Source organism: Varanus komodoensis, unplaced genomic scaffold (genome assembly GCF_004798865.1).
Source record: "Varanus komodoensis strain SLA01 unplaced genomic scaffold, ASM479886v1 scaffold5, whole genome shotgun sequence".
NCBI classification, from domain to species: Eukaryota; Metazoa; Chordata; class Lepidosauria; order Squamata; family Varanidae; genus Varanus; species Varanus komodoensis.
In genome coordinates, this window is record NW_025336087.1 from 14,775,375 (window position 1) to 14,847,463 (window position 72,089).

General features: G+C 38.9%; 3 protein-coding genes across 14 annotated transcripts in view; 2 read left to right on the forward strand and 1 right to left on the reverse strand.

Moving 5' to 3' along the window:
- Positions 1–1,719: 1,719 nt before the first annotated feature.
- Positions 1,720–44,861, forward strand: ZFYVE16 (zinc finger FYVE-type containing 16). Of its 6 annotated transcripts, none has more exons than XM_044445998.1 (20): positions 1,720–1,859; positions 1,999–2,109; positions 7,068–7,139; positions 7,943–8,044; positions 8,769–10,930; positions 17,983–18,079; positions 26,676–26,777; positions 27,361–27,482; positions 28,805–29,237; positions 31,267–31,383; positions 32,448–32,603; positions 33,848–34,072; positions 34,936–35,018; positions 36,282–36,386; positions 37,604–37,754; positions 38,564–38,644; positions 39,036–39,198; positions 40,659–40,764; positions 41,979–42,140; positions 43,100–44,861. In XM_044445998.1, the coding sequence occupies exons 4-20, from the start codon at positions 7,975–7,977 to the stop codon at positions 43,262–43,264; spliced, it is 4,500 nt and encodes a 1,499-aa protein (XP_044301933.1). In that variant the 5' UTR covers positions 1,720–1,859; positions 1,999–2,109; positions 7,068–7,139; positions 7,943–7,974; the 3' UTR covers positions 43,265–44,861. The 6 variants fall into 6 exon arrangements, with proteins under 6 accessions (XP_044301933.1, XP_044301931.1, XP_044301930.1 ...); XM_044445996.1 differs by lacking the exon at positions 1,999–2,109 and adding an exon at positions 2,871–2,944; XM_044445995.1 differs by lacking the exon at positions 7,068–7,139.
- Positions 44,862–49,157: 4,296 nt separating this feature from the next.
- FAM151B (family with sequence similarity 151 member B) lies at positions 49,158–60,476 on the forward strand. Of its 5 annotated transcripts, none has more exons than XM_044446685.1 (6): positions 49,159–49,600; positions 50,235–50,991; positions 52,749–52,911; positions 54,243–54,454; positions 54,845–54,980; positions 56,558–60,476. In XM_044446685.1, the coding sequence occupies exons 2-6, from the start codon at positions 50,796–50,798 to the stop codon at positions 56,715–56,717; spliced, it is 867 nt and encodes a 288-aa protein (XP_044302620.1). In that variant the 5' UTR covers positions 49,159–49,600; positions 50,235–50,795; the 3' UTR covers positions 56,718–60,476. The 5 variants fall into 5 exon arrangements, with proteins under 5 accessions (XP_044302623.1, XP_044302620.1, XP_044302622.1 ...); XM_044446687.1 differs by having other exon boundaries at positions 49,161–49,600; positions 50,866–50,991; XM_044446686.1 differs by lacking the exon at positions 49,159–49,600 and having other exon boundaries at positions 49,608–50,489; positions 50,866–50,991.
- A 2,709-nt stretch (positions 60,477–63,185) lies between these two features.
- ANKRD34B (ankyrin repeat domain 34B) overlaps positions 63,186–72,089 on the reverse strand; it is an 11,148-nt gene continuing 2,244 nt past the window's right edge. For 2 of the 3 annotated variants that reach the window (XM_044446765.1, XM_044446764.1), the window contains one exon: positions 63,186–67,360. In XM_044446765.1, the coding sequence (XP_044302700.1) occupies positions 65,816–67,315 (1,500 nt within the window). In that variant the 5' untranslated portion in view covers positions 67,316–67,360 and the 3' untranslated portion in view covers positions 63,186–65,815. The remainder of the gene's footprint in view (positions 67,361–72,089) is intronic. The other variant, XR_006416331.1, reaches the window with a different exon arrangement.

The window sequence follows — 72,089 nt, forward strand, 5'->3', positions numbered from 1 at the left end:
ATTACCATATCCTCCAAACCTCTCTCACAAGAGCTGGCCTAAAGATGACATATTTTGATAAGTTAAAGTTAGCTGAGGCCCGTGCCTAATATGATGCTTCTGATTAGCTAGAAAAAAGTCCCATTTAATGCAACAGTGAAGTATCTTTCCAAGTAAAGTCCCTGAACACATGTGGAAATCTTATGTTTGAATGTTTTTTGCTTTCTTGGTGTGATATTTGTTGCTGTTTTCTATTTTGGGGTCTTGTTCCATGGCCTTGGGAAACTGAGTATTTATGGAGTACAAACCAGAGGGATCAATATGGAAGGGACAATAGTTTGTGCTTTTCTTATATGGATATATATTTGGGATTTTGAGCTGCAGTGTATTTTAGTGCAGCTTTGTAGAAATAGAATGAGATGTCTATCCTGCTGTTATGGGGTATATATTAAGAAACTCACCAGACCTGTTTGACCTTACCTAAGCTACACTCATGTGCTTTACTACCCTTTGCATGCTTACACAAATAGATTCCAGTGAAGAATTCGCTCTGTTTTTTTAGAAAATTCCTATGCATGTAAATGTAGAGGGGAATTTGGAGGATCAAATACAGTGTGCAGGGGGATGGAAGGATGAGGCTTAATTTTCTCTTCTGGTACATGCACACCCCTATATGACTATTTGTCCTCTCTCTCCCACCATAACAGAAGGAGCATGTTGTTTCTCTCTCCTCCCAAAACTAATCAGCTAACAATGAAGCAAGAAATTCTGCATGAACATACTAACATCTCTCCTTCATGCAAGTCACATATGGATTGTTTGTATGTACATAAATTTTACTTTTGTTAAAAAAACAAAACACCACATGCTACCTAATATGTGTAACTTGACTCTAAGGGTGCTTCTAAATGAACTTATCATACCATTTCCCTGCCCCATCATGGAATTTTACAATGGAATGGTGGTCTCTAAGCAACATTTTCCACTTGTAATCCTTACTCTTTCCATTACCCTTATTTTTGTTCTTACCATAGAAAAGCCCTTCAGAAGAAAAGGACTGAGAAGTTGCACAATGGCTTCGAGCAAAATGCGTTAGGAATTCAATGTCTAGAAACACCCAAGAGCTTGTAAATTGTGTATGATGTTCTTCTGGCTCATCAGCCAATAATCAAGGCTTATTTTCAGTGGAGAAGTAAGACATAAATTAATCTCAGATCGAGGTCAAACCACACTGCAATGCCTTTTCGAAGACAGCTGTGTTTCTTCACTGGTTAGTCTATTTTACGCATTTCTAATGGCTCTTTCTTTTCACAGTAATAGCTTTTCGCATTCCGAACGTTCAGAAAACTGTCAAAACAGCAAGAATAACAGAAACAAGTCCATAATAAATGAAACTTTTCTTTCTCTCCACTCCTCCGTCATCTCATATTTTTTTTCCAATTAAAGTTTGTTATTCCACTGCTAACTGAAGCCGAAAAAAGAAACGGTCCCAGATTTCTTTTCCTGCAACGCAGTAAGAAGAAAAGCAAATATCTTACCTATTTGTATATACAGTAACAAATGCCCTTCGAAAATAAACATTTAAGCATCAAACTACCCAAAACTTTAACCAAGCTCCAGACTAGAGAAGAAAAGAACAAGAACTTAGCATAGCAATTGCGCAGGCGCACATGAACCCATTCCGCAGATTGGTAGCGGACGTGTTCCCTGAATATGAGGGAAGGCGGAGAGAAAACGAAGGACGGACTCCTTACGCGCATGCGCGCGAAGACCTGACGAAAGAGACCCTCGGCGAAAGACAAAAAGTCTGGGAACAAAGTGCTACCGGCCTGCCGCACTTCGGAGCGGGGGCTGTATTATTTGGATCCGGCACTCATGAGGTGAGGCTAGTCTGGACCAGGATGGGGTTGTTTTGAATCGCTCCTGCTTCCTGGTGTGGGCTAGGGAGGGGGCGTGGCCGCCTGAGTCGTGGGCCTTAACCGAGGGTCCAGTAGCCCGTCTCTTTTTCTGGTCCCTCAGCTACACCGCTTTAACAACGGGCGGGCACGGGGAGAAGCTGTGTCATCGCTTTGCGTGTCGCTTTCCCCTCTGGTATTCCTCTGATATTCTGCTGAAGAAAGCCGCAGCTTGGTAAGCGAGCAAGACGCACACAGAGAGTCTATCTGGGCTTTTTCGGGCTCCAGCTGGCTGTAGCCGAGTCCCAGTTGTTGCCGTCCTCCGCCCATGTTTCTGTCCTGGACGTAGACATGGGGGGGGGGGGCGAGGATGCAAGAGCGACCCTGTGAGAGAAGAAAGGCTGGCAGAAAAGAAGTGCCTGCTTTGGGACACTGCGTCTTTTCTGGTGCATATCAAGGAGAGAGAAAGAGCCCGGGCTATCCTCTTCGATTCCCAGCCGAATCAGCTCCCCCCCCCCATTTAACCTCCTTCAGCCCTCCCTCCCTCTGCTTTTATTAATTCGTGTGTTCATAAGAGTTCTGGACTCCAGTTTGCTGCCTACAATAAACCAACTCCGTCTGGCGCCTGGAGGGATTGGGATTCTAAATACTTTCCATACGCATGCATACACGCCACTTTGCCTTCTTTCCTTGTCTGGAATGCTCCAGCACATTAAAAAAACTTAAGAACTTTTGCTTACTCCTGCTTTGTACAGCTTGGAGCCAAACTATTAATCTTCACAGAAAGCAGGGAGGACAGAAGGTCTGTAATTTGAGTGTGATGTCGTGCAAGCTTAAAATATAAGTGGCTACAGTATTCTTTATATGGCATGGCATTCCTGTTTTTTCTTCTACCAAACATATGTAGGAAAACAATTTCACGAGGAATAAAGTAGATGATAATTTGGAGGGTGTTTACTTCACCAAAATCCATGCTTTGTTGTCTGTTTCTCCTAGCATTGCCAAAAATGCTTTTTGTAAGGAAGTATTTTGATATGCTTGAGGCAAGTCACATGCTAGCAACATCCAAGGTACCCATTTTTTTATTGCAAAAACATAGTAGTTGTGTTATTGTCACATGATTGCCCTTCAAGTTAAATTCACACAAATACGAATTATGTATTTACATTTGTATATCCTGTTCTTCAGCTATAAAGGCTTTTTCAATGACTTTCATGAAACCAGTAAACATGACAGAACTGTTTATCATCCTGTTTGAACATTCACACAAAATACCTCTGGGGATAAATTCAGGTTATTAGCTTTCCATAAATGTTGTCCTTTCCATGCACTCAGGTAGATGTGGCTTTCATATCCTCCATAATCCATGAGAGGTTCATAATATCTCATGAACTGGCTGACACCTTGTTTGTTTGTTCCATTCTAACCTGCTATATCAGGGGTCCTCAAACTTTTTCACGGGGGGCCAGTTGAAAGCTGCCGATGCTGTGCGTGGGCCAGAAAGGGGGCGCCTGGTAGTGCATGCAGGCCGGTGTGGGGGCGGGGGGGCAGCAAGGGATGCCAGGTGCAGGCGCATGCATGCGGCAAAGGGAGGCGAGGTGGGGTGGGCATGCACCACAAGGCTGGCGCACAAGGCAGTGGCTTGCTCGCTTGGAGATTGTTTCTCCGAGTGAGCGAACCACTGCCTCCTGCACACGGGGCGAGGTAGGTGGCGGTGGGTGTGCATGTGGACACGCACACAGCTGCTCCAAATGGGCATGGTGGGCTGGATCCAGCCCCCGGGCCGTAGTTTGATGACCCATGTGCTACATCTATTATATTAAATGTAGTGGGCTTTAAAATTCTGGGTAAGAGTTTCTAGGTTGATCAGAGCTTTTACCACCTAGATTGCTTGGAAGACAAAATATTTTCAGTTTGGCAGACACTCTGAATGTGCATGCGCATCTGGTCAGAAAAGGTGATAACTGATGATACTAAGTTTCTCAACCCTCTTATAAAAGAATTTTCTTCATATTTCATCAATAGTTTCCTTTTGCAAATAGAAGGATGTTACCAAATCTGGGGAAACTGTTTAGGCTATACTAAAGTCTTGTGAATGCTTCTTAAGCAAGGTGTAAAAATCAAGGCTGTTTAGAAAAGTGAAGTTACAGTTTAGAGCCTATTATCATAACTAGCTAATGATACCATCCCAGAAAATCTGATATCATGGTTCCTTGTCTTTATAGGTTATAGGAAAAAATTAGAGTTAGGCATCAATATGGGTTTGTATTGGGAAATTTTCCAGAAATATTTCTGCTACCCTAAATGGATGGAGATCTGATTTAGTATTCTTATATGTTTTCAGCTATTTTGATTTTGTTTACTAAATGCTTGTCATGTTAATAGAAGTGATGAATAAAAAACAAAAGCTTTTCTAACAGTGAAACATAGTTGAACTGAAATATTGAGGTGGGGGAGTACACCATGTGATTTAAATGTTATATCAAACAAACTTCACTTTGCTTCATTTGACATTCCTTTTGGGGGGATTCAAGTAAATGTTCTAAGATTTTACTGTAACAATATTATAATGCACACTTCCCTTACACTAAATTAATCTTGATGGGGGTTGAATTGAAAATCATTAACATTAATTTTACATGCCTGAAGAGTCACATGTATTAATATGTTTGTCTTACTGGTAGTACCTAAAAGAAAAAGTGATTTACAGCTTTGATTTTATATTTTACTAGTGCTGTTCCCATTTCCATTTTCAAATTTGATTTATATTGTGTTCATTATTTTAATGAATTTTATAGATCAATACATTTTTGGAAGCTAGGAAATTTTGCACAAAGTTTTCTACTCCATATTACTGTCATTGGACAGTTTTCCTCTACAAATAAATGCATACTATTGGAACCTTACACATATTTTACAACAAGAAGAGCAGCCTTATTACACTCCTGGATTTTATATCAATGTAGAGTTGTGAAGTAATCTTGCAGTAATAAGTCAGAACATTGTTCATAATTCCACAACTGTTGTTTTGTGCTTTTTCACTGTTGGGGTGGGCTAGACATTAGGTTAATATGCTTAAATATGGTCCAAAGGAAAGCTGGAGCTTGTTGTGCTGCTTTTCAGAAGCATTTAGGGTGCAGTCTGTTGGGGTGCCTACAGCACTCTGAATTCAGATTACAAGCCTTCTGCAGAGGATGAGAAGAGTGGGGAGGCAAAGGTCACCTCTGCATTCCTCCTACCCTGGCAAACAGATAGCTGATTTCAGCCATGTAAGTGCAGTGCTTCAAAGTGAGAGAGAAGGATGCTGAAGTACCACCAGGATATGTGTGTCTTCATGGTACCAGTCTGCTCCCCTCCTGCTTCAATGTGTCTGACACCCTTTCTCAGGTTTTTTCTGCAGTTGCAGAGAAGAAGCCAGTGTGCTTCTTTCTCCCTTGGCTGTGAGGGAGGAGAGACTGGGAGCCATGTGTACATCTTCAGCAAAAAGGCTGGGGTGATTTTCTGACGCTGTAACTGAAGATATGAAAAATCCTTTGACTGTCTAGACGTTGTTTAATGACCATAGATTACACTGCCCAAGCACTTAAAAAGCAGTAGAGGGGTGTGGGAAAGGACTATCCCATTTCCGGCTTCAAGGTCAGGAGCAATGATGAAGGTGGTTGTAGTTGGCTGAGGTTGGTTGGATACTATGGTGAACAAAATTGTGAACTTTGCTTGCTGTAGACCAGTGATGTGGGTTTTCTGGAAAAAGTGGAAGAACTGGAAGATTTCCCAGTGTTCTAAATGATGTTATCTGATTTAGCATTTGACTCATTTTTACTCTCCAGTGTACATTCTCCCTCAATAAGCACTCAAAATATCTCATTTAGCAAAAAGAACTAAAAGTGAAAACCAATTTTAGTTGCAGTATAAATATATAAAAAATTTTCTTAATAGCTCCAGATATTTGGACTGAAATATTTGCATAGTGGGAAATTAAAATAACCACACAATATACTTTAAATGTTATTTTCAAACACATTCAGAGCTTGATGTGAAAATTATTTTTTGGAATATTTGTAAATATGTAGAGACATTGGCATATACTTGCTTATGATGTTTGTTTATATTGAACCCATCATTTTTAGAATATATCTCCAAAGAGAGCTAATGCATCTTATATGAACACTTTTTCTTTTTCTGAGGTTACTGTACTGCCCTCAGCTTGACTCTCTCTATGTACTGCTTATTAGTTCAGTGTCACATTGCAAAAAATCTGATTTGGAACAATTAGTTGAACAGCCCATTTCACTAAAAGATGTGGGTCTCTGGGCACAGACTGGGGGACTGCTGCACTCACACCCTGTTTGTGAGATTCCATGAGTATCTTGTCAGTCACTGTGTGAACAGAATGCTCTACTGAATGGACATTAGGTCTGATCCATCATGATGGCTCTTACGTTCTTAAGTGAAACAAACAGAAATTATTGTCTTAATTTCAGTTTCCCTTAAAGTTGTTGTTGAAGGATGTTAGCAAATGCACCAAACTCAGCTAGGAGTTGCACTGTGTCTTGTTCCAGTAAATCGGTGTGGTGCAGTGGTTAAGAGTGCAGGACTGGGACTCAGGCGATTTGAGTTCTAGTCTCCACTCAGCCATGGAACTCACTGGATGACTTTGGGCCAGTTACAGACTCAGCCCAGCCTACCTTTCTGGGGTGGTTCTGAGGATAAGATTGGAAGGATGATTATGTAAGGTGCCTTATTTATTCTGTTTGTATGCCACAAACTACCAATGTCTCCATGCAGCTTACTTATGAACTCTGGAACAAAAAAAGGTGGGACACAAAAGAAAGACAGACAGACTTTATTTTTCAGTTTCTATAATAGGCACTAGAGTTTGTCAATGCTTGCTTTAGAAGAATAACTTAGAGAAGTTCATAACCTATATGAAACCCATCTTACATGAATAATTGCAGTACAGCCTAGCCATCTATGGATAAATGCAGATATATATGGTAGGAAAATTTTCCATGGAGAAATGTACTGGAAAATTTTCTGTTTCACACCAAAGTGTAAAATGACATTTAAATGTCTTGTTTATAGAAGTTGTGAATTATTGAAATAGAGTTAACCTTTAACAGTGTTAGGTTTTAATAAATGAAATGTGAATATTTCTTTGAATAGTTCTTGTTGGCTTTTATACTTGGTTATTAGGCTCAAGGTACAGTTGAAAAAAGTAAACGTCTGATATGAAAGCAAGTGGGACCTACAGAAAAATATTGCAGTGTGAGTACTTCTGTTCAGGGTTCAATTTACCTCATGCTCTCCCTTTTACCTTTTCTTGGTTTTCCATTTTTCCCCTTCAAAAGTCAGCCTGCATTCCATGTCCACTGAGTATGCTCAGTCTTTATTGGGGTAAGTTTTTTATGTGGAGGCAGGAGGTTCTGATGTTCAAGTTTCTATAGATGTTTTTGTACTCCTACAAACCATGAGTATCTTCTAAGATGGCTGTTACCTCCCTCTTGTGCATTCCTGTTGCTATTTTGGCTATATAAGGAAGGACAGATAATTTTGTTATTCTATATGATTTGGTGCTTATATTGCTGTAGTATTCAAGGATCTAAGCAAAATGTATTTGATAAATTATAAAAATATGCAATGTAATTTTCTGAAAATGTAAATAATGTATAAGTAATATGTTCTTAAAACTTCCCTTTTTAACACAGGTGTGGGCAGACTAGTTTTGTAGTTAGTAGAACCCTATGGAATTTAGTTATTTTCTGCTAGATTTTCAAGATCTGCAACAGGAATCTATTGGAAAATAGTGCCTTTGGGTGGTAGTGGACTTCCACTTATAATTAAGAAACAGAGTTAACTGAACACTGTTAGAATGTATTTTTAGTTTCAGTGCTTAGCTGTAGTTCTTTTTCCTTAACTTTCTTCCTTATAGCAGCTTGATTCGGAAAAGCAAACAATGCCCTTTATCTGTTGCCAGAAATAATTCTGATCTGTAGCAGGTCATTCAAGCTTTACCAATAGAGCCCAAGCTATCTTCTTTCTTTTTTTTAATTCATTTTTTGTTTGCACAGACAGAAAAGGAGAAAACTCATAGCAGATCAGAATGGACACTTACTTTAGAGCAGCAGTCTCTGATTTGGACAAACTCCTTGATGAATTTGAACAAAGCACAGGTTAGTTCATTATCCTTCCTCTCCCCCCCCCTTTCTTTGTGTGTGTGACTGTGACTGTGTGTAGCATACTTAACAGTAGCATGCTTAACAGTAGATAATCTATTATTAATGTGTACTACAATTGCAGTCTGAAATAGTGAGGAGGCAGGGAGAAACAAGTAAAAGAAGGTAGAAAAAATGGTATTTTATTAGTTACATCTTTCTGGGTTTCGATGACCTTGGAGAACTACAGTGGTATCTTGGCTCACAAACTTGATCTGTTCCATGACTCTGGTCATTACCCAAATTGGTTGTGAGCCAAGTCAGATTTCCCCATAAGGTTCAATGTAAATAAGGTTAATCCATTCTTTAACTATTTTTTTTAATCACAATAATTCGAAGCAAAGTGACAAAGAACAACAAAGATCGTGGCCATCTCCTCCCCAGTACGAGCGTGGCCATCTCCCCCCTCCCCCTGCAAGACCACAATCATGCCCATGTTCCCTGCATGAGCGCGACCGCGGCCATAGACAGGCATGATCGCAGACACACTCGAGGGTGGGGGGAGACGGGCGCAATCGCGAACGTCACCCAGTGCAGAGTTTGCGACCTGAGTAAAAATTTTTCTTAAATTTCTGTTCGCGACCCAATTTGGTTGTGAACTGAGGAGTTTGTGAGCCGAGGTACCACTGTATGTGTGTGATAGGTGAAATTCTAACCGATTTTACTTTGATCTTTTATTTAGATGAACTTGAAAACAACAGAAATTTAAATCCACATGATTCTAAACACCACTTACTTTCTTCAGAATTAGATTTCCAGCAGCCAAAATTCTTGGGCCAAAATGTGCAAGAAAATATTAGCTGTCCTACAGCAGATGAACTTTCATTGTTCACTCAGACTTCAAATGTAGCAAATTTTGAACTCGACTCTGAACAGAATGAGAAAAATGTCACTGGGTTAGATCTTCTGTCCATGGTGGATAGTGGTGCTTCAGATAAAAATCAGCCTTCTTGCCTGGGTCGATGCAGTATACCTGTCTGTGATCTCATCAGTGACACAGGTAATTTGAGCCACACAAAAACTAATTCAGAATGCATTCAAAAGTTGCAGCCAGCTGACTCCCAGTGTAGTCTTTCTCTTATTGGCTTGGAGATAGCATTGCTACCAGAAACTGGTAGTAATTGCTCAGGTGATCATAACACTGATTCTGGTACACAGCAACAGATTGATGGAAAGGAGATACTATTCAATACAGAATATAGCACAGCTGAAAAACAGACTCAACTGACACCAAAGACAGGCAGCCATTCAGAAACAAATGTAGTAAACTTTGGTGGGGATCATGAAAAGTCAGAAACATTGAGCAAGAATGAATCATTTGACCAGACAGAACAAGTTACAGGCTTTGACAGTTTACCAGTTTTAGCAACTCAACTAACATCACTTGACCATAGTTCCAAAAATGAGTCAACATGTGAAAAGCTTCCCTGTCAACCATTAGTGGATCAGAACAAGGCAAAAGGTCAAATGATACATGAAGAAAGTGGCAATCAGATCATTTCAAAAGAAGATAAAACTGAAGCTTCTAACCTACCAAAGATTCAAGATTTGAATAAAAATGTATTATTGCCTAAAGAAGAAAATCCTCAAAATGAGAATATGTTAGTATTAGATAAAACACTTAGTACAAAGGAAATACCCTGTAATCTAGAAAAGAATATAAATACAGCTTTAAACATAGTTGCAACACCAGAGGTCTCTGAAAATGTACAGACTTCGCTGTCATGTCTTCCACTTGCTGTTTCTATGTGTGGGTCATTGGTTACGACTGATGACAGTAATGAAAATAATGCTCAGGGTGAAGTAGTACATGCCGTTAGTTTACATTCAGAAAAACAGAAAAATAGCCTTTCTGAAGGGGATTTGTTGGAAAGAAAAGAACCTTTAGAACAGGATGAGAGTCTAAACAAAACCAGCCAATGCTGGCTAGGAAAACCTTCGTCTACAGATAAAGAGAAAGTAAATGTTGACAATACTATCTGTAATTGTGAACCATTCCCACACCAAGACTGTGCAGCTACCTCAAGTTCCTTTCTGGCCCCATATACTGAAACGTGCAGCAATGTTTTGTCTACTGATACTGGTGACAGAGCTTTAGTTGACCTAGCTGTGGATGATGATATTGTCAGAAGTGATATGCTAGTTAGTGATGCTGAACTTGATGCCTTCTTGTCTGCACATTGTATTGAAACAAATAATTCAAAGCCTCTGAAAGAAGACATGGATGATGGACTGTTGGAATCAGATGTTATTAATGACAACATAATAGGTGCTAACAAACTGGATACCGGAAGTGATAGCTTGCAAGCAGAAATGGAATTTAAAAATATAGAAACCTCTCTTAATCTCAGCTGTATAGAATCCAATCCTGAATCTAATATAGGGATTCTGGTGGAAAAATGCATGCAAATTCAGGAAGAGACTACAGATCACATAAATAAAACCAGAAGTGAAATTTCAGACACTGTAAAAAGCCAGCCTGTGGTGTATAATGAAGGTGCAAGGCCAAAACATCTGTTAAACTTTCCACCAAAAGCAAAAATAGGTTCTAAATTTAGTGATCCAAACATACCTGGAAGTGAATCTGAAGTGGTAAATTCCGCAAACCCAAATACTCATGTGTCAGATGATAAAACTTGTCTTAATTCAAGCTTCAGTTATAATAATGATAAACAGAGCTCCTTGGAAGGCAAAGGAGGCATACCTGTTAAAGTAGTGGAACAAGCTGTAATGCTGGGACAGAAGCCATCTTGGGTTCCTGATTCAGAAGCACGAAACTGCATGAATTGTCAAGCCAAATTCACATTTACAAAAAGAAGACATCACTGCCGTGCTTGTGGGAAAGTAAGTACTAGAAACTATTTTTTGTTATACCCACAGAGATTGACCATCACAGTAGTGCAGAAGAGAGATTTTTTTTTTCATTTAGAGTTAAACTTTTCCTTACTAATCCTACTCTTTCCCTTGGAAACATTAGTCAGGGTATAAACAAATGACATTAGGTGTTATCATCTTGAAATTTTACTCATTGCCTGTATTTGCATGTCATGCTAAGTTATCATAAGCTACTTAATTTTGGTTATTCATGGAACAATCTACAATGCCCCTGACAGATGTGGCTTGTTTTATACCCTAAGTTCTTTGTTGTTCTAAATGGCAGAATCTGTCTATTTTTCTCACCCACCCACATACTACAAGCACTACCCTTTCCATTTTCTGCAGATTTTTTATCCCTAGATCTTCAAAAAAGCACAATTGGAGCTTTGGGGTCCCCCCCCCCCGAAAATTGTACAACTGTGTTCATAGCTTTTTTTTAATTATTACTCTGCCAGTCTTTTACTATAGTCTCTTCTAGCTGACCAGTATGTATAATCTTGCCTGTTCAATTTCATTGTGTGGCAGCTGCCAAAGAGGGTGGCAGTCATAAGAAAGTGACATAAGTAGCATGCATGGGAAGTAAAATGGTGAGATTGCATATAGGCTAATCTATAAATAGCTGCCAGAGACCAATTGCCTAATAGCCAACTGAATAGGAAAGGGGGAAAGGGTAACAAAAGGGAGCAATACCTTCTCTTGGCAATATGATCCTTCAGTTAGTAAATGTTCAACTGATACTTCTCAGTGCCTTTCACATTTTCAACCCTTTCTAGTAGTCTCCATCTATTCTAGAAAGGAGAAGTATGAACTCTCCCTTGTTTTCACAGTTCCTTCTTGGAGCACTTACTGTTGTGGGTTTTGTGATTCTTTACTAGTTCAAAAGAACCTTTTGAACTTTTGAACCTACAATTCCTTGATGGATCACTGCCTTGTCGTGGCAAAGGGGCTTGCGTAGCTCAATGAAGCTATGACCTACGCCGTGCAGGGCCACCCAAGATGGACAGGTCATAGCAGAGAGCTCTGACAAAACGTGATCCACTGGAGAAGGAAATGGCAACCCACTCCAGTATCTTTGCCATGAAAACCCCATGGAGAGCACCAAAAGGCAAAAAGATATGACACCGGAAGATAAGCCCCTCAGGTTGGAAGGTGTCCAATATGCTACTGGGGAAGAGCGGAGGGCTAGTACTAGTAGTGTCAGAAAGAATGAAGCGACTGGGTCAAAGCCGAAAGGACACTCAGTTGCAGATGTATCTGGTGGTGAAAGGAGAGTCTGATGTTGTAAAGATCTATACTCCATAGGAACCTGGAATGTAAGATCCATGAATCAAGGCAAGCTGGATGTGGTCAAACAAGAGATGACAAGACTGAACATCGACATCTTAGGAATCAGTGAACTAAAATGGACGGGAATGGGTGAATTTAATTCAGATGACCATCAGGTATACTACTGTGGGCAAGAATCCCTCAGAAGAAATGGAGTAGCCTTCATAGTCAATAAAAGAGTAGGAAAAGCAGTACTGGGATACCATCTCCAAAATGACAGAATGATCTCAATTCGAATTCAAGGCAAACCATTCAACATCACATTAGTCCAAGTCTATGCCCCAACCACTTGTGCTGAAGAGGCTATAGTTGGCCAGTTCTATGAAGGCCTACAACACCTTCTAGAATTAACACCAAAAAATGATGTCCTCATCATCGTGGGGGATTGGAATGCTAAAGTAGGAAGCCAAAAGATAACTGGAATAACAGGCAAGTTTGGCCTTGGAGTACAAAATGAAGCAGGGCACAGGCTAGTAGAATTTTGTCAAGAGAATACAATGGTCATAGCAAACACAACCCAACAGACGACTCTACACATGGACATCACCAGACGGTCAACACAGAAATCAGATTGACTATGTGCTCTGCAGCCAAAGATGGACAAGCTCTATACAGTCAGTAAAAACTAGACCAGGAGCTGACTGTGGCTCAGATCATGAGCTTCTTGTTGCAAAATTTAGGCTTAAGTTGAAGAAAGTAGGGAAAAGCACTAGGCCACTCAGGTATGACCTAAACCATATCCCTGATGAATATACAGTAGAGGTGACAGATTTAAGGAATTAGATCTGATAGACAGAGTGCCTGAAGAACTATGGACGGAGGTTCGCAACATTGTACAAGAGGCAGCAACTAAAACCATCCCAAAGAAAAAGAAATGCAAGAAAGCAAAATGGCTGTCTGAGGAAGCTTTACAAATAGCTGAGGAAAGAAGGGAAGCAAAAGGCAAGGGAGAAAAGGAAAGATAAACCCAATTGAATGCAGAATTCCAGAGAATAGCTAGAAGAGATAAGAATGCCTTCTTAAATGAACAGTGCAAAGAAATAGAAGAAAACAATAGACTAGGGAGATCTCTTCAAGAAAATTGGAGATATGAAGGGAACGTTTCATGCAAAGATGGGCATGATAAAGGACCAAAATGGCAGGGACCTAACAGAGGCAGAAGAGATTAAGAAGAGGTGGCAAGATTACACAGAATAACTATACAAGAAAGAGCTTAACATCCCTGATAACCACGGTGGGGTGATCACTGACCTCGAGCCAGACATCCTGGAATGTGAAGTCGAATGGGCCTTAGGAAGTCTGAGCAACAACGAAGCTAGTGGAGGTGACAGTATTCCAGCTGAGCTATTCAAAATCTTAAAAGACGATGCAGTAGAAGTGCTACACTCAATATGCCAGCAAATTTGGAAAACTCAACAGTGGCCACAGGATTGGAAAAGGTCAGTTTACATTCCGATCCCAAAGAAGGGCAATGGCAAAGAATGTTCAAACTACCGCATCATTGCACTCATTTCACATCCTAGCAAAGTGATGCTCAAAATCCTACAAGCTAGGCTCCAGCAGTATGTGGACCGAGAACTACCAGAAGTACAGGCAGGATTTCGAGAGGGAGAGGAACTAGAGATCAAATTGCCAACATATGCTGGGTCATGGAGAAAGCTAGGGAGTTCCAGAAAAACATCTGCTTCATTGCCTATGCTAAAGCCTTTGATTGTGTGGATCACAACAAATTGTGCCAAGTTCTGAAAGAGATGGGAGTACCTGACCATCTTATTTGTCTCTTGAGAAACCTATATGTGGGTCAAGAAGCAACAGTTAGAACTGGACACGGAACCACTGATTGGTTCAAAATTGAGAAAGGAGTTTGGCAAGGCTGTATACTGTCGCCCTGCCTATTTAACTTGCCTGGCAACAGTGACACACGCGTTGGTGACTTCCCCACTTCTGTAACGCACTCTACGTGGGGCTGCCCTGGAAGACGGTCCGGATACTTCAATTGGTTCAAAATAGAGCTGCCAGGCTGCTGACGGGGACTGGGCGGTATGTTCACTTGACTCCAGTTCTCCGTCAGCTTCACTGGCTTCCCATTGAAGTCCAGGCCCAATTCAGGGTGTTGGTGATGACCTATAAAGCCCTTAACGGCTTGGGTCCTGGTTACCTGAAGGAGCACTTACGTCCATATATGTCTGCCTGCCCCTTGAGATCAGCGGGAGAGGCCCTTCTCCGGGAACCCTCTGTGAAGGAAATTAGGAGGGTAAGTACTCGGAGGAGGGCTTTCTCTGTGGTGGCGCCCAATCTATGGAATGTGCTCCCCAGAGAGGTCCGCCTGGCACCGTCGTTTTTTGTTTTTTGGCATCAGGCGAAGACCTTTTTATTCAAACGTTATTTTAATTGTTAATATTTATTTATTTATTTTATACTTTGGCCAGGGCAACTTAATTTATATTGTTTTATAGGATGTTATTTATTTATGTTTGTGAGCCTCCCCGAGGCTTCGACGAATGGGGCGGCATAGAAGTTCCCTAAATAAATAAATAACTAACTAAATAAATAAAAATAAATAACTTATATGCAGAGCACATCATGAGAAAGGTGGGGCTAGATCAATCACCACTTGGAATTAAGATTGCTGGGAGAAATATCAACAACCTCAGATATGCAGATGATACCACTCTCATGGCAGAAAGTGAAGAGGAACTAAAGAGCCTCTTGATGCGGGTGAAGGAGGAGAGCGTAAAAGTTGGCTTGAAACTCAACATTAAGAAAACTAAGATTATGGCATCCGGTCCTCTCACTTCCTGTCAAATAGATGGGGAAGAAATGGAGATAGTGACAGATTTTATTTTCCTGGGCTCCAAGGTCACCGCAGACGGGGACTGCAGCGAAGAAATTAAAAGATGCTTGCTCCTGAGGAGGAAAGCTATGGGAAATCTAGACAGCATAATAAAAAGCAGAGACATCACTCTGCCAACAAAAGTGCATATAGTCAAGGCTATGGTTTTTCCTGTTGCAATGTATGGCTGTGAATGTTGGACCATAAGGCTGAGCACCGAAGAATTGAGGCCTTTGAATTGTGGTGCTGGAGGAGACTCCTGCGAGTCCCCTGGACAGCAAGGCGATCAAACCGGTCAGTCCTAGAGGAGATCAACCCTGACTGCTCTTTAGAAGGCCAGATCCTGAGGATGAAACTGAAATACTTTGGCCACCTAATGAGAAGGAAGGACTCCCTGGAGAAGAGTCTAATGCTGGGAACAATAGATGGCAAAAGAAGAAGGGGACGGCAGAGAATGAGGTGGCTAGATGGAGTCACTGAAGCAGTTAGTGTGAGCTTGAGTGGACTCTGGGGGATGATGGAGGACAGGAAGGCCTGGAATGTTGTCCATGGGGTCGCAATGGGTCAGACACGACTTCGCGACTAACAACAACAACTAGTTCACAATAAACAGAAACAACCCAAAAATAGTGCCTCTGTCAAGGATCCACAGTAACTCAAGTAGACAGTGAAAAGGAAGTAGAAAAAGGTAGGTGAACTGATAGCTCCCCTTCTGGAGTAGCTTGGCACCTGTAAAAGTGTTCCAAAGCTGCAGGGCACTGAAATTTTTAACACTTCAGATTAAGAGGATGACATTGTGAAGTGGGTGATACTGCTTCTCCTCTGTGTGTTTCACTGCTTTTGCTGTTTTGTTTTTTGTTTTGTTTTGTTTTTTTGGCCTTCACTGGTGCTTTTCATTTGACAGGTGATTTGTTTCTGTCAACTATGCACAAATTAGCCTGTGGACAAATGGAGTCTCCCTTTTCAATTTTTTACCTACTTCACTTTGTTCCTTGTTTTAACAGTTGAAATGTGCAAGGATATACACCAGACCAGATTACATATAATGGGATAGCCATAAGAATGAACTGAAATACCAACCTGCCTCTCCTCCTTCAAATTATGAACACAGTTGCACAATTTTTCAAATGGTGACAAACCGGTAATTGTTGTTCCAAGGTGCCATTTGGGCATTGCTGAAGAGTCACTTACTGATGGTGGAAAGGGCAAGATCACATAGAGCAGCAGGATTTTAGTAAGGGTTGAATATAATCTACATGTTGTGAAAGGGGAATGTTTATTAAAATCCGGATGCAGATGTCCAGATATCTGCCACCTTCTTCATTTTTTAAAAAAAAATTAGGCCCATTGACCAATCTGTACTCTGAAGTGAAGTTTCTGATCTCTAAGTTCTATCTGTGCTGTTCTTTTTCTTTTCTGGCTTGTATGAAAAGCCACATCTTCAGAGAACCACACCTGGTATTAATCTCCTTTCTTAACTTGTTTCTAGAAAAGCTTGGCAAGCATGAGAAAGGCAGGGCTGGATGAAAATTGACCAGAGCACTCAAAATGAAATGTGCTGAGACTGAAGTCTGTTAACAGGTCTCTTCCTGAGACCTAAAAATACTATGTTAAAATTATGGGTATATGGAAGATGCTGTGGTAGTGTTAGACACTCTGTACTTGCTTCAGGCATTATTATAGATACAAGAATTGTGGAAGCCGATCCCGAGTTAGCCTTGGCTTGAAATAAACCCTTGAGTAGCTTTAAGAGACTTTTTTTCCCCACCCAGGATAATATTCCCTTGACTAATATTTGAGGAGTGATATGCTAGTGATGGGTGGGGCAAAATCAGTCCCACATGTATGTTCCAGCTCCATGTCTCAAGAATATAGTGGGAGTGAAAGAGAGGTTGGATAATGACAAAGGACAGTCTTAACTGGATCACTATCACCCTGTTATGACTGATCATCTAGTGATATATAGATTACAATGTTTGCACAGGTGGTTTGATTAGCTTTTGTTCTTGGTCAGGACAAAGCCAGCTGAGTTGCCTGATCAGGGACAGAGAGAGAGCTGTTTCTAATTAGGCAGTTTCTTTAAACTCTCCCTGGAAATGTAATGGGAGTAGGGCTGAAGATGAGGGACATGAAGAAACCAGAGACTGGACAAGAACTTGTTGCAAGTTGGCAGTTCCCTATCCCTAGAAAGATGGAATGACTGGGCAGCCTGAATTGATCCCTTCTTTTGCCCTGCTTCCACCTTGGCATTAATGCAGACTTTGTGAAGAACAAGTCCAGCCAGAGTAATGGTACTGTAATCCATTGGACTAGTCTTTGGACTAGTATAGCGGAATATAAGTTGAATAAATAAAATGAAGATGAAGGGAATTTTTTAATTATTTTTCAAATAAATGTATATGTAATATTCCCTCACTTTATCTTTACAATTACTTTCTGTGGTTAGATTGAGGAAAAAATGGCTGGCCCATGATCATCCTGTGAGCTTTAATGGCTAAGTAGAAATTTAAACAAAGATAACTTTGTCCATCACTGCACAGTAAACCACAATGCTTCAGAATGGTTCTGAGCTCAAACCAAGGCAGACAATTCTTGTTTCCTCCTCCTAAATTTCATTTTTAGTAACAGTGATTGTGAATTAGGTGTAACATGTTTTGTAGAAAAGCAAGCTGGACTGATTTTTCTAAAGTTCATGTTCATTCTCCACTAGGAGTCAGTATTATGTTGTAGAATTCATTTAACATATAATGTGTGTTACATAAATGTACTTTCTGGACTAAAACTACTTGTTAGTGGTATGATTTACATTTGGATAGATAAATTAAGATTTCATCTGTATCTGTCTTCTGTATGAATCTAGGTTTTTTGTGCTTCCTGTTGCAATCGAAAATGCAAACTCCAGTATTTGGATAAAGAAGAAAGAGTCTGTATAAGCTGCTATGAGTCCATTAACAAAGGTAAAAAATTAATTGGAGAGAATTAGAAGAAACAGAAAAGGTAACTTGAATAATTTTTGGATGTTGGAACAACTCTTCCCAGTATGAACAACATTTCCATTCTAAACCATGATCTGAAACATTAATTTGTAGTATATGTGAAAAGTCTATAGTTCTGATTAAAAACAGATAATTTTAAATGATTGTGAAGAGTGATTGTTATTTTGCTTACAGTGGCTGCTAGAACATATGAAATATTTGGCTTGATTAAACGATGTACATAAATCCATCTAGATTAATAGTCTGTGACAGTGGTCAATCAGGTATCGTAAGGTATTTTTCCAAAAAGTGCCAGAATTTGCACAACTTTTCATAAAGGGGAGTTGCCCCAGTTTGTAATTTATGGTAGCAAATCCTGGCTTATTTATTTAACCCAGGAACTGCAGGAATGAGATCTATGCTGTTTCTACTTTTAATTAACAACCCAGGACTACTTAACCCATAAACAACCCAGAGTTTCTGGATTCACTTGTCATGAAACAATTCATATTTTTGGGCTATAAATTAAAAGTGGGAGCGAAAAGCATGCAGTTTGTGCTCATCTCCACAATTTGTGTGTTAAACAACCCAGGAATTCCTACTGTGACATGCAAACAAGATTGTTAATGTAAATATTCTTCTTTTTCCCCTGTTCCTTGCTCCTGTAGGATACAAGCAAGATTATGCTACATCTGCTAATGCTAGTGCTTTTGACTGTTCTTTCCTTAATGGCTTTCAAAAGTAGAGCCCTCTGGGCACTGCCCTTATTCATATGATATGTACACTGCTTGGTCATGTTTTTTGGATTATATTGATATAGCCCATGCAGGTCAGGCTTTATGTATAAGACACTAACATCAGGAATGGTAAATACCTGCACGGTGCCTTTGTCTCTGAAAAGGATAAGCAGTAGTAAACTGTAAATGGATTTTTAGGACCTGTTTAAAGACCTGCAGTTACGAGGCCTGAGGTACCTCCACTGGAACCACAAAATTTCCCACAAAGGTGGGGCTGTTGGTAAAAGATCGTTTTCTTGGAGCCCTTTGCCTGTAAAGCACATCCTCTGCAATTCAGATACAGCCCTTCTTTGGTAATTATGGAGATGAAACTAAGGATTGTCATATTGTTAAATATACCTTTATTGGTTCATCAAGTTTTAGTCTGTTAAATAATTAGTCCTGATCCTTGTGCTGCAACTTGTCTTGGTACTGTCCTAGTGCTCACAGTGCATCAGCTTTAGCAAGCATCAGTCTGGTCATTGCTTGGAAGCACTGTCTATGGTGCCTTGAATTCTATGAGAGCAACAACAATAGAATATAAATGTACCTAATAAACATATATTGAATATGTATAGATTCAAAATTTTTAAAGTAAGAAGCATACTTTTGTAGTGTTTAGATGATGAATGTCTGTGTTGTGTTTAGGTGTCATAAAATAGACCATTGGATTTTTCATAAGGGTTCCTTTTCTACATGGATGGAGAGTATTTTAGTTAGGACTGCTCCTTCCACTTATTCCAGAAGTCAAGGCCAAATTTGCATAAAGTTTAAGTCACTGCACCTGTGTGGGAGAGCACCTCCCAGTTTCATAAATAAAATAGCTCAAAAGCCAAAAATACCACCATCAAAATTTCAAAACAAAAATAACAGATACAGCGGTCAGAGAAAGGGGTCTTTCTCATTTACCTAACCTCTAAATAATATGAATAGGAATGATCTATAAAATGAAATAATTTGCCTTTCAGCCTCAAACTTGCTCAGGTGGCTAGGATACCCTCCACCCACTATAGAAAAGGAATCTTCATTATAGATTTTCCTAAAGTGAAGAATGGTGTCCTAGACTGAGATGTTCCTGAGCAATACTTTCTTTGGGCTTTTTACTGCTATTCAGCTTAAGTAGAGACCACTTGCTGCACTATCTGAGGTATTCAGCCTATAATGGTGGACTTAGGAAGAAGTGAAAGACATGCTGCTTAAAAAATGTCGAGCAAGAGACCATTAGTGCTATGAATGCAGTTGAACTGCTTGCATTCCTGGTGGAGTGAGCTATAAGTCCTCTAGAGATAGCAGCGACCAAAGCCTCTTAGCACATTGAGATGCAGGTTTTGAGCAATCTTGAAAGTGATGCCACTGAAACCTTCTTCCTACAGTAGCTGGATGGAAAGAAGCAGAAGAAAAAAAAGTCATTTGAAGACTTTAGTATGAGCCACATATATCTTGATCAGTTTACATCTATCCAAGTTGTACCATTCATTTTATTTTGGTGTTTGATGGTTTGGGCAAAAAGTACTTAAGATTAGTTCTTGAGCTCAATGAGATTAGTTCTTGTCACTTTGACTAAAGAAGTAGACTGTGTGTGTAAGCAGAACTATGTTGTCCTTATGAACAACATAAACTTTTTTCTAGCCAAAAGTACACTGAACTCTGACACTATAAGTACTCAAGTGATTGCAACTACAAATAAAACTTTCCAGGAAAAATGCTCTAGAGGCACTGAATGTAGGAGTTGAAAAGGAGGTTTCACTGAGTCCTGCAAAACCTTATAAAGATTGAAAAAAGGGAACCTATGAACAGTGAAATGGTTCAGTAAGCAGGCACCTCTAAGACATCTTACATGGGAATGCTGAGATAGGAGAACCTTCTTTTTACTGTCACAAATGGTGCTAAGTGCTTCAACATGTCTTTTAAACATAGTAGGTTTCAATCCCTGGTCTAACTCAGCATTTAAGAGGCCAGTAAATGTATAATCTTGATGCTTATAGGTTAAACTATACCTGCTCCATGGCAGAAAACCCTTCAGGTGGTCTCATAAATTTGATGTAGAGGCTCTGTGAAATTCTAAGATGATGAAGACTACTTTTTCAGTATATTCCCCTTGGTTTAATTTGCCCTGCTTTCAACCTCCATGAATGTGAAAGTAACCAATGTGGGTGAAAGATTCTTCCCTGATTTCTGAGATCTCTTTTGAGGATATGGATGGACCATGAATCCTTCAGGTCAGAAAACTGCACACTTATAGACCATGTTGAAGCCATTAGGATAGCTTCTGGTTACTCCAGATAAAGCTTCCAAAAGAACCTTTGATAGGAGAAAGAGAGCTGGGAGGTGTACCACTGGATCTTGGGCCAGGCCACTAACAGAGAATCTATTTGGTCTGCTCCTTCTGTATGGTATTTGGATATGAACCTGCTCACCTTGCAGTTGGTCATGGAGGGGAACAGATCTACACTTGGACTACTGATTTGAAGAACTATGGTAGAGAACACCTAAGGATGGAGGCATCATTCCCTTGAACAATGGGATGAAACTCCTGTAGGTTGGAGTTCTGGCTAAGTTATGCTGGGGGACATCTGCCTTGAGCAATTCCTATGATACACTGAGTTCCATAGCCTCTGGACCTGGTATGGGGGGAGGGGGGCTTGCACTTTTATGGAGGTCCAGATTGGTTCCTTTTCCAGATTGTCATTGATGGCCATCAGCAGAAAACTTTTACCAACTGAGGAACTAGTATCCTTTTATGTAATAGCCACTTTATGGGACAGAAGTGATGTCTGGCCCAGGAATTATGTCTGTGCAGGCTATCATGGAGTTGAGAAGGCTCACCAGAATCAATCAGAATGGGTGGAAATTAGAACTGACCTGATAGCCTACTGGATCTTCATTATTCTCTCTGTGGAAGGGACACCATAACTATCAAGTGTTGATTATAGCTTCTAGGAACTGTAAACATTAAAATATTCAGATTACTTTTCCATGCGTTGATTATAAAACTATGCAGAAACTAATATTCCTTTGTCTTGTTGACCTCTTGTGTCATCTGCAAGTGGATTGAGAGATTGCCAAGGTAAGGATAGATGTGTGCCTTTTTCTTTAAGAAGTCTGTTACCAGAATTTTTCTAAAAAGTCTAAGAGTAAAAGAAAGCCAACAGAGAAAGATTCTGAATTGATAGTGTTTCCCTTGATAGGAGTAGCACAGGGACTGTCTGTGTGCAGGATACATTGAAAAACAAGCCTCTGATAAAACTAGAGAAGTTAAATAATCCACCTCTTCTGTGCTCTCCAAGATTGTTTGCAGAAAATCCCTGTGAAATTTTCACTTCTTCACAAACCAGTCCACACTTTTCTGATGTAAATTGGAAAGTGAAAAAATGGGCAGACCTTTGAAACCCGTTATATAGCTTTTTGTGGAACTGTACAAGACCTATGCATTTATGATGATCTGACACCACAGATGATAGAAGTGCATGATTACGGCTCTCTCTGCTACATCTTAGTATCAATCTACAAGGATGCAAATCCTCTATTTTCATCATTTTTACATTGGAGTCTGCGGTACAAAAATGAATGGTTAAAAGTACCCATAAATCATTTTATTATTTTTAGTAGTAGAAATCAGGGCCTTCTTTTTTCCTTTTGTTTTCACCAGTACAGATACACTGTATAACCCAAATGTTTGCCTCCTTAGAACATGCATCACTTTAGACCTAAAATATGAATCCCAATTTTTAACCATAATTATACTTTAATAACTATATTAGAGCCATGGCCCTGGCAGTATCAAGGCTGGTGTCTTTAACTGATTTGGCAGTGTATTATAGTCCTGTTAAAGTTTAGCATTGGCCTAGAGAACCTCAGTAAGTGGGGTTTACTCTGTTCTCCTGATAGAGGCTCTTATGAACAAAGAAGTGGCAACAGAGGCCTCTATGGCCAAGGTTTCTGAGAAAAATCTCAGTCTTTTTTGTCCTGAGGGACATTGAACAGTATCATCTTTAAGCAAATAGCACCCAGCACTAGAGTTGCTACAGGAGCATTCACAAGAGACATTTTCAATTTACCTATAATTGCATCTGAAAAAAACGGTTTTTCATGCTTCGCCTGCTCAAGCTAGGATAGCACTGCTCGCATAATAGCTCCACCACAGCACCCCCTGCACCCTTGTGTTAGTAGTGGACACAGAAGAGACACCTTCCTGGCTACCTTGTGAGCTCTGCCACCCTGGCTGCTTAGGATTAAGAAAAAATTGCTCTCTTGGTCTTCCATCCTCTGCAAGAGACCTGCCACCTTGAAAAAATTTGCATCAGCTTCCTGTGGCTGGTGCATAAAAAGACAGCCTAGAAATGGGCCTAGTCTCCCTGAAGGGGTAGCACTGAAGGGTGTTTCCTTTTTGGGGGAACAACTTCAGGGGTGCACAATGGTGAGGGTCATTCAGTCTGTTGGAGAACAGGAAGAAGGGGGTTGCTTGTATACCTGCCTTTGGGGGTACACATTGCATTGTTAGACGTATAACTATGCAGTTTTAAAGGGCACAGAGAAGAGAAAGGGGTACAGGGAATTGCCATTGAAGCAGTAAAGGGTACATGGACATATGATGGTGACATATGACTCAGCTGAGTCATGAATGTGGGGAATGCAGCAGGATATTTGTTGCTCCCAAGCTGTCCTCTATATGAAAGAGCCTGATTATCCCTCATGGCAGCCCCTCTGGATGGAAGATGTAGCTGCTGAATGCCAAATTGGTGAATGAGAAAGCAGCAGTAAAAAGGGCCTTCTTTTGCTTTGCTACTGTAGACACTTCCAGTGGTGGTAGACGCAAACAAAATCCTCTCCAGAAGATCTTAGGGACTGGTTAGTCTTATATGGAAAAGAGTATCTTATGGCTGCCGGAGCCTAAGTCATAAAGGATTGTATAGATCATAACCATTACATTGAATTGTGTGTGGGAAAAGGCTGGTAATCAGTGAACCTGCTATAAAAAGGGAGTGATGTGCTTTCTGCAGCTGGCCTCCGTCAACAGGTTGACTGAAACATTTTAGACCACCTGATGTTTCTAGACAATTTTCAAAGGCCTCATGTAGAGTGTGTTAAAGTCTGAAAGGAATGTAACTGAGGTATATCTGACCATGGCCATATTGGTCATCTCAAGGAATTGGTAAAGGCAGAGTCTGAGTACACCTAAACAATAAGCCTAAGTCTTCAGGTGGTATGTAACCCCATGAAGCACAGGTTCAGTTTCTATTCCCTGATCTGCGTTTTGACTGAACAGGACCTCCTCTGTCTCTCTTGGATTGAGCTTCAGTTTCATCCAGTCCATTACCAACATAAAGCACCAAGTTAAAATTAGAGATAGAGTTGGGTGTTGTAATAATACTGGTGGGATCAAACTCCAAGACTTCAGACTATCTCTCCCAGAGGTTTCATGTATGTTAAATGTATGTTAAATAGCATGTGGAAAAAGATGGAACCCTGAGGGAGACCACAGGTTAATTGCTCCATTGTTAAGTGAAAATCTCCCAGCACCACCTTCTGAGATCACCCTTACAAGAAGGATCAGATTGGCATATAAAAATGCCTCCTAATCACATCAGAACGTGATGCCGCAGAAGGATGGAATGGTCATTGGTATCAAAATCCACTGAAAGGTTCAGCAGAACTAACAGGAACATACTTCTCTTGTCTAGTTCCTGGCATAGACCATCCACCAAGGTAACCAAAACAGTCTGTGTCTCACAACCAGGTCTGTAGCCAGAATGAAATGGATCTAGATAATCTGCTTCATCCAGAAGTCCTTGGAGGGAACAAGCCACCACACACTCCAGCATTTTTCCAATAATGAAATATCGAAGACAGGCAAGAAATCCTCCAACACAGCAAGTGTAGAGATTTTTTAAAAAAGGTTTTACCACCACATCTTGCAGTAAAGAAGAATTTTTCACTCCCTTTACCCACTCAGCCAGTCTCCCTATGACTGTTGCCAGGATGAACAATGGTTCAGCAGACAAGTGGTAGGCCTCATTTCTCCAAGAATCCTGTATACTTCCTCAGGCTGTGCAATCTGAAAAGTATCTCCTGTAATTGGACAAACAGGAGAAAAAATACCCATTAGATCTGTGTTAATTATGGAATCTGAGTCAGCATAGATAACTCAGCAGGCATGGATACAATTGTGTTTATCTAAAAAATATTGCACAAATAGATCATAGTGGACCACTGAGTTTCCCAGCTCTTCCTGCACACCAGATTGTAACAAGCCTCTGACAACCCGAACAAGCTCAGCTGGGTGACTGAACAGATGCAGTGGTGGTGGTGAAGTACAATTTCTTCACCATCCTCATTGCAAAAGGTGAGGCTTTCAAATGAATTCTAGCCTGCGTTCAATCAAATCCGTTCCAACTTTTCTATTAACATTCCATTTGTTTCATTGCCCACAGAAAACATTGGGCTGTATCCCATGGGAAGGGAGACTCAGAAACATTTCAGTCCTTTGTTCCTGTGCTGACAAACCTCTTTCTCTGAAAGAAGGGAGACTTGGACAAAACATTCAGAAGTGTAGAATTAATCTATTGTAACAGAGATTGATATCTGTTGCAAACATGGCAGTCACTAGAAGCTGTGAGTTTTGACTTCCTTTTGTTAGACAAGGAAACTTCAGGTCTATAGTCCTGCTTTCCCCTGTCTCCATTGCTCCTGTTCTGGACTGGTCAGGGTTGGAAAAAGATTGTGGATGTTCAGAAGAGGAATCTCTTCATTTGGGGCTTCCCCAGCACGAATGTCTTCAACTAGAAGCCACAGAAACATCACCACAGGAAGAAAATGGTGAGGAAAAAGTTTCCACCTTTCACTGAAATGGTGGACAGTGGAGGTCTCAACAAAGCTGTTTGAGACTTGGCTTGCTATCTTTCCTGAGGTAAACATTTTTGAGGTAAATTTTGAACCTGGCTTCCCCCAACCCAGCTGTACTGCTGTCCTAATTTCTTTAACTAAATTTGGCATATGCAGCAACAAATCTTAGGATGAAATGCTGAGCCATTTATACCAAGGTGGTGGGTAAGCCACAGTACTGACCAAAGGGGAGGCAGGGTCCTGTACTATCTAGCTCCCTGATGGGAGAATTCTCTCATATGAATCCTTGAACTTCCATTTTCGGCTGTCTTGGGACTTGAAGGGCTCTTCGAAACAGTAGAGCCCAAGCCACCCGTATGGACCAACTTTACTCCTCAGGAACCAAGCATCTAGGAGATTTCCCCCCACCCCACCACAACTTTCTCCTTTTTTTCACCTATCAGTAGACAACTCAGGACTGTCTCCCTGTCTGACTTGGACTGATACCAGAAGTCTTTCCAGACAAAACCCCATGCAGAGAAAAGATCATGAGATGTATAAAAATAGTTTGCAGGCAGAAAGCTGCCTTTGTCCTGGTTTCTGGAACTAGATAAGACTAGAATGGGGAGCTGCTTTCCCACACAGGTATGGTGACTTCAGCTTTATGCAAATCTGGTCATTCCTTCTGGAGCAAGTTGGAGAGCATTTGCCCATCTCTCCTGCAGGAGGGGATGCCTTTTCTAATATGGTCCCTTAATATATTTCATTTTGCAGTAAATCTATGCTTTAGTTGATCAAAAAGGTTTAGAAAAATCAATTATATGGTGCAACTCCAATTCAAATGAAAGTAAATGTGGCACATCCTTAATTTATCTTTAGAACTGTTGGGGATATGAAGACTGTTCATACAAGTACATGTAAATGAGTAGACTGCACATCATGAGTTGTGACCCTAACATTCTATTATCTTTGTCTGTTAGCACAGGCATTTGAAAGGATGATGAGCCCAACTGGACCTGGGCCTAATTCCAGTATCTCTGAATATCCAACTGTTCCACCTTTGCAGGAAGCTCAGACATCTGGTAAAGCCAACTCTCTTTCCATTTCATCACTTGCTTCTGTATTTAGATGGTTAAATAGTGGTTGTACAGTAAATATTGTATTATGGTAATCAAGTTAATTTTAAAGATCATAAATTAAGCTTTTAAATTATTTCCTTATTAGACAATGACTTTGTAGCACAGGCTTGAAGTGGTGCTCATTTATTACACTGAACACAGACAATGTCTTTCAGGAAAGCACCTCTGTTTTGGTCAATGTATCTTTTTCTAAATGTTCAGACTCTTAATTCTTTTTACATACCCTTTTACTGCAGACTTATATAAAACTTTGTTTAGATAGTGTATAAGTTGTGTACAGTAACAGTGTGATTTTACTAGATGGATAAATCCCATATGATGTGTTTTTGTGAAGGTATCAGAATGTTCATCAGATTTGGTGCTTCTAAGAGTTCCCAGTTATCATATGGATTCTAAATGTGCCACCATTGAGAAAAAACAACCTGATTTTATATATGTCTTTTAGAAATCTGAGCAGTTGTCTATTGGATGAATTAAGTAACAAAAACCAATTGATGTGTGGTTTTTTCTCTTCCTTCTCTTGTAGGACCATGCCCTAAAGAACAGAAAAGAGTCTGGTTTGCAGATGGTATTTTGCCCAATGGGGAAGTTGCAGACACAACAAAATTGTCATCTGGAATTAGAAGATCCCCACAAGAACCATATCCTGTAAGCTCTAATTTACTAGAAATTATTATTGTTATTTATTATCTTTATATCCTGCTTTTTTACTTTCAAGGAACTTAGGCTGGCTTACATAATTCTCCTTCCTCTCAGACTTATCCTTACAACAACAACTTGTAGGTTGAGTTGAGAGCCTGTGACTGGCTCAAAGTCACCCAGTTAACTCAATGGCTGAGAGGGGATCTCTTCAGTCCTGCATTCTTAACTACTATATCGCACTGGCTCTCAATGTCACAATAGGTTTTTGAAAATATAAATTGATTGATAACTGTACCATGCTACTTTGTCCTTTTAAATAATGCAAATGCATTGCTCAGATTTGTATAAATCCCTTACTAAAATCTGAATAGTTCACTACAGTTTGCTAATTCACAGGGAATTAGAAAACTTTGCAACGTATTTTGGCAGCTGTTAATCAGGAGGTCATCTCAGAGCGTTGGTTCAAATACTGGCCATTTCTATTGCTTTCCTTTGAACTGACCTTAGGGCAAAAGACCCGAAGATTAAGTCCATATAGATTGATGATGCAGATAACCCCCAGTGTTTCTTGTTTCTCAGTTAACTATTTTACAAGGACTGAGCTGTTAGTGTCATGCATTATAGCATACAGCAAATGAGGTATTTCATATTATCTTAATATATTATTCTGTAATTTTAAAAATTAACCATATGTTGTTGCTGCTGCTCTAGTAATAAATGACATGTTATATGTCCCTTTATAACTTTTTGATTCATGCTATTTGGTTTTCTTATATTAGTGATCCAAGAATACAAAGTTGGAACTTCATTGTGTGACTGATTTTCCTTTGTATCCTTCTCCTCCTCCAAGGATCAATGAATGTGAGCCGCCCCGAGGCTTCGGCGAATGGGGCGGCATACAAGTTCCCTAAATAAATAAATAATAAATAAAACTCAGGATGGTTCCCTTTTTTCCCATTTTTATCTTTGCCATAGGCCAGATAATATGGAATAATGAGCTTTGTTAATGAGTGGAGTTTGAATGTTTGTCTTACCAGCCTGTCCCAGCCTCTACCCACTACATCACAGTGTAGTTAAGTTGGAGGATGGCAGAACCCTAGATGAATTAAAGAACCCCTGCCAGTCAGTATAGGTGGTAGGTGCCCTTCTCTTGTGCCTATATAATTGCACAGAAGTTGCCTGCTTGTTCTTGGTTTTTTCTGTTTCATTTAAAATAGTTTTACACTGTTTGCAAAGGCAGAAGAGTATTTGAAATGCATATACAGATTTCACACTGTTGAACTCAGTTGAAAGCTATATCTAATTGAAGAACTTTTTGCCATACAAAGGTTCAAGGTCCAAGAAATGACACTGGTTGTGCAACAACTGACATAAAACCAAAAGATGACTCACCTGTTGCTGGAAGAACTGAAGTCTTGAGTTGTCCTACTTCTGTTCTTCTAGAAGATGACACATTATCCAATAAAGAACAACCCGAGCTGCCATGTAATTCTGACTGTCTGGCTACTAAAGAAAAAGCTGAATTTCTGTCAAGTAATTATGACTGTGGAATAGCAGCTGTTGCTGAATACTCAACTATTGTGGAACTAGCAAGGCATCCTGTTCCTGACACAGAGAATAAAATTTGTGATGAACCAGTTAGCCCACTGGATTACAAGATGCTTTGTGATATTGAAAACTATGTAAGCAAAGAGATAAGCCTTATTCCTGAGGATGATGGATTGCCGCCTCTTTTGTTTGCAAGAGGAGAAAAGCACAAAGGTAAGCTTTTATTAAGGTAGTTTTTGAATGCAAATGTGTGTTTTAAAAATAGCAGTGTTTCTGATTGTACTGAACTATGTGATGAATTACATTGGTTTTTAATTTAGTAGCACACAATGATATTGGGAAACATAAAAACATAACTATTAGCATAATGCATTACATGGGCATTATGCTACCCTATTCTGATAAGCTGCTGGGCAGTTTTCCTGATTTGTTGTTGAGTGGAGTTTGAATGTATGTCTTCCCAGCCTGTTCCAAAACTCTACCCACTACATGTTCAAGTATAATTTTTAGAAATTGAGTGTGAATTTAAAATTGCAGGCACAAATTGGCTGAGAGAACAGTCACAAAGATCCTATTAAAACAATATTCAATATCAACATTCTATTTAAAAACAAGCTTCCCTGCCATAAAACATGTATGCAACAGTTATATTCAAGTATGTACAATAATCAATAAACAAAGCAATATATAATAATAATTGACAATAATTTAAACAACTGTTTCTGTGTGCCGGTAACAGCCTTAAAAAGCCGTAAAACCACATAATAAATTCAGCCATTCAAATAGCAAGATAATAAAAACCAGGCACCAAAATGCATATAGACTGTATACAGAGTCAATGCCAGGCATGTCTTCCTGGGGAGCTGGTTCCAGAATCAGCAGCACAGCAAAGAAGGCCCTTCTTTTTGTAGCCACCATTTTTACTTCCTTTAAAGGTTGCTCATGGAGAGGGACCTCCACAGATAATCTAAAGGTCCAGGTGGGTATGTACAGGAGGAGACATTCCTTTAGATACCCAGGCCCTAAACCATTTAGACTTCAATTGGTAACCACTGCAGATGATACAGCACTGGGCTTAAATGCTTATTCTTGCTTGTCCCCATCAACAGATGAGCTTCCCTGTTCTGTACCAATTGCAGCTTTCAGACCATTTTCAAGAGCAGCCCCACATAGAGTTTACAGTAGTCTAAACACGAGGTTACCAGACCATGGATTATCATTGTTAGGTTCTGCCTGTCCAGATAGGACACAGTTGGTAAATCAACCAAAATTGATGTAAATTGCTCGGGTCACAGATGCCACCTGAGACGCTAGGAACAATTCTGGATCCAGGTCCCCCAAGATCTGCACTCTGTCCTTTAGGGGGAGTACAGCCCCATTCAGGACAGGGCAGATAGCATCCTCCATGGAACATTGGAAGCACTTCCTGACAGTCAGGACCCCGAGGGTGTGGAATGGGCTTCCACAAGAGGTTGTTGAGGCCCCATCGGTGTGGGTGTTCAAGGATAGGCTGGACGTCCACATGGTGGGCATGTCGTGAGTGGAGCCGGCTGGTGCCGGAGGTCAGACTAGATGGCCCGGGAGGCCCCTTCTGACTCTCTCTGTTTTCTATGTTTTCTATGTTTCTATTGATGGAGAATGTTCCCTATGTTACAATTTTTGCAATTCCTCTGTGCATCTAACCTTTGGTTCAACCAGATCAACTTGTGCTTTTTTCTTCTTGAGCTATAGCCATGGTCAGGACCAACAGAAAAATACAGTCATATGGTATTTTTTTCCAGCTTTTTCTGGACAATAGAGGAAGATAACCCACTGTGGGATGTTCTGCAATGCAGACCAGAAGGAATTTTCTCTGGGCTAAAGTTCTGTTTTCATCCCTAATAAAAAGCTTGATAAACTTTTAGGCGGGGGAGTGGGGAGAAGGCACTTGCTCTTACTGGAAACAGTAGGGCTTAAAAAGCATCTATACACTCAGTCCTGGTTTTGTGAATCAGAGGGTTCAAGAAAATGTGTAAAAATGAGTTCAGTGGTTTTGACCCAGACTGTTTTGAAATTTAAACCCACTGAAATCATGCTAAATTTATAGATGACGGAGGTGATCCTAAGCCCCAGTTCCCTCAGTATACTTCCAGTTATCGGGAAAAATATGTAGTTCAGGGTAACAGCTATCTCCCTGGTCATTGCAAGAGAATGACTATTTACTTCAACTTCTGTTGAATATTTTCTTTACTGTTTATTTTAGAGTCCTTGGTGGAACAACATCCTTCCCATAAGCAAGTTAGCTTACTGCTTGAAGAATCTAATCCACTAACATTCATCCTAAATGCAAACCTACTTGTGAATGTCAAATTACTGCCTTGTAAGTAATAGTATACCTCCTCAGTATTTGTAAACACTGTTTATTCAATGTATGGTTGCTAACATGAAATATTAATTAGAATCAAACTGTAAGTTAAATCTTTAGTTCCAGAGCTTGTTGCATTTACTATTGAATAAATGGCATATTTTTCCATTAGAGCATTGTCCTGAAATGAATGATAGTTACAGAGGGGTCATCTTTTGTAATTCTAAAGTGCCCTAGGCACTATTAGTAGGAAATATTCAAGGTAACGTGATCCCTTGAATTCAACAAACATTTGTTGATGTAGGATTATGCTACCTTTCCCCTTCTTTATTAAGAATGGGAAAATAAAATTATTGACTGTTCAGAAAGCTAAATGGTGTCAAATGAAAATATTTTTAGTTATGACAATCACTGTAATGTCTTCATTCTTGATTATGAGCTCTCTGTGACTTGACAACATGAATATTTCTACATCCACAAACGAAACTCCCTTTCTATTTTTTTAATCTGTAATCAGTGTAGAATTAACTTTTACCATTATGGGTTAGTATTAGATTGTCTAATCCTTATAAAAGCATTGTTATAAATAATGTGATAAAGCATATCTAATGTTAACATAGAACAAATTCTGATGTCTTACATGCCCAGATATGGTAGCAGGCAGGGCTTGGATGCTGTGGAAGACTCCTTTACTGGCAATAGAGGAGCTCCACTGGCTGAGGTGTCCATCAGTCTGAACCCCAACGTATGCTTATGGGAATCTCTGTGGGTGAAGTATTGCCAGGACTATTCTGGTTGGCAGTAGCCATGGATAGTCCCTGAAACAGAGTCTTCTGGCTAGTGGAGTGGGGTGGCTTTGGAACTGCTAAATTAACCCCCCCCCACTCCATTCCCATGGTGAGGTTCAGTGATTGGGCTCCCAACCTGTTTACCCTTCACTGAAATCATTTGGGCAGAGAAGGGGGCACAGTGACTGAGATCTGCTGGAAAAAAAATACAGGTAAAAGGTTTTTTGAATGTTCTGTACTTAACAAGAACAGTATGGGCCTACCACTTATTTTTTTCTTTTTGTCATTAAGATTGTTCAGAAAGATGCTGGTACTTCTCAACCAATGGACTGCAAGGTTTGGGGCAAGCAGAAATTATTATACTGTTAGTTTGTTTGCCAAATGAAGAAGATATTCCTAAAGAAATCTTCAAACTATTTATCAACATATATAAGGATGCCATAAAAGGTATAAACCTTATTTGACTTCTAAAGCAAACTCTGTCAAACTTTATGAAATGGTATTTAAGAGGGAAAACTAATCATATTATTTTATTACTAGAACAAGATAATATATGCAAAGTGTTTTGAATACACTTAAAGCCACCTTTCTTAACCTGGTGCCTGTTTAGATGATAAACTACAGCTCCCATCGTAATTGGTCACAAACAATATTACCTGGGACTGATGGGAGTTGTGGTCCTAAAATCTAGAAGGCTTATTAGGTTTATATTAATTAATTTTATACCACCAACAGGTCAAAGGCTTCTTGGGAATGACTGTGTTATAGCACCATTTAAATCAGCCTTCCTTGACTGGGTTTCATCCTGTTATGTTATACTATAACTCCCAATATCCCCAAGCCAAATAATGTTTTTTAAAACTACATATTATTGTTCATTCCACATGGACACTAAAGCCATTAAAAAGAAAAACCTCATGTCTCCTTAGCTTTCCTATTCACTTGAGCAGGTTCTTCTCTGTTAAAATTACAATTTGTAATAACACTAAAAGCATGTGGATGATGATGGGTCCAATTCCATAAAAGTAAACTTTAGATATAGGAGTTGAATGTCAGTCCAATCTAGTTCTCTTCAGTGAACCTTTCCAAACATGCCAAAAAAACAGATTTGTAACTGGGTTGGCATTGCAGTAATATCAGAGAAAACAGAAGTTCGAATGTTCCAGAATTCGAACACTAAATTCTAGAATAAAATTGTTCCAAAGTTTGAACAATGCTTCTAAGTTCAGACTACATGTGCAGTGAAACAAATGCAGTCGCTGTGGAAACATCATCTGTTGTGTGCCCAAGTTTTCAGTTGTTCTCAGTGCCTTTTCAGTGCGTGCCTTTCCAATTGTTTTCAGTGTATTGGGTATTATTTAGGGTCTGGGAACAGATTCATTCACTTTCCATTATTTCTAAAGGAGAAAATTGCTTCAGACTTCAAATGATTCATCAGAGTTCAAATGGCCTCCTGAAACAAATTAAGTTCAAAGAACAAGGCACCACTGCCTGAATGGAACCTTGAAGTGGGGAAGAGGTGGCAGGAAAGACCCATTGCAAGAGCTGAACTGTCTGAACTCATGTTTCTCTGGATAGAACACATGGTCCCTGCAATAGCAGACTATTCAGATGCTCTATAAAACTAATCTTCATGTTTGAATCAAGGGTGTGTTTGTTCTGACTTTGACTAGATGTATTCTTCTAACCAGGGAAATTCATAGGACATCTGGAAAATATTACCTTCACTGAAGATTTTCTTGGAAGCAAGGAGCATGGTGGATTCCTGTTTGTTACCCCAACTTTTCAGAAACTAGATGATCTTTTATTACCAAAACAGCCTTTTTTGTGTGGCATTCTTATTCATAAACAGGAGGTACCTTGGGCTAAAGTTTTTCCAATTCGTTTGATGTTGCGTTTGGGAGCAGAATATGGGGGTGAGTTTTAATCTCTACTATTTCAAATATTTAATAAATAGATTAAGCAGATAGAAAACCATTGCATATTGATCTAAGGTTTATGACCTGTCTCATCAGTTTGGAAATGTTAATGGATTGGATGAGGACTAATAAATCGAACCTTCATCCAGACAAGATGGAGGTGCTTTTGGTAGATGGGCTCCCTTTTTTAGTACATAATTTCAATTCTTAGACATTGATAACAAAATGTGGTTATGTCCACTAGTTTTGATGATTCTTTAAAAGTACTAAACAGATTTAGAAACGAATAGCCTAATCCAGGGGTCTCAAACTCAACTTACCTGGGGGCTGCTGGAAGTAGAGTCTGGGTGAGGCTGGGCCGCATCAAGTATTCCACCACCGTGGTGGTGGTGGGCCGCTCATCCGGAGGCCGGCCGGGGCGCCGCCGGTGCTTTGAAGGCCACAGGGCCCCTCCCCCGTGCCCCGCCCATCCCGACAATTGGCCCGTGGGCCGTGAGTTTGAGACCCCTGGCACAATCAATATTTATTAGTGATCATAAACTGTTCACTGAGTCAAAATATAGCTATTATATCTTAAATATGTTCCGAAGATTTTGGAATGTTCAGTGCCACCTTTTCTTACTATCCTTTGGATGACAAACCTCCATGTTATATTGTCATAGGTTCCTTTCTAGCATTGTGAGGCTGTTGTTTGAAAAACATAAGCCAAAAACTTCCACTGAATTTGTAGAACTACTTTTGTAGTACTTTAATCCCAACCACTGTATTTTGATTTGCGTGTCAGTAACAGTCTAAATGTCAGCCTCTAAAGGAATTGTCAATTAGAGATCACTCTGCTTTGTTTGTTTTTCTTTTGCTAGTGTACCCAACTCCTTTAACAAGTATCAGGCACAGAAAGCCACTGTTTGGAGATATAGGACACACAGTCATGAACTTACTTGTTGTAAGTACATACATTTGTTTCTATTTCATTCTTGCTGTATTTCTGATATGAAAGTTAAAACATTGCAAATAAATCAGGGTCTCTGTAATGAACACGTTAATATGCTGTCTGTAAGAGATAAGAACCCTTAGTATGAGTGAAACAAAATTGAAGGTAAATTTGAGAAACATTTGTTTAATTACTTGAAAAAAATTGATATGTATGTATTTTTGTGTGCAACTTCGTTTAAAGGCAAACATATACCACATTAAGTAAGTGTACTTAACAGCACAAAGAAAAGCCACACAGATGTTCTGGCATGCAACTGCCTAATTTCTTACTCATTTTAATATTCTTCCTTTATAGGTTTCATATGATTAATTAAATATTTGGTGTTAATTTTAATCGGGTGTAAAAATGCAGAAATTTTACTTAAACACTTAAGAAATATCTCTCATTAGTCTTTATGCATATTAATAAAATTAGGAACTCAGAAAAAAATAGTCCCTTGGAATAATAATTGTCGTATGTTCCATTGGCTATATTGCTATGGGTCAGTAAACTAATTTAACTTCATCAAATAATCCCAAAGAATATATGTACACTTAACTATCATTAGAATGTAACTTCTTCTCTAACTTTACCTATTCTGATTTGTTCAGCTTACTTTGTAGCTCCTAGATATTGCACAATAAGTACCGTGATATGAGCAATAGATCAGCTTTTTAAAAAGCTGTGGGGGCTTCAGTTACTTGGAGGAATGCCTGAATGTTTCTGACAATATCATAGTGCTGGATTTGGGGTGGGTGGGCAGAATTTCTTACTGTGCAATGAATTGTAGTAATGATAGACCCATGCTGTTCAAAATGAAGCATCTAGATCAGGGGTCCTCAAACTTTTTGACCAGGGGGACAGTTGAAAGGTGCTGGTGCAGGCCAGAAAAGTGGTGCCTGGTTGTGCGAGTGGGTCAGTGAGGGGGCGGGGGCAGGGGTCACACATGTGGGCACATGCGCTGAGGTGGGGGCAGGGCACGTGGCGAGGCACGGGCAGGCGCGTGTGGCGAGGCGGGGGTGGGCACGTGCCGCAAGGTGGGCACAGGAGGCAGCAGCTTGCTTGGAGATCATTTTCTCCGAGCGAGCAAACCACTGCCTCCCCATGCATGGGACAAGGTCAGTGGTGGCAGGCGCACGGTGGGTCCAAATGGGTATGGCGGGCCGGATCTGGCCCCCAGGCCGTAGTTTGAGGACACATGATCTAGATTAATCAGTGTTTATTGCATTGCAGGATCTTCGGAACTATCAGTATACATTGCAGACAATAGATAACTTACTTATCCATTTGGAAGTAGGTAGAAGTTGCATTAAAATACCTCTGACAAGATATAATGAAGTAAGTATGATTTATAGCAAGGGTCTTCTTATATGTAAGCCTTACATGAATTCTGCACAAAGTAGATCTGTACATGTTTTGGACTTCAGCTTTCAGTATTCTTACCTTTGGCCATACTGGCATGGGTTCCTGGGATTGAATCTCAGTACTCTGGATATCTGCCTCCTGGCCGTTTCTGCTTCAGGGAATCAGGAGTGATAAGTGCACCATCGTACAGTTCCTTCCCCTTGCCCTTCCCTTTTATACAAATTATCCTGCCCCTCCCATCTGTAACTGTAGCATTATGTCTGCACTGCAGTTAACCTAGCCTAGAATTTGAATTGCTTACAGATTTGGTTGGTCTTGATACATGTGTGCAACATCTATGTTAGAATCCTTCCTTCTTGTAGCTGTTCCTAGCTCTACCTTCTTGTGTTACTGAATTTTCCTTGATATATAGAAACATAACTGCAAAAGACTGCAGTGTAAAAAGACTATACAGTACCTACCTGCTGCTGTGACTATTGTGTTTGGATTTAAATTAGAGAGAGCTGAGTTCAAATGACCACTCAGCCATAGAGCTTAGTGGATACTCTAAATTACAGGTAATTACAGGAGTAAATAAATATAAAATTCCTTTGGGATACAGGATATCCATATATTTCTGTCCTGAAAATCTAGTAAATGTATTTGGGCATGTGTGTTCTGGTCTGATAAGAGCAAACATTGTCAAAATTATGTCAACTCTGCTGTGTGAGAATATAAATGTTATTGCATGAAGTAGTTTCATGGTGTGTGGACACTGGCAAACAACATGTTCTGGAATTTAATATTTCTCCAGATTTTTGAGACTTGAGCAGTGTTATCCTCTAACAAAATCCATAGCAGGTTTGGATAACAGAGCATATAGTATAAGGGACTGACCAACATTATACAAAATAAAAGGGTAACACTGACTTTCTGAAAGGGTTATAATGTGCTGAAATGGGGCAGAGGTTGCATTTAAGAGAAGCAAGGAGACCAGAGTGGTTTAGTGCAGGTGGATAGCATCTTATCAGTTTCAGTGTTACCCTGATCCTGTGCATAATAACTCAGAAGGAACCTCTGTTGCAAATCAGTGGGACTTACTTCCATCAAAGTGTGCACCAAATTGCAGCCTTAGACACCTAGTTTAGGGCTTCAATTTAATAAATAAAGGAAGGATACTATCCAAAACAATAACGTTTTTGTAACTGCAGGTGATGAAAGTGATGAATAATTCCAATGAACACGTCATTAGCATTGGAGCAAGCTTTAGTTCTGAGGCAGATTCTCACTTGGTTTGTATACAGAATGATGATGGAGTCTATCAGACACAAGCAAACAGTGCTACTGGACATCCTAGGAAAAGTAAGTGATTTGACTATTAGGCTGAATTTAATGGACATGTGGTCACATTTTTTAATCTGAAATATGAGACAATTTTGGGCTGTAGAAAATAAATATTAATATAATTATCTTAGGACTTGTTCTTACATAGATTCACATGAAAGAAACTGTCAGTAAGCAGCACCTGCTTTTGAATTTTAATCTCTATCTTGTATTTTCATATGAGTCAGACCATTAGCTTATCTTGGGTCATTATTGCTTGTTTTAATTACCAACGATCGGTTTTCCGGGGCCTTTAACAGTAAGAGATGTTTTCCAGGCCTGCCATTTGTGATTGAATCAAGAACTTTTGTCAATGCAAAGCATATACCTTGTACTCAGTTATAACTTTTTAAAGAAATGTTAGGGTTGCTGTCACTTGCTAATTAGAAGTTCCATCCATCCATCCATAAATAAATAAATAAGCAATATAGAAGTTCCATAAATAAATAAATATGCTATATATATATTGCAAATTGAACAAGAACTACAAAGCTGTAGGGTGATCAATGCAAAGCACATACCTTGTACTCAGTTATAACTTTTTAAAGAAATGTTAGGGTTGCTGTCACTTGCTAATTAGAAGTTCAATCAATCAATCAATCAATTTGCAATATATATATATATTGCAAATTGAACAGGAACTACAAAGCTGTAGGGTGACCGTTCCCAGCTTAGTATTCTGTTCCAGAACTATGGGAATTATGAGCACATCTAGCACAGTGCGCAATATACTTACTCACTTAGGCTGCTTTTGGTATCAGTGATTGACATATATGGTGTATTTTCAGTTACAGGTGCAAGTTTTGTTGTGTTCAATGGAGCCCTAAAAGCATCTTCTGGATTCCTTGCTAAATCCAGTATTGTTGAAGGTATGGATTGTCATACTTTCTAGTAATCGGTTCAAATGTGATAATATTGAAATGACTAAAGGCCTATTCATTTTAGGATGAAGGAGATGTACTCATAGGCAGTGCTAAACATTCTTCTAAGCACAAAATAAAGTTACAGCATACAGTAGTCTTACTTTTCCTGCCCATGACTGTCTAATTTTAGCTGCTGTATCTTCACTGGTAGCATATTCAGTCAGCATGTCTGAGGTGCCACCAGTGTATCTGCTATAGAAATGATTTATTGGATGTTCTTCCAGGATAGCAAAGCTTCTGCCAAATCCTTCTGCCCATCAGCTGGTAGATATTAAATCTATTATACTATTATAATTAAATATCCATAATTTAGTAAAATAAATGTTTTTCTTCATAGATGGAATAATGGTACAAATAACTCAGGACACTATGGATGGCTTACGTCAAGCTTTAAGAGAAAAAAAGGACTTCAGAATTACATGTGGCAAAGTAGATTCAGGAGATCTGAGAGAATATGTAGACATTTGCTGGGTAGAAAATGAAGGAAAAACAAATGTGAGGTATGTTGAGAAGATTTTTATGCAGACTGTAGTTAGCTTGTTTTGCAAAAAGGTTTACAGAATTTTGCAGACTTCTCTTTTGTGCATTTATAATTAACATGTGCAAATTGGGTCACTTTTCTCAGGGCTGTACTATAAACTTTGTAAAAGTTGTTCTATATTTCGTTGATTTTGCCTACCTTATTTTGCTGCTTACTGTTTTCCTTTTACCTACAAGTAAACACACATGTTAATAAAAACTATAGAATGGTGTTAAGCTACACAGTAAGACTGGATATTCAGTACAATCTGAATGGTAACAGTACTAATGTAACAGTCCTTTATTACATATACATAACTCTCCAGAAACTTATTTTGAAAAAGTTACATTAATTTTTCACTATCTGTATGCTGAGGATTCATTGTCATAAAGAGTGACTCACTTTAAAGACTCTCCCTGTTCTTTCTGAAGAATGGTGCAAAATGTGATATAAGTTGCAGCAGTGTCAATAGAAATCAGTGGAAGGCACCTTGTGTGAATGAAAGTATCGTTTACTCATGCATAACTATTTTGGCGTCCAGTTTTTTTAAGTTTATTTCAGGGAGGGAACATAACTATGTTATGATATAAAGCTACTTCTTATTTGGGCACAGAAAGCTCTTCAGTTTGGTTCCCTCAGCTGAAAGGGTTTTAAATATGTTGCTCTTGAAAGTGGCCTTGTGAATCATTATTTTTTTAAAGCAGCTTGTGAAAATGATATTCGGCTGTTAAAAGACCATAATCCTAGTCAGCTAGATTCAAACAAGCCAAGATTTCTAAACCACCTTCAGACTTTGGTTTAAAGCTGGGTTTGTCCCAGTTCAGCCTTGTTTGGGAAGAGTTGTAGTTCTTTACTCACGTGTAATTGGAAAATGTTTTTAAATGCTTAATCTTGGCTGTTCCTCTTCTTGTATGAAAAGAAGAACAGAGTGGCAGGAAAGTGACTGTGTGTGATGCACACCACTTGTGCAGATCCTGGCTTATTAAACAAGGTTGCAAACTAAGACTAACATTTGAGCTGTGTGCCAGTAGGCTTCTCCACATGTGGGTTTAACCAGCTGCAGTACAGGGTATTCTGCTTCCTTTTGTGGTGGTGGGGATGCATTCTTTGCATGACATTTTTTCTTAGGGTTTGTATTTCTCTGCCTTTCTATATATGCTGTTAACCAGCCACAAACAGCTGTATTATACCTGCATTATAGCAGATTTTCATCTTTTCTCAAGGCTTTTGTTCCAAATTATCATGATTTAAAATTTAATACCTAATTTTCCTCAGTCTAAGAATATATGTGAAAAAGGCTAGAAAACTTGGGAATGGCCCTGGATGATAACAGCACATCATGGATGTACTCCTCAAATTTCCTTGAATGAAGGATCATGAATGCCTTGTGTAGAGAAGCCCAACTAGGGTATTTAATGTATTATTAATTTTGGTTCATAGAGTTACAAGCCCAATAGATGGGAAGTCTATGGAAGGAGTTCAGAGTGAAAAGATTGTTCAAGAAGAGTACTTTGAAATGAATGAAAAACTTATAAAGTGTACAGAAGTAAGTAAATGTTGCTATTTTAAATGTAAGAAATATTCACAGAATTTAATGATGCTTCTTGAAATGCTATCCGAATGTGAAGCCAAGGCCATCTTAATGCATGGGCCTGATGGGCACTTGCCCGTGGGCCCCATACTAATCCATGTATGGTAACCCTTGGAAAATTGGAAAACTTCCAAAATTAACAATAGTTGTAGTTGTCGTAGGGGCCCCAGTACACTGCTTTGCCTGGGGCCCATAATGCTGTTAAGACAGCCCTGTGTGAAGCACAGACAAAAGTACTGAAGTCAGCATGCCCACATCTGCACCCATCACTTTCTCATCATTGTCTTAAATTGTGATACTTCTTTACTTTCGAAAGCTTTAAATGCATTTATTAAATATTTTATTTCTTGTTTTAGTCAATTACATTTAGTTCATTTTCTTTATGATGGTCCATTAGCCTCTTAATATATGAATGTTGCATTTTGATTTGCAATTGCTTAGGAAAGCACCCAGCATTCTTGAGGATGAAGCAAAAATGAGAACATTCCCATAGCTAGCATTATTTTGATTGATGGAAGGTGGCACATTGATTCCTTCTACCACATTGAGGGACTTCTGAAACTGAAAGGATTTACAATTCTAATATAATAAAGGTTTATTTAACTTGAAGTTCAAATGTACCTGTACAATATGTTTTGATGTTTTACAACTGCTTGTTCTGCAAGGACAAAGCATTCTTTCAACCACTGTTCTTTATTCTTTGAGAAAGATACACACTTTATATTTGTGTACTCTAAATGCACAAGTATAAATAGAACTAAGTTCAGGAATAGTAAACAAAAATGGAACTTGGACAAGACTAGAACATATCTCTCCTTAAACTTTATGCATGTGTTCTATATGTGGAATTAATTTAGACCTATATTCCCCAATTAATATAGACCTATATTCATTAGACCTAACTAATGTTCTATGGGGAGATTACAAGCAATCACACTTCATCTTTACCCTGTCCATTATTTCCTGAGATTGGTAGCACTTAGTTTAGACTGGCATTGCTTGCTTTATTATTATTAAATAAGCTATATTAACCATGTTGGCTAGAAACAAAAATGCCACCTATATTGAACATAGTTATATACATTAATGCTGCTGCAATAGCTGTCTTGATAATTTTAAGGGATTAATAAATCTGGCATTTTTTAATGGTTTTTAAAATTAAATTTCAGGTGTTCTACCTCTTAAAGGCCAGTAAGCTCTACAGTCAAACCCATCAGCTTGCTAAAGAAATTGCATTGGCCTCTTGTAATGCTCTTCATTGGCATCTCAAAACGCTGAAAAGTAATGGAATGAACAAAATAGGCATTAGAGTCTCCATGGATACGGACAAGGTAACTTTGAAAATGATGCAGCTATGAATCCATGGAAGTTATGATAATATATAGCCATTTGGGGGACTTTAAATCTTGTTTCAGTTTTATGTAACTTTGGGAAAAGTCAGAGGAAAATGTTTTCACCTCATTCATCATAAATAAACATAAGCAGGAAGAGATCAAAGTCTTGATCAATTAAAAGCTTTGTAACTCTGTTATAGTTGTCTATACTACAGCACATCACCTTGACTTTGTTTGTTTGTTTAAAACTTTTCCATACTGTCCTATCACAAACATCTCGGGACTGTAACAATATTGATAAAACAGAATAAAAATAAAAGTAAGAGTAAAAACAAATCACAGCCTCCAGTATTCAGTGTAAAACCACAAATTGAAACAATTTAACAATTAAAATATTAGGTAAGAGCTTCCATCCTTGAATGAAAAGATGGTTACCTGTAGGAAACTTAGAGCTACTAGGAGTTTGCATTCCCCTTTCTTCCCTGCTAGCACTCCGCCACACCTGTCAACCATCACAAGTATCCCTTTCACCAAAGGAACAGCACTTGCTATAGGAACTTACATTCAGTGATGGAAAGAACTTAATCACAGAGGAAAGAGACAGCCTCGGCCCATCCATTGGCTAGAAAGGTCCTGGAGTTCGTTGAGCATGCTTCCTCCCACTTGCTACACTAGCTCAGTTATACTTGCACTTGTTTTGTGTGTGGCCAGTTGCCCTCAAGGGCTTTTTGTGGAATGATATCCATCCATCCATCCATTTTATACTGTCTAATAGCCAAACTTTTCTGGGCAGTTCACAGCAGTGAAGGAGAAGTCAGTTTATTTCTTTTTTAAAATGCTAAACTACAGTTGTAGATGCTCTGAAGTCTCAAGTATACGATATCAATCTGGATAAATGGTGTTTTACTGTATGTGCGGTTGGTATAGTAAATCTAACAGTTTTTTCTTCATTTTAGGTGGAGTACCAAGCAGGATCTGGAGGCCAGCTTCTTCTACAGCATTACCTTAATGACCTGGACAGTGCTTTGATTCCTATAATTCATGGTGGAACATCAAATGCTACAAATCTGCCACTGGAAATAGAATTAATATTTTTCATTACAGAATCTCTGTTAACATAACTGGCATGTATATTATGGTGTAGTGAACTGAATTGCTGACACTGAGCAATACCAAAGCAGTTATATTACACCATGAGCAAACTGTTCAGGATTATTTTTTTTAAACCAATGATTTAGCAGTAGATTTTTAAAGAGAATTTTGACTTCTGAAAAGCAATGTGCATTTCTCCTTAACCTCAACATGAAAACTCCATTTAAACATGTACAGTTCCCTAATGTTCTGAAACTTTACACTTAATACAGCCATGAAAAAAGCAAGGAAGGCTTAAAACTAGAGTGTTTTTCAAGCAAGTCTTTGTGGTGTTCCTTTTAGTTAAATGAAGTCTGAGTTATTAACTAATTTTGGCTTTTAAAAAATATTAACCTATTTAAGTAGGATGATTTCTAGTTGAATAGTTTCAAATATAAAAGCTGTTGATTTATAAAGAATTCTGGCATACTTAAAATGTCTAAGATAGGTTTGCACAAACTAATATTAGCTGTACAAAAACTGAGCATGTTTTTGCTAGATGTGATAATTTTGTAAGGCTCTGGTTTTTAACATTGATGTTTTGAAGTGTATAATGATGTTCCCAACAAATCACTTTTTGAATGGCTGACTTTCGTATACATTTATAATGGAATTATTGAACATAAAAATTAATATTCTGTATATTTAATTCCTACTTAATTTCCTTCTGTGCTCAGATGTGCAATTGTTTCTTGGATTTACCAAGAATGAGTAAGAATCCAGATGACCCTTAAAGTAGTCATCCTGTAGCAGTAAATCAGGCATGAAGCCTGACTGTGCTCCATTCTCTAATTTTTGAGACCTCTTTGTATCCCTGTTTATTTTCAGGGAGAACAATGTATTAAGTGTGAATTTTCATGAACAGTTAGTTGTAACATACCTGAGGCTCTTTATACAGTACTTATTTTTATAATGGGATGTATTCAGAAAAGAAGTGCTTATGTTTGAGCGTGATGATAAGGGTTTATACTTCAGTTTTGATGATGCCTGCATAATGTTCCTGTTCATTATGCACAGAAGTAGATTGTGTGCATGCGCATGCGTATGTGCACATGTGCATATCTGTGTCTGCCCATGTGTCTTTCATGTGTGATTAAAATGTTGCAATATTAGACTGCAAACTTACTGCATTCTAATTGTATCTAGATGCTTTATATAACTGTATCTACATGGTAGGGTATGTTTACATTCTATCAAAAATACAGTTTTTAACTAAAATGTTTGAGAACCTATGTTAGAGTGTCCTAAAATACTGTGTTAACATAAGCACCTGGTATCTATTATAGTTGAACCAATGCACTCCTTTGTGTTAAGAATTAAAATTTGTGGGCCAGTTCAGGATTACTGTAACATTTATCTTCATATAAGATATCTTTTGATCATCTTCTGATAGCAGTGAATACAGGAAAACAGCTGCTGGAAAGAATGCCTAGTGTCTCAAATACTAACTTCCATAGGTAGCCATGGCTTGTACAGAATAATATTGCATAGAAGCAGTTGCAATCATAATGGCTTTGTTCTCTCGAAATTGACTTTGCTTTATACTTTATAGATACCTAACAAAATTAAAGTTTCATTTTATCATCATTGTCATCATCATCTAGTATTTATAAACCTGTGCTTAGAATTTCAACAAATGAAGAACAAATGCATTTAACAAATGCAGTAGCATTTCAAGGGCTTGATAGATCACTTAAGATACCTTTTTCTGTTTCAGTGTCTGACTTTGGTTGAACATCAGTTCCTAGTCCGTGTTAAAAGTTCTAAAACAACAACAAATACCATGAAATGTCTGCACCTATTTTAAAAATGGATACCTTAAGCTAGTTGATAACAGTGGTATGTTCTAATCGCTAAAATCTTGGGTGGACTTACTTTGTATACTTAATAAATGTAAGACATTTGATTTTGGGTGTTATTGAAAACACAGTTAATGTAGGATGCAATCCCAAAAATTTCACAACTAGCTCTGTGTGTCTGAAACGGACTTAGTACTTGTGTTTCTCAAACAAAAGTCTCAAGATGCATAGCAAGCTGTTTTTGAGACAGACTCTAATACAGCTTTTGGGGAAACTGGTGTAGTGGGAGTCAAATACCACTGGGAAAATCCAAGTTCTCCACCAAATCCATACTTGTGTTATAAATATTAAATGAATTGAATATGAATTTAAGGTATCTTAGTTCTTTTATTTTAAGGTTAACAATCTTGAATAAAACATATTATTTGTAAACATGTTGTTATACTCCAGTAAGTTCAACTGCTACTTGTCTTCCTACTGCAATGTTTATCCTTACACCTGCAAAGAAAAAAGGCTTAAATAATTAGTAGCATTTGAATAAAAAATGTAGGCCAATTCAGTTAGATTTTTCTAATGGACAGATAAGACTTACTTGGTTAAGTGCTAATAAAATTTGTGTGGGTTGGATTTAACAAAGAACAAGAATGCTAGAATGCTGTAACTTAGATTTAATTAACTTCTTAGTAATATTTTGATACTGCTGTATTTGAAAAACAAAACACCAAGGCAGCCCAAAGTAATTTTGAACTAGTTTGAACAAGCTGCTCTTCAGTTATAGCCTCCCAGAGCCATTTATAGCAATCTAAATGTGCTGTAACCAAGACTTGGATAACTGTTGCCAAGTCAAACTGACTCAAGATGGGTTGCAACTGGCCCACCAAGGATAACTGTGCAAATACAGTCCTATTGCCACCATCTTAAAATCCAAGGATAGCCTATAAGCAAGGAGAATTCCCAAGCCTATGAACCTTGAGCCTTCAGGCGGAACACAACCCCTTTCAAAAAAAGCTGAACCTTTTCTGTCATGTTTTCTGCTCACCCATACCACCCCTATTTATTCTGAGTTCACTCCATTTGGCCCATGATTATAACACAGGGAAGCATTCAAGGGTTTCAAGTTTTCCCTGTTACTTTAAGAGCAATATAGTTTCATCTCATCATATTGGCACTCAAAAGATATTTTGACAGAGGTTTTATATAAATGTTAAATAACATGAAGCCCAAAATGGATCCCCTGTGGGTCACCATAAGCTAGCGGCTGCTGTATGGTTCCCAATAATAAGCCTGGTTAAACTAGTCTAGATCAAGAGAACATTTCTTTAGTAAAAGTCATTGGTGCCTCTCTTAAGCAATAACTCTGCAGTACGATCAACTTACAACCTTTCACTGATGTATTATTACATAGTAACTAATGCTATTTTCAAACCTATAGAACTCATTTGTTCAAAAATTTGTGTTATTTTTCCTTACACCCATACTACAGCAAGGGTGTAGTAGGAAAGATACCTTTCACCTTCTGACCAGACTGTATGTACTCCTGATGACTTGGTGACTGATTCTGCCAATTCCTTTCTTTATGTTCAGTTAATTGTCTAATCTGTATTCCCTAGTTGCGAAGGTTTACTATCAGTATTTGTCATAGTCTCTCATGTAATAATGTAAGAAATTAGAATAAAAAGTGGTCAGATTATATGGACCATATAGTTTCAGTAAACAAATTAAGTCTAGTAAGTCTAATTTTGGTAATAATTTATTACCTACATCCTCCATGGACCAAAGTGAAGTTCAGTGAAAAGTCATGTGCGTTTCTCTTTTCCTGACTACCATATTTTCATGGTTTGAGGTTTTGCCAATTGCAGGTTTAAATTTTAACTGTACACTTTTTATTCAAATATGCACTTCACTTTGTAAAGGCATTGAGCTGGTTCGCACAAACAAGCCACAATAACTTAAACAAGTTACCTTTTGTCCCTTTCCTGTGGTGACACCAGCCCTTTGCTAAGGATAACCAGCACTAATAATGTTTGTGCTACCTTTGTAGCCTTGCTAAGAATTGCTCTAAGGCTATAGCTAATAGATGAAAATGTCCACAACCATTGCACTGCCACTTCCCACTCCCAAATAATGCACTTTACTGACAGCTGTTGCTTATCGTTGTTTTTCAATTTTAGCTCCATAGTAAAGCTTTAAAATAATCATTCTGACCCATTTATTACTGCTAGTGTACTATGTATAGGTTGCATGGTTGTGGTAACTTAAATAATACATCTAGACTATCATTGCTATAGACGGCATTTAGAGGAAAGTTGGGATACAAAATTTAATTCAAAATAGTATATTGCTAATACTGGAATAGTGTACTATTAAAGATAGTGCTCCATTATCTCTCTAATTGTCACTTAATCTTAGAATAAGAGTTGGAAGATCAGTCTAATCCTTGTCCAAACCAGACTCTATACTGCAAGATAAGAGCTACAGCTTTCCTGACAGATGTCCATCCTCTGCTTAAATACCTGCAAAGGATAAGTCTCTACCTTCTAAGTCAATCTGTTCCAACCCCTGCTCAGGAGTTGTCCAGAAGTTTCTCCTAATGTTTAGCTGAAACTTCTTTCCCTGCAATTTCTTCCTGTTGATTCTAATCCTAACTTGGACCAACAGAGAACAAGCCAGCTCTATCATCTGCATGTCAGCTTTTCAGATAGTAGAAGATGGCTGTCACGTCTCCCCTTAATCTTATTTTCTCCAAGTTAAACACACACAGCACTTTCAAATGTTCCTCATAGGATTTGGCTTCCAAACCTTCATCATCCTGGGTTACTCTCCTCTGGTCACACTATATCTTCTCAATGTCCTCCAAATGGAACATCCAGAACTAGACAGAATACTCCCAGTGTGGCCTAACACAGAACAGAGCAGAACTATGACTTCCCATGGTCTGCTTACTATGCATATATTATTGTGGCCCAAGATTGCATTAGCCTTCTTAGCTACCATATCACCCTGCTGGTTCTTATTCAGTAAGTGATCCACTACATTTACATTGAATATTACCATTTATCCCAGTGATCCTGTCAGTCTGGACCCTTTTAAATCTTGCTCATTCTATGGTGTTGGTTATCCTTCCAAGATTTGTGTCATCTGCTAGTTTGATGTGCAAATGCTCTATACTTGACAAAAATGCTGAACAGTCAGGCTCAGGATAAGTGAAACTTCCCTCCAGGAGGATGCTAATTAGCACTTGCTGGGTACATTTGCTCAATCAACTGTGGATCCACTTAATTGTAGCATTGTCCAACCCACATTTTACCAGCTTGTCTACAAAGAAACAATTGAGAAATTCTGTTAAATGCTTTGTTGAAATTGAGGTATAGTACATCCATAACATTCCTATGATTGAGCAAACCAAATTCATAAAAAAGGAGATATGGTTAGTCTGGCATGACTCATTCCTGTTAAGGTTATCCTGCCCTTCCTTAAATTTCCTGAATTCAGTAGCACTTCTGAATTACTATCCCAAAGACTGTTTTTAATACTTTTCTAGTCTGGTTTCGGAAGCTAGACCCACAGATATCTAATTGCTACATGTATATACAAATAAATACACCATCAAAACAATATTCGATACTTGAAGCATTACAATCACACAAGATTATAATGCAGCAGATAAAACGTTTGTTCAAAAGCACAGTGTGCTCTGGACATTGGAAAAGTACAAGTTTTAAAAATACTCTTAAAGAACTGCAACGAGGAAACGGTACATCACTCATCCGCTGGAGGACGCCCTTCCAAAGCGGCGGCACCGTCACACTTCCCTGCTGTAATTTCCACTGGAAAGAAACAATGGTGATTTACACCCTTTATTTCCTGCTCAGGCTTGCTCCTGCTTACCCACCGGCCAGGTGAACAGGCGGTGGCTCGCTCCTCTTCATGGTCAAGAATCCCCTAGCAGCCCTTCCCATTAAACCTGCAGAGAACCCCTTGCCCGTCCACCCCTGAAAGCTGGAGTCGGCGGTGGCCGCTTCTAAACCTTTGTGGACTTGAACTCCGCTTTCGTTCATTCAGGAGCAAGGTCATTCCTGGCTACAGAAGTACTCCAAAGTAGCTGCTCGTGCTTTCTGCACATGGCTGTCCTACTTATCCCATGCTTTCCTCAGGGGAAACTCCTGCACCACAACCAATCTGAAAGAAGCATACTCTGAATGCCACCTGTCAGTCTATCGCCATGTCTCAGGACTTCAAAAGCGGGAGAATAAGAAAAAGGAAAGCGCGACAAGCCTAATTAAAGCAGTGCATTCTTTGCAAGGGTAGAGCGAAAAATCTCTGCGCTGCCCCTTTACCCTTTAAGGGACAAAAGAACAAGTTTACAATGCGAAACACAGGACTGGCACGTTTTGGAGCTCCCCGTGCACGGGGCGGAAGGATATGTGGCTACGGCAACGCAGCGCGCTCGTCACGGCCGGCGCTCAAGGCCTGAGTCGAGCTGGACAGCTTGTGCTCCTCGGCTGGACATGGAAGGGGGCAAGCGGGGTAAGCGAGCCGCGCGCCGCCTGGAGGGGCCACGTCCTCCGCCCTTTTCACAGTGCTTGGTCTGGGAGCCCCCGGTGTCGCCGTGGGTGGGCCTGTTGGGGTGCTGGGAGCCGGGCTCTCTCGCCATCTTTAGCACTGAACGCGGAAGGGACAGTTCCTTTATTGGCAAAGGAGACATGAAATCGGGTTTATTATGCTTTATTAACTATTGTGCACCTTCCAGAGAGTTTCGGCTATTGGGCAGTATAGAGGTAAAATAAATATTTTAAGTAGACGACAAGCTTCTCTGTTAGTTTCAAGATAAATATTTTGTGGTCTGAATAAACATTGCAAGTAGATATGCCGGTTAGGACAAAACAATACCCAAAGTGTAAGGGGGATAACTTTGTATTTGGCTGCATTAACGTGCTAGAGGGCTTGATTTTCTTTTCATGGTCCACGCAACAAATGATGTACTCTTGTAACGTAGGATAACAACTACTTCCTCTAAGGCTGTTTATTCCATTTATTTTCCCTTAAGTATTTCTGAATTAAGCACGCCCGCCGCTTGCACATTCCTGCTTACATTTTGTTCTCTATACTTCTGATATAAAATTTTGATTCCCTGTGTTTGAACTTTTGTAACTTTACCGAGGCCTCAACCCGGAGAGCGGCTTTAACTGGATCCAGTCTGCAGAACAGCCGAAAGACTCCTGAATTTATAAACCTTCTGTCAGTGATAGACAGAAATTAAATATTTTTGTGTGTAAGACAGTGATAGGCATCTGTCTTGCTGCTCCATTGTTAAGTTTGGAGTGTGGTACGACAGCATAGGCTCACGATGGGCAAAAGGAAAGATCAAAGTGTAGATGGTGAGAGATCAAGATGGATGATGGATTTGCTCTTAAAGGTATGAAAGCATTTGAATTGTTAGTAAGAATGCTGATTTCTTTTGAAAGAGTGGGCTGCTCTGTATTGTGTGAACGCTTCAGTAAAGAGCTTTTCTGGTAGATCTTGCTGGTAGGGGTCCCTCCCCCCCTCTCCCCCGCTTGTGGTTAGGGGATTAGGGATTAAAATCGCAGACACTTTCATAAGCTGAGAGTGGACATGATTACCAGTTCTGAAATAACTGCCCCTGTTATTACTGTTTTGCTGCTTGATGGAGTTCTGCTTTATTTTATGACATGACTGTGCTTCACTTACACAACATTAATAAATGTGGTGTAATAAACTATTCTTAAATTCTCTTGGAAAAACATGTTCTCACACTAATGTTCTCAATGTAGGGTTTGGAGATGAAAATATATTGGATTACTTTCTGAATGCCAAGCAAATTAAGACAAGAGATGGAGCTGAAATCATCTGGTATCATAGAGCAAATAATAAGTTACAAATGAAAGAGGCAATACAAAGTCAGTATCTACTAGAAAACATTTGAATGTATATTAATGCTTAATGGAGAATTTTATAAAGTTTCAATATTAATTTTATAATATAACATGGAAACACTTTTTGAGCAATAAACTTCAACAACATTGTCTCTGATTTGTGGAAAGAAAAGAATATGTTTTTTATTTTTAAAAAATAATAATCAAGTCATAGAGATACTCCATTCCCTGGTAGCCGTGGCATGCTGGTAGACAAAATACAAGAAGCACCATGTGCTTGGAACTATTTCCCAAAGCTTCCTATTGTAGCATCATTCATTTACATTTATCATAGAGACTTCTGCTGTGTCCTTCAAACAATTTCCCTGGGTGGGAAATACAGGCAACACCATTGCATGTCCTGATCGAAACCCTCTTATCATAGGCTAAAGGGGCTTTTGGCAGGCTTGCATCAGCTCTTCCACTATTAGCTTTTCAGCTGCAGAGCTTGCCAAGCTGCAGTGGGGCTTTTACAGAGCCCCTTCCCCATGATGGAGTTTCTTTCTGCCAGTGGGGACCAGTAGGGGGCACCTCTTCCTAATTCTTACCCCTTGCACTGAGCCTCTTTTGGGTGTTGGGCTTCCTCTGTTAGCTAGTTGCTCTTAATTGTCACTGAAACCAATGCAGCCAACAATTTAAAAAAAAAATCCATGAGATCTAAATGTGATAAACTTAGTCTGGATCCAGAATGCTTTTATTTGTTTTTCCTTATGCTGAAATAGTAAAAATCTGTGGCAATGCAAAAAACACCCAGTTAAGTAAACGTTTTCATATGCTTAATATTTATTCATAAGTATGGATTCAAGTTTCCAAATGCTGAGTATAAAGCTATCTAGAACATCATCTGAGCAAATAGTGTTTAATCTGAGAGGCAACAGCATGCATTTGATTCCCATTTATTTTGGTGTGACCTGTGCAAGAGACAGTCATAGCAGACTATAACGTAACGTAAATTGCTGTGCTGTTCCCAAATTAGACTGCCTAAATCCCACTGAAACTAATAGAATGAAAGCACCATAGCTACATGTAAGACTGTTGCTGTAGCATTTTATTCGTAGAATGTTTTTGCTGCATAAAACTGAATAGCCCTGATCCATTTCCACTTGTGCATAAATCCAGCCCAATATTCACATAATGCCAATCAGCTCTTTGATTGGAAAAGACACTAAAACCTGTCCCTAACTGCTGTTGGCTGGAGCTATACATATATGGCCTTAGCTAGTAATCAGACTGGTGAGTTGCACAAACATCCCCTGTCTGCAGGTGTGATTTCTCTCCCTGCTGGAGACATGCAAGCAGAAGCTTGCTTTCATATACACATGGCCTTAATTAGGTCAGGATAAATGGTTTCAAATGTTTAAGTATTTATTTCTTGTGAAAGATGTTTAATATTTGCATTAATATTTTAAACTAGGTATTCACATTTCAGCAAGCAAATAATGTTAGAAAAAGCAGCTAAATTTATCTAAGTTTAATGCAGTAGACCTGTTTTGTTAAAGGGCAAATTAGTGGTTCCTCGGTGAATTCTATAGCAATCTCTACTGGATTAAACTAGTTCTTCTTTGATATAAATAATAGAAAACTATTTAATTATCCAGAAAAATTTTGGAAATTCCTGTTGCTTTTTATTATTATTTATTCAACTTCAACTTATATTCCACTGTACTGGTCCGAAGACTCTCCAAGTAGATTACAATATTACATAAAATATTTTTTCTGTTTTTGTTTTCTGTGTAAAACAGGTACAGCTCACATGATAGAGGCAGATATTCTTCTTCAAGAAGGGGTAGGAAGAAGTGAACCTGTCATGGCTCATCCACCTGAAACATCTAGTGATAACTCACTACAAGAATGGCTAAATGAGGTTAAAAACACTAACAAGGGCATCAAGCTTGATTTTAAAAGGTATTTGGGAAATCCATATATGGGTTTTATCTGATTAATAAGTATGTACAATTAAATCTGTAATCCTAAGCATGTGTGCAAGGGAATATAGTCTGTTGAACTTGGTGGAACTCCTGAGTAAATGTGTTTAAGATTGCATTGTAAGGGTTGTCTCTGGTATTAATCCCACTCATCCATTGACATGAATGTGTTTAAGTTAGGCTGACATTGGATACTATCCTTAGTTCTGATCTATAGTATTAGAATTATATTGCATTTTATAGCATTTTCATCTTCTTGTGTAGGAAAATGAATACAGTGTCATTAGAAAGTCCTGTAGCAAACTTAATTAGTTAATTAATCAGGGTTAATTTGAGCTTATTTATCAATTATATCAAAATACTATGTCAGGAAATATTTCAGTTGGGAAGTCCCCCCCCACCCCCATGCAGATTACTTTCATGTTTCTTTAATAACAATTCTGCTCATCATTTGATCTGAAGCCTCATTTTTTGTACATGTTTATGTTATTATTTAGTTATCTAGTTTCCTATTTAATTATTCAGTTATTTCACTTGTCTGTTGCAATTACAGTGCAGAAGGTGGCGTAGGGTGCAATCCAGACTGAATGTTCATAATTCCCAGAACCCAGGATTACAGTCCTCCTGTGCAGGGCGGAAGAAGTAAGGAGCTGAAAGTAGCCTCCATGCTTCTTCCACCCTGCAAAACCAGTAGATGATCATTCTCACAGCTTGGAATGTGAAGGCAGGAAGCTGGTGCCACCAGGATGCTTTGTGAACTGCTGACACCCATCTCCTACCCTCTGCTCTCTATGCACCCATCTCCAAGGATCCTGTTGTGACCATGGAGACAGGGCAGGTGCTGTTCTTTCCATGGCAGCTGAGGGCAGGGGCATTGCCTCAGCATTAAAGTTACAAATTTAATAAATAATTTCAGTGAAACCATTCAGCAAAGACACTTGCAGATGTAATATATAACTTTACTAACAAAAGATGCAGTTGTAACAGATATTAAAAGACAGCAGAAACCATAGAGCTTTACAGTACAATTAATGGGTTTTTTTGACATGTATATATTACTTCAAGATCTTCTACAGCTTATTAATAATTTTAAATATAGTCAGTAGTATATAAGCTTATAAAACTAAATAAATAAATTTTCAGTCTGTACAACATCACTATTAATTTTCTAAACTGGAAGTTCATGGCTTTGAGGATCTTAAAAAGAGAAAAGAGCATTCTTTGAATTGATCCTAAGATGTATTGTAGTATTAAAATGTACTGCATATTTCTCCCCTACATAAACAATAATGCATTGTCCTGTGTTTATAGCTTAGCAGCAGTGAATCCCTCAATAAAGCTTCTTGGAGATCTAAAACTGAGGCAGCCCATTTGGTTGAATGCAGATATTCTTCCTGGCCCAAATGGAAGTAACTGTGTAGTAGATGCAAAGGGGTTCCTAGACACAGTAACATCATTTTTCCCAGCTGTGACTTTATCACTGGGATGGACAACTGATTGGATTAATCTCAAATGCAATAAAGGTAAGAATGGTCTGTAAAATCTTGGATGTAGCTGCAGATCATATGCATTGCCAGAAAGGAGTAGGTCAGGAAAACCACAGAGACAGCTTACCTGTCTCTTTAGGAGATGAGTTCTTTTGCTTATTTCAGGAACCACTAGTACCTGCTACACATTCATCTACCTACTATTGCCCAGATACAATGCAATACCATTACCATTTTTGTTCTAGGAGACAATGCCCATTAGTTATTTAAATGTTTCCTTTATAAAATGTAATGAATGTTTCCTTGGGCTTGGTCATTTCAGACCGTCTTATGTTCTTAAATAAAAAGAAGCTACAGACTACAAGAGATGCCATTGAGGATGTGGATTCAGTCTTTGAAAGTTGTACTGTTCATTCTTTTTTGTAGGCTATAGTTCAGCAATGGTGCAGGAGATGGCAGCAATATGTAGCAATCTAGTACAGCCAATAACATTTCCTGTAAGAGCCGCTTTGGTGCGCCAGTCCATATCTGAACTTACGTGGTTATTACAGCAATCAGACAGGTATGAGTAATGCCAATTAGTTATTTGTTTTAGTAATGTATTCTTTCAGTCATTTAAAGCTATTTCATTTTCTGTGCAAATGAAACAAATCATACTTTAAAAGTTTTCGAAAAGTTTGCCTGTAATTATTCATGTTAGTTCACTGTTACATTATGTAGTAACATAAAGGAGGATATAATATTGGTTATTTTCATGAAAAATATGACCCAAGGTTCAGTACTTCCTGCTCTAAATGCACACTGACTTTCCATGCTAGGATGAGAAACTGATGTGTTCACTGACCGTTGTGCAAGACAGTGAGGAGTCTCTACATGAAGATGGGCAACTTGTAGGCTAAAGCATTGAGAGGGCTGTGACCCCCATCAGCCCTAGCCAGCTGTAGGCCAAAACGTCTGGATAGCCCCAGGTTTCCCTCTACTGGGGGAAAACAAACACAAAGCTTAACATTAAGTAATCAGTTCAGTATTATTGATGCTAATAGAAATTGAGCAAAGTAAAAAAACTTATACATACTTTAGGAATATAATAATATTTGGCTTTTAGGTAGTGCTTATAATCTGGATTTGTTAACTTTCATTAGGCCAGAATTGCCCACTTCAGATCTAACAACCAACTCTAATCTCATGCAGACATTGGAAGAATGCATGGGGCATAAAGCACTAGAGGTGAGAGCTTCACCTGGTGCTGGCGCTATATTCTTTTCATCGTCGGGCGAAAGCCTTTTTGTTTTCCTATCGTTTTAATGTTTTTTAATGTTGTAAGCCACCCCAAGGCTTTGGCGAATGGGGCAGCATAAAAATGTTTTAATAAATAAATTTATTTATAAATAAATAAATAAATAATGTTTAGATGATTTTAACTGGGCTTTTATTATCTTAAGTCGTTGGATACTGTACTGCTTTGTTTTCTCTTACTCGTTTTCACTGTAAGCTCTCCCAAGATGGTAGTGGTGGGTGGGTTAGAAAAGCTTTTAATAAATAATAAATAAAGGCGTGGGGGCATACAAGCCAGCGTTGCCTTTGACATCTTGTCTCTGTTCCCCACACTGCTGACCTTCTGCACAGCTCCCAGTCACTGGGATGATGTCAAGTACATTCAGCTCATTCTACTTAGAATCTGCCTTCAAACCTTAAGTGGAACACAGGAAGACTGGTATTAGAGCCCCATACTTGCAAGAGGTTTCTGGATGAACAGAAGCCGGGAACAAAGCTCCACAATCCATGCATGAGGCTGGGGATGAGGGAAGAGCACTGGGCCTTGGCAAACATTCTTGGCTTCATAAATTATGAGCCATGCCTTATGAAGCTGGGAAGCCAGCCACTGCATTTAAAGAAGCTTCATAGCTCTTTTTTACAGATAATTGAATTACACAGCTGATAATATGACTATCAAAAATAAGTAGGTTGCATGTCATGACTGTCATAGAGTAGCTTTTATTTTGTAGAACCATTTTTATCATGTGAATCTGAGTTATACCAATCTTATACCAATGTCAACCTGCATTTTATTTGCTTAGTTTGTTTCAGTTGTTTGACATTTAATGTAAAATAAATCTATTCTGGTTACTCTTATTCCAGATACACTCTGACCATTTGGACAGGAAAATATGATGAATATTCTGTAGAAGATCTACTCTACATCAGAGACAGCTTTGATAAAAATAGAGTATTTTATGATCTCTTAGAACCGCAAAATTCTGAATTCAGAAAAGCCATAGGAATGCACATCACAGCATAAAGAAAACTGACTGTTCAAATGATACCTTGTGGTATCATATCATTGACTGTGGAAAATGCAGTGGCTTGGATTCTAACTTTTATATTATGATTGGAGCAAATTACATGGAATGAGGCTTTGTATCTCCCCTTTCCCTCTGAGACATCTCTCTTCTTCAACTCTGCTTTTGTGGATTGGTAGATCTTCGGGAAAAGTGTGGAATGTTTTGTGAGGAGTCATAGATGGAGGGAAATTTGTGGGGAAATTATCCCTCCCCCATGAATGCTGTAGTAATGTAGGATCCAAGCTCCTTTTTTAAAATCAAAGATTAAACCAAAATAGAATTATTGCAGTTCTTATGTCTTTCAGGACATTATCTCTGTACAAGGTTGGAGTTCTCAAATTGAGAAAAAGGTCTTCCAGAAATTCTGTTTACTCTGGAGGTCACCAGCTTCGGCACTGACAAAGTGGAGCTGTCCCTTTTCTGTGGCTGCTCTGCAATCAGACTCACTTTGTTGTCAGGCAGTAGGTGGTTCCATGGTGTCACTATGTACAGACATCTTAATGGTTGACTTGAGAGAATGATTCTGCCAAGCATTCATGATATAACTGAGGTTTATTAACGGCACCAACATCATTTTGATTCATGATGAGAAATTAAATGTTGACTAATCTTTCCCCTCCCCCTGCCCCAGAGTAGTTTTCTAAATAATACAGTGCTGGTTCCCAGTGGGCATATACAGTACCTTGTACTGGAAATCCATTAACAGCTATACTTATATCTATGCTCTCATAAACATGGAACATGGTATGTGACCAACTGCCTAAAGTCAAACTCTGTGAAATAGCTAGGATGACCCTCATCCTTCAGCCATGATCGCACCCTGAAGGACTTGGAGCAGGCATTCTTGATTCTGTAATAGTCACTCAGAGCACTGAAAATGAGCGACTAAGATGGGCAAGTCCAGAAAAGAGTTACTATAGCCTAGGCTTATTTCATACATGAAATTACTTGAGGTGGTGGTGAGTTTGAAGTGATGAAAGAGATTTATACCTTACCTATGAAAAGTCATGCAACAGTAAACAAGCTAGTTTTTAAAGTACAGCAGGCTTATTTATCACTATACTTGTAAGGTGCCTGTGGGAAAAACTGCATGCCCTGTTCTCAAATACCATTTTTCCTTCCTTGCTTTGCTCTTTTGTTGTCTGTGCTATCTATATTTTCTGTCACTGTGGCTTATCACATTGCTCCCACTGCTTTATTTGGCCTCCTGCCTTCCGTGCTACATCTGTGCACAGTGAACTGTCCAACTTAATATTGGGCCTTTGACGTTAATAAGGCCCGATTGCTACAAAGGACCGGTGTGACCTGAAACAAAATGTTGCTGTATGGAATGCTCTTGCTCAAAGGTCTAGCCAGCCAGTCATACCCATTTCCGGATACTCTGTTCCCCTGCCTCCCAATTTCTTCCCTTCTCCCACCTCTTCCTGCAGTCAGTCAGCATTCTTTGCCCACTGAGCTTGCTCGGTCCTCACTGATTTGCTCTGTGGATTTCTCAAACCTGCCAATTCCTACCTTTTGTCTGTAGCTTATGCGAATTTGGCTATAGGATGAATGAGTTTGCTGTTAAGATTAGGATATAATGGCACTAAGAATGAGGTTTTCAGAGGCCTGCTTTGGGTTCTGATTCACGGGCTAACATATAGCACTGAGCTACCTTGGGCAGTCGGGCAGTACTGTTTTTGAGTTGGTGCCACAGCTCTAGAATTCTCTCATGCTTCTTATTCCCCTGCCTTCAACCAGCCTTCCTTCTGTGAATAGAAAGGCTACAGTCAAGTGGTGGCCCCTGTTCATGACAAGGGATGGGGAAGCCGCTTTTATGAATTGTCCCTACAGGCTCCTGTAGAATTTCCAAACAGCTCCATTAGTTCATCATCATCTTTTAGAAAAGATTTTCACGGGGGGAATGTGAAATATTGCTTTGTAACTTCAACTCACAGAATCATTTGATCCAGCCTCTTTTTGCACTCCTCTTGTGTGTACACCAGTCTGCCCCATCCTGATGTTCTTCCTATATTTGGGAGTTCAACTTCCATCATCCCCACTAGTATGGCCAATGGTCAGTTGTAGTGCAAAACTCCTATAGGACACCAGGTTGGGAAAGACATTACAATACAGAGATTAGATAGTTTCCGGAGTCCTAGCATTCTTCTCATTCTATGCTTAAGTATTTTAGTTAATAGCATTTGAAGACTATTTTATGGAAGTGTACAGTCCCTGTTTGTTATGTTACCCTGTATTATTATGGAAAAAACAGGGTAGGGGAAAAGCAAGCTTGAACTGATGCCAATAACCTTTTTTTTTTTTTTTTTAAAGGAAACAGTGACTAATTTTCTGAATACACCAGCTCTTGCCCTCTCTGCGTCCTACTGTGCTGCTTTAGTAGATGGAGATGGATCTGTTTTTCCCTCCTCATGGTGCAAGAATCTTAATTTCTGCACCATAGAGTTAATGTAATTTCTTTATTGATTTTATGTTTCTAGCTTTGTCTGATTAGAACAACTAATCACATTTATACCAAATGAACAACACTTTTGAACAGGACAAGTAAAAGGAAGCACTTTGACACACAACATATAAATTAAGAGATTTGCTAAAACTAATGTGATGGCCATCAGTTTGGCTATCTTTAAGAGAGGGTTAGAAAAGAGAGGGATAAATCAATCAGTGGCTACTGGTCATAATGGCTTTATATTACCTCCGGGATTGGACACCGTGTCCCCCTGAATATGAATTGCTGGGGTGCTGGTCTCTTTCTGGCCTGATGGTTGGCTTCCTGTAGGCAGCCGGTGAGCCCCTGTATGAGGCGAATGCTGGAGTAGAGGCCTTTAATCAAACTATGTTCTTGTTAAGGTCTCATGAAGAATCACTTCTCAAAAGCTCCTGAAAATAAGCATGCTTTTGTTTCTTAAACACCTTTGGTTCTGATACGTCCACTGTAGAGAACAGGACATGATGGAGGGCTTTTACTGATGAAATCGCCATAAGCTGGAGATAACTTGATGACACATAACAATAACAACAATTTTAGCAAGTAGAATTATTTGCATCTCACTGTGTTTCACAGCCTGTGATGTTTCACTTGAGAGGAATGAAACTCAAGAGGAATATTACATTGCAAAGCTGAAAGGTAAAACAAATAGTTTTAATTTCAGCAAAATATTAACATGGATAAAATGAAACATCTACAAAGGGTAATGTATTTTGGAATTCTGAGCAGGCATATTGACTCTTTAGCTACCTGTAACAGTTTGTTAATATTAGAGTGTAATTAGTCTTGGAGTGGAACTACAGCATTATAGTTTGTTTCTGCAAATTAATTTTGCAGCAAAAGGAAATACCACTTCTCTTCTTAAACATCTGTTTCCTTTTAGCATTCAACATTCAGGTCCAAGCTTTTTGTATATTGACAGAAGACACATCCAATATCGTGAGTCTTTTTCTATCTATTTTCCATGTAGTGATAATTATAAAGCCTTTTGTTAAAATTTGAATAATTTTTTTCTATACTTCCTGTAAGACCTATGTTATCTCCCATACAAAGCTGTGCCGTGTTTGGAAACTGAAAAATTTTATCCTTATAGATACAGGTTATCTCTTTCATATTACCAATGCCTGTGTGCACTAGAGAATACATAAAGGAAACCTTAATGGTTCTAAAATGATTTGTTGTTACATGATCTCTTTCTTCAGCCATAATAAAGCTGCTTCTGAAATTACCAGTGTGACTCTGATAGAATTTGTCTGATACAAGATATTGTTAAGACAGCTACTTACCTCTGTATACAGACAAGATTGCCTGAATGTAATAACTTCATTAATATTTGAAACAAAATTATACAGATTACTTGAGGGAGTGGGATGTTGTGTTTGATCTGTTACCTTGAAAAGCTAACTGCAGCTTTTCTATATAGTGTAGCAAGGTTTCACGTAAGATAGTTTCAAATAAGGTAGTTAAAAACTAAAACAGAATTCTATGACAATTTTAAAGACTAATAAATATATTATGGAATAATATTTGTGAATCAGAATCGACTTATGAGCCATCTGATGAAGTGGATTCTGATTCACAAAAGGTTATGCCCACAACAATTGTGCTAGTTTTAAGGTGCCATAATACTCCATTATTTTTCCTGCAATAAACTAACACAGCTACTATCACTTTCTGACTACTAAACTATATCATACGTTTGTAGAATATTGCCTCCTAAAAAAATTCTCTCTAGTGCATTAATTAGAATTAGGAGGACGTGCGTAACAAAATCTTGCTTTTATGGAACAGAATACTTTAAACAGCTAAGAAAGTTGGAGGACGTAAGACCAGTGTAAGAAATTGGCAGACTCTGCAGTGTTTGAAGTACATACATGTGGAAATCCCTTGTTCAAATCTTCAATCTTTATAACGCTGTTGGACTTTGCATACATGAACAGGGATGTTGGTATAGCAGCATCTATCAGAAATCTGCACATTTCCTTTACCATCTTTTGTCATTCTGATTTGTCTTCATTAAGATGGTGTCAGAAAAGACTGCAATTCCTGCCAGATAAATGTCATGCCTGTATCATCAGAAATTGTTGCTGAACTTGTCATACTATCCCCTACCACTTATGTACATGTGGAGGTTTAATTCTGAGTCACTACTACGTCTGTTTGGCCTCAGGGGCACAAATCAACACAGCAAAATTCAGTAAGAATAACCGTGTTAAGTTTTGATTGTATGTTACCAGCATTCATTGACCATGACCAGCTCCCTAAATAACACCCACACTTGGAAGTAACAACAGATTGCCATTTCTTGATCTCTCTTGTAGAGATTAGACTACATTTAGAATTTTTTGAGATGAGTATGGAAATTTTGTGCAATATGGAAAAGAAAATCAAAAGGATTTTCATTTTGAAAAACTATGGTTGCCTTGAGTCAAGACGCTATTAGGGAGAAGAAAACTTCCTTTAAAAAATGGAAGTCCTGCCCAAATGAAAAGAACAGACAGGACCACAAGCTTGCAAAACGGAAATGCAAATGACCATGTGAAAAGTAAAGAAACAGTTTGAGTAATGCATTGCTAATAATAGGACTAACAATAAAGAACTCTTTAAATGTATCGAAAGAAAGCAACTAAGGAAGTTGTTTTATTGGATGATAATGGAATTAAAGGAGCACTTAGGGGGAGAAGAGATTGCCAAAATATTTAACATGTCTTTAACATTAGCCCTTGTACCAGAGGATTGGAGAATGGCCAATGTAATACCCAAAAGTCTTAGAAAAATGCAAGTAAGGGGAGATATTTAAAGATGATTAAAATAATGGTGTGGAGAAAGTAGAGAGGGGGACATTTTTCTCCCTCTCCCAGAACACTTGAACCCAGGGTCATCCCATGAAGCCAATTGGTGGAAGGTTTAGGACAAACATTCTTCATACAATGTGTAAAATACTGAATTCACTGCTACAGGAAGTGGTGATAAATGCCATTCTGCATGGATTGAAAAAGGGATTGGACGGATCCATGAGGTGGCAGCTATCAGTGGCTACTGGCTGGCTTGTGCTGTCTCTTCCTCCAGAGATGGCATGCCTGTTGAGGAGCTTCGGCTGGAGAAGGTCTTGCACCCATCATGCTTGAGGGATCCTGTGGGCAGCTGGTTTGCCACTGTGTGTACAGATGGACCTTTGGTCTGATCCAGCATGGTTTACATTGCATCATGCATGGAGCATATTAAATGACTATGGAATGAATTATTTATAGGCACATAAATCAGAGCAGTAATACACCAGGATGAACAGTCAGGGTAACTGGAATTAATGGGTGTTGGGCACCACTTCGCAGTGACTAAAATTATTAAAGAAAGGGTGGGTAACCTCAGGTCTAGGTTCCCCAGATGCCCACATCTGTTTCCTTGGCTCTACTGCCATTGCACTCCCACTGTATTTGGCTATTTCTAAGCTTTTATGTAGTTTTTTCCTCATTCCAAAAGGTTGAAATTACTCTTCTAAGACTTACTGGGAGCAAAACCTTGCTATACTGGCATTGTATTTTTGGCCCAACACCCTTTAGCCTCTAGCCCAAACCACCACTGTGGTATAGCTGCTTTCCTTAAGTTTCTCCAAAACTGAATTCAGTCCTTGAGCTGAAAACAGTTCCCCACCAATTTTAAAGCTTGCAACAAGGGTTGTCTTTGATTAGAAATCTAAAATTTGCCCATGAACACTTCCACCGCAATATCCATTCTCTCTGCCCCTGTGTATTTTAATGTTTAAGGTCAGGAAAATGTGGTTGTAGAGTCAGGTAGTTGCAGATTCACCACTGTATTTTTTTAACATAAAACAGTCTACCAAAACATTCCTAACAACATAGAACGAAATACTGCTAATGGTTCAGGGCTTTCATAGAATCATTGTTAACTGTTGGAATGACCAGGAATTCTTGAGAAATTGAAATCTACATTTTTTAAAGAGCCAGACAGTGCCAGTTATCAAGCAGTACAGATATTTTGATGAATGTTTCCTTGCAGGAACTATTCTGATCAGAAAAGTTAATGATAACATTTACAATTAACGGTGCTCTTTTTGCATCCCATAAAACACAAGTAAGTAACAAAGCTGTCTTTCATCACGTGTATGTTGTAAAAAAGCGGCTGCATCAATCCAGGGAGGAGGAATGTTGTCAATGGGGACACGAGGAGTCAGGCACAACTTTGTGGCTGAACGACAATCCAGCAAGTCTATCTCAAGAAGCAGCTTTCTTTCTGCAGATAATATAGATGCAGGTGCTTATGGGTGTGAACATTCCCATCCTTGTCACGATGCTGACAGGGTTTGTATTTTGATGTCGTATCAGCTAGCTACACACAGCTAGAACTGGAACGTGGCCAGGATAACTGTAGTCAAAAGGAAGAGGAAGATGTGGATTTCTATCCATGTTGCACTTGACTTGCAGTGGAGACTCAAAGTGGTTTTTTCTTTTCTCAATTCGAAGGACCGTGGGAGGAACATCTCCACATACTGTCCCTGATAAACATACTGACTGGTTTTGCACATTCACTGTCACAGTGGGTTTTGTCAGTGAGGTTATTTAAACCACAGTAGGTTGCAGAATCTGCTGAGTGACTTTTGAATATTCAGTTTACAACTTGTTATGACATCCAACCCAGTGAAAAAGGATTCTTAACACATCACCCAGACGCGTGGGTTGTTTTAGAGCTGTAGGTGGCTTGTTAACCATCTCACCTTTGCCAGCTCAACATGACAAGCTGGAGTGATGGTTTGACCATTCCATAAAGCAGCCCACCTACACTGCAGCCCACCATGGCTTAAATAGTTGACCATGCAGAACAGCTCTCTATCTTGCATTTCTCCTCTTTGCTCCTTTCTGGCTTGTCTCTGCTGCATCTGATAGTCTGGTAGCAGTTGCCTTTGCATTCTCTAGGAGATTCCTCTCCCCTGCATACCTCAAAAGAAAATGCACATCAGCTTCTCGAAAATCTCATTTACATTTTACACGTATGTTTGTAGGAGAAAAATCACACAGGGAAAAGCCTGTATACAAGCATGTGCAGTTAACAGAAGAGCTCCTAGCCAATGCAGTGGAAACAGAGCAGCTGCTTGAGTCATGAGAGTTTCATCTCACTCCCTTGCTCTTTCTTTCCGCAGCCCCTCTTCAGACTCCTGCATGTTTAACTGAGAGGCTTTAAAGGAAAAAAGAAGGGAAGGCACACTCGTAGCATGAAGAATAGGGCGTACTTCCAGATACATCAAATAGCAAGGACAAAGTGTTTGTGAATCAAAGTGTCCCCAATTAAGATCTTACCTGAAACATTATGGGTGCATATTTAGACAGGGAAAACATCCTACAACTTCCAGCATGACCCAGCCACTACATGCCAGTAGTTCCAGGATTTTCTTCTCTCTAGGCATGCACTGGATTGCAGAAGCTCCCTCCAATCTTCTTTTCTCATGGCAAAGTTTCACCAGCATATGAATATTCCATTATTTACAGAGCAACCTGTGCATGTCTAAGAAATAATTGCCATTGAGCCCAACCATGCTTTCTTCTACATATGTAAGATTGCAGTCCCAACACTTAAAACAAAGTATTGTCACAAATTCCTCAACCTCATGTACGTAAAGTTCTGCAGAAGTTCAAGAATGCTAACAGAGGAAAATATGTTTGAGAATAATGCAAAAACGGTAGAAAGCTAGATTTTAAAAATGTTGTAATTCGACAAAATGGTATTGGCTGTTCTGATCACTTCCATGATATTTTAAAATAAAAAAACATTCTAGATGGAGCAGCATCAAAGTCTTCAGAAAATTATATAGGAATATAACATTTCTTTTGTAAAACTGGAAAAACATGGGTTTTAAGCCAACTTTTCTATTGGTTATCAGTTGGATCTGTAGTTGGTTTAAAATGTTGCTGTATATTCATTTGTTCATACGTTTCCTTTTTTCAAGTTACTAAATCTATGTAATTTTTCCTCAATATTCATTCAGCTCTCCTTAGCTATTTATAACCCTCTAAAAAGATCACTTTGACATAAGGATAATAGACACTATCCCCAATCTAACACAGAATAAGGCATGACTAAGCCTATTGAAGTAAATGGGCTTCAGAACACTGGGTTAGAACACTGGGATTTTGTCATTGTAGAGTCCAATTCTCTAGAGCATTGCACATAACTTAGTCATGTAATAGCTGTTCAGAAATAATCACACACTGTAGATAAGGCACCAATAGACTCATTATCAAAGACTGAACTAATTCCTCCTCAGAAAATTCTACTTTGTATTCTTTGTGCAGAGAATGAAGAATCTTAACCATAGTTTCTTATTGTTATTATGGAATCTATGATGAAGGCAGCAATTTTCCGTAGTATACATAATCTGCAACCAACAAGGACACCATTTTCCCAGCAGCATCTCAACAGAGTTGAATAGTGAGTTGATGAAACTGAACTGCAGCACTACTGCTACCAAGATCCTTGTGCAGCCAACTCTCATGTTCCCAAAGAAAAGTACTGTCCATATATACAAGTTGTTTACCATTGTTGCCTGATATTCAGCTAAACATTCACCAGCTGCTTGATCTGCTCTGTTTGTAGTGACTGCCTCCTTGTCAATAGTGTCTTACTTTTTAAGTCCTTGGGGAAAATGGGTGCAGTTGGGATTAGGGTTTTTTGTCCACAAGAAACCATTGCATTAATCTTGTAAACATCTGGAATTATGGGATGAGGATTTAAAGGGGGGAGGAAACCAGGTCTAGCCAGGGCAGTATGATCGGAACCTCGTCTTTCTAAAATAGTATGATTTCTCCTGCTCAGGAAACTGGGAGGCATATTTTCAGTTAATTCTCTGGAACTTGATGACAATGATGGAGAAGGGGAGAGAAGTTTCTTCTTCCCTAAAAGTAATTTGCTGTCTTCGGTGAGAGGTCTCAAACTTGTGGTTAACTGTGAATCAGAACTGTAGTGATTTGCACCCAGACTTCTCCTCTGAACAATGCTTTCCAGTGTGGAAACAAAGCTCATTTGAGCTGAATCTGGATTTTGCTCAGTGGGAACTTCAGTCTGATTTGTTTCGCCAAACAGTGAATTAGAATTTATCTCATCACATGACATTTTTCTTGAGGCAGTTTGCTCAAAGTTTTTCAGGAAATTAAGAGTATCCTTTATATCAATGCTGTGATGTCTAGTAATAAATCTCTTAGATAAGGCTAGATTATTGAGTTTAAGAAACAATTCTTCCTCTGGAGTTATATCTTGAAGGTCTTCTTGTAAAGACGATATTTTATTCTGATCTAAGACCGAGGTAGAAGGTTTCATCCAAGGTTCAGAATACAGGTGCTGCATTTGAGGTCCCATTTGTGGTTTCCTTAAAGGAGAGTGTGGTTCGGGCACATCTTCCTTTTTTCCAGGGCAATTAGGATCTTTAAAGTTAAACAGAGCCTTTTCTGTTTCTTCTGAGTTTGTTGTTGGAGACAGAGCTGTTTTAACTTCTACTTCTGATGGAGAAGTGCAAGAACTTGGATAATGAGAATCATCCACATCAGGTGGAGGCACATTTAAGTACTGCCTTGTTCTTTGCCTTCCAGATGGAGACCTCTCTTTTGTAATGATGATGACTTCTTTCCCTTTTGCTTTGCAAGCATCTAGAATAACTTTGAGGGTTTCCTTATCCTCTGAGTTTACTGAGTAAACTAGAACTGAATTACCAGAATGGTCTTGCAGACTTACGTCAGCTCCACTTTTAAGCAGTAAAGAAACCACTTCAGGTCCAGCTTTCTGCAAGCATGCATGCATCAAAGCTGTCTTTCCAGTTTTGTCTTGTATGTTTGGATCTGCTTTATTTTCCAGAAGGTATTTCACCATTTTGAGTTTGCTAACACTTTGACGGTCCACATGCTTTGTCTTACAGGCAACCATTAAAGGAGTTTCACCACGGTCATTGCTTTCATTAATATAAGCCCCACCTTCTAATAATAATCTTGTGAGACGTAGTCTTCTTTGATAAACAGCTTTTATCAGAGAGTTTCCCTCAGGTGAAAGCTCAATGGTTTCTTCCATCTTCTCTGTTATTGAACTGAAGAATTCAGCAGTTGAAAATATTGCCTAGTTTGGAGACAGAAAAAAGGATTAACAACCTGATGTATGTTTGCTACTTGGATGTTGAAAAATAAGAGCCTCTATTGTATTTTTTTTAAAAGATACATTTGTTATGTATTTCTCATTCTGATCCAGCAGCACAGACTGTAAATACACATAACAAAGCTCTGCCTCCCAGGAAAAGCTGCTTTGAAAAGTGCATGCTTATCTTCATGAACATTTCCAAGAGTTCTTAACAGTTTGTCAGAAAATACATCACAAATACATGCTTTCTGGGACCAGTATCGCAATCTTGTTGGACTTAGGAAAACCCCCACTGCTTTAGACAGGGTGGTGAGTAGGACGACCACCTTCAGACAATGCAGATAATCTTATACGAATGTGACAGTGTTGATTATCTATAATACAAAACATGCTATACTGAACAAATGCAGCCATTTAAAATTTTCAAATAGAGGCCTGTTTGAAACATTTTTTTTTTGCTGTGATAAATTGAGAGTGAATTTGCCTCTGACAAGTTGGAGCAAAGGATACAAAGATCTCAAAAGAGTATTAAGTGTGTAATTGGACAAATAGGTCAAGCTAAATATGTTATTCAGTGGAAATTGGTCTATCACAACATTTGAGCTTTTTATAACACCTTCTGACAAATCACAAATACTGAGGGAGCTATTGTTTAACAGAAGTACAACCAGAGATGGCTAGGAATACAAACCTGTAGCTGCATGTAAGTTAAGCCAACATTTATCAGTACATAGTATTAAGAATCCTTACACTGTGTGTTGTATATCTACTGCACTGCACAATCTTGTCACTAAGCAACAAGCCCATTCAGATGTATGTTTGTTCTATTTACATGCTGTCAAGTTGTCTCAACCCTATGAATGAATGCCCTCAAAAATGTCCTATGCTTGACATCTCTGCTCAGCACTTTTATACATTTAGTTTTGCAGTTTTGCATTTAATAGCATATGGCACTACCTGTTACATTAAATTCCAAAATGGCAGATGTTCATCAGCGACCAGTCAAGAAAATGAAGTCAGTCACCCACTTCCATTATATATTTTTCAAAGCATGTTCTCAAAGCTTATTTTGTCATCAGAACTGTAACCCTGAACCACTGTTTCATAAGCATATCCCTACTTCCAAAGTACATTAGTGCTTATGTCCACAATTAGTTGACCAACAAGCAGACACAGTAAATTTGAAGACCAGTTTCAAAGTGTGTACCAGTACTGTCCTCACATATGTGATAAGCAGCAGATTGACTGATGGGCTTAGTCCAAATGCTGTTGTGAAACCAAAGCTTGAGTCATCTGCTTACAAGCCAAAGGAGGGTGACACCCCTTTTTAGTCATCATTGGAAAAAATATCATTGACGGAGGCCTCTGGTTTTTAGCTTGAGATAATGAGAACCAAGCAGAAGATCCAACAGCAGGCGGGGGGGGGGGGTGCTTCCAGAGTGTCCCCCAAAGATGCTCCCTTAACTTCACTTGCAATCACAATACTTGTTGGTAGATATTCAATAACTGAGGCCTTTCTCCAACTGCCAACTCTAAGGGAGGCTTGGAGGGAAGCAACAAGAGACATGGCAGCCCCCACACTTGTGTGTGCATCTCGTATCAACCTTGTCAACTTTTCACTGCCAGATTAAGGTGGTCCTTTATGCCATGCTTTTAAAGCAATAAATGGATATTCAAAGGCTTCAGGGAAGTACTAATCCCAGAAGATTTCACAGGGCTATGCTTCATATGCTGTTTTACTTATTTTTTTTCTTACAACTTTCAGAATTCTCCAGCCAGCATGGCTGCTTGGAGAATGCTAGGAATTGCAGGATATTTTTTGTCTAAGCTTGCATATGATTGCCTGCTTGATCTTTAACTCCATTAAATGATGTGAAAGAATCTGTAGGAAGTGAATGCATTACAGCCATTCCTATCCAGCTTCAGTCATCTTATGAAGGGATGTTGCTTTGATATCTCAGCCTTGACAAGGCTAGAATGTTGGTCTGGGTTCTATACTCTTGCAAATGCTGATTTCAGTCAAAATGTGATGAGCTGCTTAATATTTACAATTTTTAAAGGGTTAGCAACTTTACGAGAGAGCCTCAACTATAGGGTGGTAGAAATATGAAATAAATAAATGAAGTTTTTCATTTTTTCTTCATTTTTTGATGCTGTTCTCTTAATTTTTCTTTGCACAGAAGTCTGGGCCTAAGCAGTTTTTGGTATGTTACAGAAAATGCCAGTACTGCAGATATGGATTGAAATAGGACAGAGGAACACCTTGTACAAGTACTAAAACCAAATAAACAAGCAGAGACTGTATGTAATTCTTCTGATGCACTGAGATGTCTCTCAGTGAGTTACCATCAACATTACATTTATACAAAGTTAAGACAACATGCAAATCTGTTGGAAGAAATCTTTCAGCTACCTGCCCCATAGGCTTCATGATGGTAAGAATCTGAAGGCATGTTATTATCCACCAAAAGTATACTATCCTTTTCCACTTAACTGCTTGTAACAATGCACAAAAAGATTTATCTGTCATAGAACAGATGCATGTTGCACTATATTTTACTAGTATGCCAACAGCAGACACAATGCACTATAATTCATAGGTTACCGTCCATTTACATTTAACTGTTTGCAAACTGTTTTAGCTAGTAAGGGTGCATTCTGAAAATTACCATCACTGAATTTCCTAGACGCTACTAGTACAGGGGCAATACCATATCTTTAATTTAAAGATCTGTCCAGCTACTGAACCATTACCATGGTGATGCCTTTATGTTCTTACACATTAAATCCCAATAAATTATTTATAATAATTCAAAATTTTTTAAACATACGATATTCTATTATGACTTTGGCCTAGGTCATACCCAGAATTTGCTTTTTCAGTTGCTTTTTTCCTGTAAATCTTATGATTTTTTTTCAAAATGGGTAGTTATGGAGTTAAGAAGAATATGCTAGATTTAGGACTTTGTTTTGAGGTTTTCCAGTTTTTTTCCTGGTCAATAAGTAGATGGAGGACCATTTAAATGGGGTCAGGGGATAGGTCTCACCTACCACCTCACGAAGGTTTACATCAGGTTTACTGTCATCAATAGTATTGCCACCACACTCCTCATCTTTTTGTTTGCAATGGTAAATCCAGATGACACTTGCCATGGAAAAAGTTGACATTTTCACACAGAGATCACACACCGTTGATTTGTATAGTAAAAGTTGTGAGGATTATACCCTTGCAAGGAGCTAAAGTAGAAGCAATTGATTCCTTCCTCACACAGTGTTTTTGTAGGAGGGAGGAAAAACCCTGTAAAAGTGTGCCATTTCTTTTCATCACAATACGTTTCATCATTAAAAGGGCACTCTCAAACAGAGCTAACAAAGCAAAGTCAACAGCTACTATCCCTACCTTAAAATGTTATTCAGTCAGGTTGTCAGCCAGCCACTGTGGCACAGGGGTTGGAGCACTGGAGTGGGACTCAGGAGTTCCAGATTTCCGTCCCCACTCAGTCATGAAATTCAGTGGATGACTTTGCACCAGTCTGACTCTCAGCCTAACTTACCTCACGGGCTAGTACTATGAAAAGAAAATGTTAAGTAGGGCCATGTAAGCCACCATGGGTTCCTTGGCAGAAAAAGGTGCTATATAAATATAAAAAACTGAATAAATGCCACACTTCTACAAGAAAACAGATCGTAAATGTACAAGCTCTCAATCACATTCTAATAATAAAAAAGAAATTTTGGCATACTCTTGAGCAGCACAAATTGGATAGTTTACAAACACTAATAATATAGAAACAATCATCATTCTTGAGAAGAATGGAGAAAATGGGAAAACACAGTTGAGGAAAAAAAACCTTAGTACTGTGGGTCATGACACTCAGTTTCAGCTTGGCAAGACATCTTGTCTCATCACTAAGCCCACAGCTATAAAAGCAGAAGTGGCTGTACCTTGCCTCTTCTGCTCCACTCCTGTCCTTCTCCTCCCAGGCATCCTTGCCCTTCAATTATTATGTATGAAGCAAAAACAAGTATCTCACTTGTTTCACTGAGCAGCATGAAGTGCAGGCAAACAGATCAGAGTAAGTACTGGCAAATACATACACAAGAAGCCTGCTTAATTGGACTGACGGTCCATCTTGTCCAGCACACTGTTTTATCAATCACCAGATGATAAGAATACAAGGGGAGCCATGCTGGATCAGTCCCAGGGTCCATCTAGTTCAGCATCCTGTTCCTATGTTGGCCAACCAGCTGCTCATGAGAAATTCCCAAGCAGTACATGAATGCAACAGAATGATGCTTCAGGGAAACAAACCAGCAAGGCATGAAATTAGTTTTCTTTTGTTGTTAGTCCCTATACTGAAAAGCATAGCAGCAGCTTGAAAGGGGCCAAGATTTAATCTTTAAAAGAAACATATATAATAAATACTCTAAATAAACTGGCTGAAAATAGGACACTTAAGCTCTGATTGCAGCCAGGGCGTTGTGCCTTTGGTAATCTCAGGTACTTCCTTCTTGTCAATTTCTTCCAAGTCAGAAGAGGTTTGCAGTGTTTGCCCACTCCTTAGTCAATACTGGATGTAGCTGTACAACTCTACCTCTTGAGCATTTAGTGCAGCCATAAACAAGGCACCTGTTTGGAGAAAGTTGCTCTAGGTTTCCGTGATAAAAATTAACACAGAAACATGAATGGCATGGTACAGAATTGTGAAAG

Coding starts and splice junctions, on each gene's coding strand:
- FAM151B (XM_044446685.1), top strand. CDS start 50,796: ATGTGGTGTAATAAACTATTCTTAAATTCTCTTGGAAAAACATGTTCT. Junction 52,912..54,242: donor ATCAAGCTTGATTTTAAAAG/GTATTTGGGAAA, acceptor CTGTGTTTATAG/CTTAGCAGCAGTGAATCCCT. Junction 54,981..56,557: donor TTATTACAGCAATCAGACAG/GTATGAGTAATG, acceptor CTCTTATTCCAG/ATACACTCTGACCATTTGGA.
- ZFYVE16 (XM_044445998.1), top strand. CDS start 7,975: ATGGACACTTACTTTAGAGCAGCAGTCTCTGATTTGGACAAACTCCTT. Junction 36,387..37,603: donor CTCTGACAAGATATAATGAA/GTAAGTATGATT, acceptor TTGTAACTGCAG/GTGATGAAAGTGATGAATAA. Junction 38,645..39,035: donor TAAATCCAGTATTGTTGAAG/GTATGGATTGTC, acceptor TTTTCTTCATAG/ATGGAATAATGGTACAAATA.